This window comes from Dioscorea cayenensis, chromosome 14, assembly GCF_009730915.1.
Source record: "Dioscorea cayenensis subsp. rotundata cultivar TDr96_F1 chromosome 14, TDr96_F1_v2_PseudoChromosome.rev07_lg8_w22 25.fasta, whole genome shotgun sequence".
Classification (NCBI taxonomy): Eukaryota; Viridiplantae; Streptophyta; class Magnoliopsida; order Dioscoreales; family Dioscoreaceae; genus Dioscorea; species Dioscorea cayenensis.
This window is the reverse complement of record NC_052484.1, coordinates 1,749,857-1,819,458: the sequence shown is the minus strand read 5'-3', so window position 1 is coordinate 1,819,458 and position 69,602 is coordinate 1,749,857. Positions and strand designations below refer to the sequence as shown.

The following is a 69,602-nucleotide window of genomic DNA, read 5'->3' as shown; positions in this document are numbered from 1 at the left end:
CGAACATTCATAGAATTCTTATTTACTGATATTAGTAAAAGACTGACTCTATACATATATAGAGAGAGAGGATCAGTAATCGAGGGATATCTCACAACAATTGTTAAATCATCATCTAACAATTATTGTTTTATTATAAATATAGCCCTAGAGGTAGGATTTGTCACGCCCCGAATCTAACCGGGCACGTGGCAACCGCCACAACGACAAGAACTGGGTTCCACAATGGCCCCACCTTCAGGTCACCGTAAGGCTCAATATAAACCTGTTATCACAATTACATAGCTAGATGACAAAATAATAACAAGATCACAATAGGGTTCCCTGATACTAGGGACCCTAAACACAAGTAGCATCAACAACAGTACAAACCAAGGTTTCGGATACAACCAGAAAATACAAATACATGAACAACATATAAAGGTCAAGTCTAGTGGATCCATAAATTTTACATGCATACTATTATAAACCTAAACAAGAAGAACAGATAAATCACTCTACTGTTGCACAGCACAACTCTGTCCAACGTCGCAGTCTGAAAAGATAGAAGAAAGGGAGTGGTGAGTAATAGATGTTACCCAGTGAATGGTGTCAACATAGATGAAATAGAGTGATAAAGTATTTCAAATAATAATTCCACACGAATAATAATATATAAAATCAATTCCAAGTATTTAACATATTAATAAATAACACAAGGTTTATCAAAGAGAAAATAACATTTTAAAACACAATGAACATAGCTCTAAAATACATGCTGGCCTAAAACAATTCCCACGCTAATCATGACCGCGACTAGCTATGGGACCACCAAGATGTTTTTAAAACTTTTTTTTAAAATTTAAAAATGTTGTCTTTCCTTGGTGTTAGCCACTGAGATCCCCGTGTGGTGACCCCGGGTTTCTCACATATAAAGAACCCCCTGTCAATGGCTCCACGCACCTCTTGACCAGGGTAAACCAAAGTTAACCACGCCGCCTCCCATCAGGCCGGACCGTGGAACCCCATACTGCAGTGTCGGACTAAAGTCCGCCGTCACCATCAAAACTGAATACCACAATATAATTCTTTCCAAATTTCCAAATCAAAGAATCCATCATACAATGTTTAAAGAAAGAAATGTACATCAAACCATGTTCCATTTGCATATAAATACAGAAATATACATCAAACCATATTCCATTTGCATATAAATACGGGAATGCAAGTAAACATGTTTCTTTCAAAATAAATAGATATAAACATTCTAGGTTTAACAATTTCAAGTAAATTCGTACACAAAATATATATCAAGGAAACCAATTTATCATCAAATTTATGTGATAAAACACATGAAAAAAATATTTTAGTACTCTTATTAAATCTATGCAATTATAAATTTAACCACTCATAGAACCAGTCATCTCGTCCTGAGACGCGCTCACTGTTCGGCGAGTTCCTTCCCCTTAGAGGATGCTTTGCCACCTAAATACAAGCAGGGAATCCACATTCTAATGAACATAAGAATGATGGCCAAAAGAAAATGCATGAAAATACAATTATACATGTCTAATACGAAACCTTAGGGTTTTAGGGCAAAACATTGTCATTTTGGACCCAAACGACTTCAGAATGGAGTAAACCTGGTTCCAATGAGTTCAGGATAAGAAGAGCTTCAATGTGGACCAAAGAAATGCCAGAAAAGACTCAAAATTTTCGGTGCTACAGTAACTTCGAAGTTGTTATAGTAAAACCGAACCTTATACTATGGTTTTCTCCCAATTTACAACACTAAATAAAAAAATTTCTTCAACAACATTCTCATACATGAATCATAAATCATTGGCTTCAATTTGAGCCTATAAATCACCAAATCCATGGAGAATTCAAAGTTTTTATATATTTCTAAAAACAAGGAAATACAGGAGAAATATAAAATAAAAACATTAGATCTAAGGCTTACCAGATTCAGGAGTGAGAGAGGAAGGGTTTTGGTATTTGAGTTCACCGGAAATTCTAGCCGGAAAAAAAGTTTCTTCTAAGGTTAGGGTCGTCCGAACAAGAAACAAAGAGAAAGAAATGAAGGAGAAGAAGCCAGGTTGGTTTCTCTCATTCATTTTTTTTTTAATATATAGGAAATGACCTAATTGCCCTCTTAACCCAATTTTTCACATAAAAGCTACTATGCAAACATGCAAAATGCCACTATTGCTAAATGACAATTTTACCACTAATGCAAGCATAAAAATCTAAATAGGCCCGAGGTCTAAATCATGACAGGATACAACAGGATTAACATCACTAACCCTATTGTGGGAACATCCCTAGATATGTTTTTTGGGGACGCCCCCAAAAAACATATTGTCATATATATATATATATATATCCCATGCAAATTATCTAGGGATGTCTCTAGAAATAAGGACATACAGTTAGATTTACATCTAATGATCACCATCATCTCAGTTACAAAAATGTTGAACAGTATCAAACCATAATTATGCATAAAATAATATTAATTTTGCACAATGCTCTATACAAAATAATTACCATTAGATTACATCTAACGGTTTTCAAACATTCTTAAAAAACAGTAATTTTGGATATATACCCAGTTGATGTTTACCTATATTGCTATGTTTTTACTTTTTTTGGGTGGCAAATATTTTTTTCTATACATATATATATATATATACACACAAATAAATAATGAACCATTAGCAATATTTTTATGGGTATGCTAAAAATCTTTTGATCTATCAACATCAAAATCTCTTAAGAAAGGGGTTTGTGTGCTTGATAAAGAGGTGAGTTCGAACATTAGCTCATGCAGATATGAGAGTATATGTGGGTTGATGTATTAACTCATTTGCATGTGCATGCCTCTGAAGTGGCTTCCAATACTACAACTAACAATGCTACTGTCAAAGCAAATAGGATGGCCGAGAAATATAACATCCTAATAAATAATAATAATCTAGGTTAAATAATGTGACATTTAATTAACTAGTGAGAGATGGGTAACCTAGTAAGTTTTTTAAAAAAATTTAGAAAAGTATAGACTCAAATATATATATATATATAATAAATAAATTTTAAAATAAATTATACAGAACAATTCGGTGGTTAAGTTGTTGAATTGTAAAGAAAAGTATAAATCCAAATGAATAAAAGTTTAATTTCAAATAAATTATATAGAATAGTTTTCTAGTTAACAACAATGGAATTGTAATTGATTGAGTATGCTTCAAAAGCATGTATGGGTAGCAGCCTAGCAAGCGCATTACATTGTGACATATATATATATATATATATATGCATATCAATAAGAGACATCTCTAAATTTAAAACCAACATCTCTAAATTTAAAACCAACGGGCGCTATAGTAATTATTGGATTTATTTTTAACAGTTATAATGATTCATGTAAAGTAGTAATAAGTGTATAACAGTTCTAAAAACAAAACAACACTGTGAGCTATTATTAGATCATGATATAATAGCTCCCAGTCAAATATACTTAAAAAACATCATCTAAATATTAATTTAGATGATATTTTCTCTATATTTTTTTATTAAAGTTTTATGTGAAACAACCGTAGAAACAAACTGGACCGTCAGATTCACGATCTCATTCTCAGATTGCATCCATATAATGATGCCACGTGTAAATTCCAAATACTCGTCAACCTCCTGCATAGAGGGGCAATTTGGGAATAAGGGCATATCGGAAAAAAAAAATCAAATAAATAAATAAATAATATATAAATATATATAAAAAGCGAGAAAACACGGAACACGAAAACTAAGAACTCGTTTTCGTGTGTTTTTGATACCCCACCGCGAATTCCTTCTTTTTCCTTTTTTTTCTCTCGCTGGAGCTTCGTCTTCGAGCTCTCTCTTTCTCTCCGGAAACCCTCGATTCCGATCGGAGGAGAAGAAGGGAAAGCTCGAGGCCCCCTTCTGCTTCTTCAGCGGCTGGGTTTTTGGTGGATTTCGCCCAATTTTTTGGTAAATTTTGATCCTGTTTTTGCTTTTATGAGTTGTTGTTTTGTTTTGCTAGGGTTTATGTGTTTTGCTGATTCGATTTTGATGGTTGTTGTGATGTGTGACTGTTCATACTTGCTTGTTAGATGATTGAATTTTAGGAAGAATTCTGTTTTTGGATTGATTGGATTGGATTGTTTGCTCCCATGGGTTGGATTGCCAGTAGAGAAACGATGTGCAGTTCATTTGAGGTTTTTCTGTATAAGAATATTGATTTTCGTACATTATTCTCTTTGTTGTGAAAGAATTTGGCTGTATATATGTTTGGAGATGAAGTCTTTACTTTGAATGTTAATTGAAGTTGGTTATTTTCTTGTGTGTAAAAAGTACAATAATTTTAAGTGAATTTAGCCATCTTCTGTTTATTGATGGGTGTTTGGTGATTTGATCTTAGATATGGAAGAGTGATGTATAGCAAACTCAGAAAAGTTAAACAAGAAAAGGAAAAAAAGAAATGTGTGTTTTCTAACATTATTCTCTTTTTTTATAATATAATATATGTGTGTATTTGTGTGTGTGTATGTATGTATGTATGTATATACTGTGATGAAGTCTTTAGTACACTAGTTTCAAAGTGTTCATTTTCCTGAGGGTGGAAGCAAAGTAAGTTTAAGCTGAATTTAGCTATAGTGTGTTAAAGATTGGTATTTGGTGATTTGGTCTTGGATATGGGAGAGTGGTGGAGCAAGACATGAAAAATTGAAAAGAATAAATGGGTGCTGCTTCAGCCGATTTGCGAGATGACAGTTGACATTTGCACACACATTTTATGTGTTGCACATATGGGTGCATGTAACTTAGGTTTTGCACTTTTTTTGTGATTTAGATGACGATTAAAAGAAGTAAAACAATTATTGAAAGGAGAGAAAGAAGTAGAAAATTTGGGTTGTACTTCTAGACTCAACTTGCTTTATTAATCTGAATTAGTCTGCTTCACCGAAGATATCCTTAGCTTGCCCAATTAAATCATCTGCTGATCTGCATAATAAAGGTGTTCAAACTTGTCAAATCACAGAAGGACTTAATTAGGCAACTGCTTTGGAACCAAATTTATTGTTTTTTCCCCGAATCTCCTGATCAAGCAGGACACAGATTGTGTTTGGCTTACATGGTAAATGCAATTGATGAAATATGTGTTCTATTTTTGCACTTCTTTGCCCAAATAGGACTCCAAATTGTGAAGTGTTGTATGTCAACATGATTTGTAAAGTATTATTGACCATTGATTTCATGTTAACCATTGTAGAACCATGGGAATATTATTTCTGGCGAGGACCTAATACAATTAACTATTTTTAATGCACTTAATAGATTCTAATATAACATGTATATTGCAAATCTTCCGTCATAATTTTGTTAGAAATCTGCACAGTTGTCACCGAAACTTCATATTCGATCAGCAGCCATCTGGTCCTTTGTGATGTCATCCTCAAGCTGAACTTGGGTCTATTCCTGGATATCAGTTTGCTGATTGTCTGGCGCATGCTTTGTACTATAGTATAGGGGACCTTCCTTTCATTAGTGAGAAATTTAGAGCACTTCACTTTTATGGCTTGATAAGTAGACACATGTATCTGTTATAAAAACATTATGATGAATTGATTCCCTAATGTGAAACATCTGACGTCTGGGTCCCTGTTCTTCTTCTCTAACATTCTGTTTGCTCTCTTTACAATTTCAACAAGTTCAGATAACCTGTTTAGGGTTTCCACTCTACCTCTTGTTGTTCTTTGCATGTAGATTTGCAGGATTTCCTCTTAACTAACTTTCCCTGGGAGGTAGAAAATCTGGTCTGTTATGTTTTTTGTGCAGATGTTCCTTGGTTTTGTGTGGTATGGAAAGACTAATATGCATGTGCTTAAGCTCTATTAGCCTTCAGATCTCTAACCTCATATTATGGGGACCAATTTGCCAACATCCTGTAGTTCAGGTGGGACAACAAATTTGAAAATCCAAGATACAAGAAATGGGTTGCTGCGTGTCATCCAGAAGGGCTGAGATGGATAGGACGCCAATTTACTTATATGTGCGTGAATTCTCCCTCTTTTCTTTCAAATAATAAGTCCATATTGACATATATTGCTATTGCTGATTTTAACTATGTCTGAACTTAATTTTTGAACAATGATATGTTGGTGTCTTTACATTCCCCTTATATTTAAGAGTCCCGTGTTATGCAACAAGGAGGGGTATTGTAAGTTTAACTGTTGTGGAAGTGACCCGATTAGGTATTTGATTCATGTGGTGGATGTGAATGGCCGACTTGACTGTGAAGGATGCTTACTCATATGCCAAGTCAAAATTTGGCATTTTGTACACTCTTCTCAAGGCATTCTTGTCACACTAACACATGAGTTGGAATTGCATCATTGCACTTAATTGCAACCAAAAAATAGAACATAAGTTCTCTGGTATGGGGATAGGGCATGCCAGCCAGACCCTTTTTATGTGGGAAGACATTAGTTCCAGGTACATGTGAATCACATATGCATTGCTTCCTAAATGAACTCTAACTGTGGTTTTATTTCATTTATAAAGCTTTAATGTCATGTTAGATCTCTATGATTATGACTTATGAGTTAATGGCTGTTAGGGCTTCTTATTTTTCATTAGTGCCCGACTCTTGTTTCATTGTGAAACCTTTGCCCTTGTCATTTACACAATTTTCATTTCTTTTCCCTTTTGTATTTGTTTTTATTTTGGTTCACAGAGGCAGGGCATACTGGGCACTTTCACTGTAAATAATGAATGATCACTTAATGTTACATATTAACAAATTTGCAAGGCACTATAGTTTTTCTCATGCCAAAAGAATTGCACCTGATGTATGCCTGCGTATTGTAATCATCTAACAAGACATTTGTTTTTATACAACAAATTGATTATTTCTATTTGCGAGGAGATTTGCCTTCCGCTCTTGGGAGAATTAGAAAGATGCTGCTTATGGGAGAACAATGTGTTGAAATATTGGGTGTTTAGGTGAAGGAAATTCACCAGGAGATGCAAATAATAATTCTTGTGTCACATGCCATGCGTGTTTTAACATGGGCTGATGATATTGTCAACTCTTCTCCTATGGTCAAGCAAGACCTTAGGAGGATGTTTTCTCGCCATTTACTTTAAGCTATTGTGCTTCTATATTTTTTCATGTATCTTTTGTGTCTTTTCTTGATCTTGCTGAAACATTTAGAGTTGGCTCTTATTTCAATTGATGCATAAAAGAAGACTAACAACCCTCTCCTTGTACCTATTTCCAGATCTGGTATTAGATTCAGATTACTTTAAATTTGATTCTGATGCAGCCTACTCTTTATCTTGCTAAGTGAGGATTATTTCCAAATTTTAAATGTTGAATAATGCTATGAAACTATAATTCTGTGGGAAATAACAATAGTGAAACAAGAAAAGGAGCTTCTACCGAAACTTACAGCAAATGGTCGTAATTGTGAGCTATGTAAAGCCAAATGGGGCGAAGAAAATGTTGAATGGGAAGATTGTGTATATCCTTTAATGTCTTTGCTTAGGCCTTGTTTGTTGAATGTGTATATCCTATAATTCTGATATTTCTTTCCTTGCAGTGTCCTCCTACGTCAGAACCTGTATCTTCTGCCAATGTCACATCTTCTGTCTCTACTGGACTTCTTGTTAATACAAATTTGGATACATCAATTCCTGACACTTACCGAGCACCTCCTTCTCCACTGCCTTATGATGTGGATTTGGCATGCCCGCGAACTTTGCTCGCAAGTTTTGAGAATTGTGGCAACAAGCCTGATCATATGCAACCGGCAGATTTACTGCCTCCAAGAGAGCCTGTCTGTGGTGATGTATCTGAAGGTTCAGATATATCCAAGAGTTTGAAAGGGTCTGACTGCAAGAGTGGAACTGATGATGGCTGTGCTACTGTCAAGGTGATCGAGGATGAACCATCAAAATTTTGTGACCCTGTTTCTTTGGAAGTGAATGAGGAGGAGGATGATTGTCCCATTTGTCTTGAAGGTAAGAAACCAACCTTATTCATTGTATGCAGGAGGAACTAACATCTTTTCTTTCTTGGTTCTGGCAAATGATGACTGTTCCTGCTTGATTATGTCCTTCTTACTGACATAGAAAATTTTCATTAAAATTACCAGATACTGCTTTAAACTATCAGGAGACTATCAATTTTCATGTTTAGACTCAAAGGAATATAGACTGGCTTTGATTTTCTTTGTGAGCATTTGGCACCTCTACTAGAGTCATCTTGAATTATTTTTCTTACAAAAGTAACTTCTTTGTCAAATTTTCTACGGTTGTTTCTCCCGGTCTGCATTCCTCAGATCTGTATTTAAGAGTGATTGCCTGCATGTTAGAGACAAGTCAAACAGGAAATTTGATCAACTTTTTTTGTCCTACAGAATACAATTTTGAGAATCCTCAGACAATCACAAAATGTGAACACCATTTTCATCTGGCATGCATTCTTGAATGGATGGAGAGAAGTGATACTTGCCCTGTATGCGACAAGGTTTGTGCTTTTCCTGAATTTCGCTCTTGTTTATATCATTAATCCTTTGTTACTACTTTACACTAGAAGTGTTCCACATCACCAGTTCATCGAAATATTGATTGACAAACTACCACCAATTCTAACAATAGCATTTCACAAGCTATCCTCAATGGTTCTCATATAATAACAGCAAGAACAAGATTTTTTACAGTAAAATATCCCTCTATTGCTCTTTTAAATATTCAAAGTGTTAGGACAGCATCACTCAATTTGGTCACTGAATTAAGAAAAGTGTTCAAAGATAGTTCTTGAAACTAATAATATTAAAGTAGGTTAATTTAGTCCCTTTTATTTCTTTCTTTTAGTTTGGAGATCAAATTGACCCACTTCTGAGTTCAAGAATATCAACTCAACTTCTTTACAATGATTGTAATGAAGTATTAAGGTTATGAAATTTGTGTGAGCATAGGAAAGAAAGTATAAACCATGTTTGCATGCATTTTATCTGTGTTTTCTTCGGCTTTTGCTAGAACTTGTCAGTAAGCTGTTGAATACATCCTTGCAGATAACAATGCTCGACCAAGCTTTTTTTGAGTAGAACCAAAAAGTGACAGAAATTTACATCCTGATGAAATCTTGCGATGATTTAGTAACCAAGCATGTTTCTAGTAGTTCTATGCTGCCGCGGCATTTGATCGATACTGTCGAAAAAAACTGGTAGTGCTCTTTTTTTCTTCTTGATATTTCTTTCATAGTCAGAGAATAGAAAAGAAAGGTCAGAGATTGCTTAGAAAAATTTAAACAGAAAAGAAAAGAGAAGTATTGTAGGCTTGTAGCCTTCTTTGTATAGCTATTGATCTCTACTCAATGTGAACTGTTATCTTGTCTTTTTAGGCATATTGAATGATGTTCTCTGAACATATAAATATTTCATTATCATTATTATTATTATTATTATTATTATTATTATTATTAAATCATCAAAGTTTCTAACATTTGAATACACCTGAATATTAAAATTCTATATGATCACAGCATTCTTGCTGGGTATATGCTAGGAAACTTCAGTGCTTGTTATTCAAAGCCATGAGGTATTTGATTGAATTATAAAATCAAATATATTGACTTGGATGTAATATAAAACTTTTTAAAAAATTAATTATAATTTTTATCTAGGAAAAAAATATTGAAAATAAATATTATAAGTTTTATATCTTATAAGTACAAAATTATGCAAATACCTCCAATACTTGTTAATCATATTATTTTTTCCTCAATTAATATATAAATTCTAGTAAATTTTTATTAGATTATTTGAGATAAATGCACAAACTTTCCCTCCCAATTCAGTGTGCTTGCGTTCTATATTTCTATGTGTTTACATCCACTTTAAATTTAATCTTTTTTTTTTTTGCTATATTTTTATTTAATTATAGATTCATGCTCAGAGTTAATATATATATAGGCAATATTTATTTTATTTTATTTATTTAAAATAAACACAATCAACAAAACATGAACTGCAGTACACCTCAAATAAAATTGATAATGGATAATTTACAAGAAATAACTAAAAAAAAACCAAATTGGTCAACTAAATAAAAAAGAATACATTTTTTTTTAAATTCCATCATCATTTCCAGGTCAAAAACTGAGAGGTTTTTCCAAAAATAAATAAATAAATAAATAAAACACTTATCTCAATGCACAAGACATTGTTCATTTGACTTGACTACAAGTCGCTAAAACATTCCAAAGTGAAGGTCTAACCAACCAAATCACACCACGTGTAACATGCTGACGTGTCACAGAATCACAAAAAAAAAACATTAAAATTCTCTCAAAAACACACCCAGGTAAAAATTTTGAGAGCCGACCAAACTATACCCATATTTCATTAAATACCAAACTTTCAATTTGTATTTTTTTTATTATTTTACTTCAATTTGATTTTAATAAAAAGTTACATAATAAATTTTGATGAAATTATTAAATATACACCTGGATAAACCATGGGAAGACATTTAAACATATCATATGTTGATATGGACTAACCACGTTACTTCGAAGTACCATTAAATTTTATACTGACATAAGGGTGACGTGACTAGTCTATATTAACATATGACTTATTCGAATGACTTCCAATGATTTATCCGATGTTCATATCAAACATTTCTCACCAAAATCAATCAAGTATCTTTTGTTGAAATCAAATTAAAATAGGGTGATATAAATTGAAAGTTTAGTATTCAAATTGAAATACGAGTAAAGTTTGGGTAACTTCCCAGATTTTTACCCAAACACGCCACGTGTTAATGCACACTTTATCTTCGAAAATCCTGTTCAGTGCTCCACAGCGAATCCTTAACCAAAGTCAAACGATTGACTTATCGCCAGAAGACCGCGAAAACGCACCATAAAGCGCACGTTAGCGAATACCAGTGAAACGTAGTTACGAATCGGCGCACTTTAAAAGGCGCCATTTTTTTGGGTGATATTTGTTGGGAAGCCGGCAACGAGAGGACTTGCGACTTCGCCGGCGATGAGGAGCTCCAGAAGCCGGGGAAGCTCATCAGGCGGGGTGAGGACGCCGGAGCCCTGGGAGTTCTCGCAGAGCTCGAGCTCCTCCTCGTCGTCTGGCAGTAAGCGATCGGATTCCAGCCGGAACCCGATCCAGATCGCGGCGCGCGCGATCGGCTCGTGCTTTGTTCCGATGGAGCCCCACTTGCCGACGGGGAACCCCGGCGATGGGTTTAGATACCAATCTTGTAAGTGTGATTTCGATTTCAGATCTTAGTTTTTGGTTGGAAAAAAAATGTGGATTTTGTTCGTTTTGAAGAGCATTTGTAGTCTTACTCTATAATTTTCATGTTAGGGAGTGGATTCTTTAGATTTGATTCCATAAATTGATGTATCTTAGTAAAATTTAGGGTTTTGGATGTGTTCTTGAGCTGGTTGAGCACAATGTTCTTTCTCCGTTGTTGCTTTTCTGTGATTTCATAAATTGGGTGCATTTTTTTTCTCTTTCAAATCCATCTATTCTTTGCTCATTCTTTCTTTGAGATTATTATGTGAATTGGTGGATCTTTTGGCTGAATTTAGGGTTTTAGATGTGTTCTTTTAGCTAGTTGAGTATCAGTCTATTCTTTGTTCATTCTTCTCTTGCTGATATGTTATAAATTGGTGCATGTTTTTTGGTTGAATTTTAAGGTTGTAGATGTGCTTTTCAGCAATTTGTGTATCCATCCATCCTTTAATCATGCTTGTCTTTATATGATTCCATAAATCACTGCATTTTTTTGGTCGAATTTAAGGTTTGGATGTGTTTTTCATCTGATTTAGTATAATTTAGCGCTTTTTTCCTTGTGAAATCCATCTGTTCTTTGTTTTCATTCTTTCCTTTTTGTGACTCTGTAAATTGGTGCACCTTTTTGTTAAATCAGTGTCTTTTTTTTCTCTTCAAATCGATCTATTCGTTGTTAATACTCACCTCACTGTGACTCCATTAATTGGTGCATCTTCTGGTTAAATTTAGTGTCAAGGGTTTGTTTCCTCTTGGTAGCTTTTAGATAGAGGTTTATTTCATTTTAAGATGTTGCTCAACTCTTTGTGATTTAATAATATATGTTAGCAATTGCAGCACCATCTGTGAGCGTCCATGGAAGCACCCATGGTGTTGACAAGAAGAACTTAGGCCGGCTTGGAATGTTTGGTAGTGGAAGAGGATACAGTGGAAAAGGATACAGTTCCCAAAAGGAACCTGGAACGATGAAATTCACAATGACTGAAATCAACCGCGCAACCAAGAACTTCTCAGCTTCACTCAAGATTGGGCAAGGAGGGTTTGGAACTGTGTATAAAGGGAAGCTTGAAGATGGCACTTTCATTGCTGTCAAGCGGGCGAAAAAGGTCAGATAAAAACTGAACTGTAATGCCAAAATTTGAGTATGTGTTGATTTTTATGGAGAATTGTTATTGATTTTCGCAGACTCTGAATGATAGTCATCTTGGTGTGGAATTTCAAAGCGAGATCAAGACAATGGCGCAAGTTGAGCATTTGAACCTTGTCAAGTTCTTCGGATTTTTGGAACATGGGGATGAGAAAGATTGTAGTTGTTGAGTATGTTCCTAATGGAACTCTTAGAGAACATCTTGATTGTAAGCTATTTTATGTTTGCTTCCTTACAATTTTTACAGTCATATTTTCCGTCATTTCTACTGCTTCTGATATCTAGGCTTAATTCATTGAGATGACATGTAGTTTGATGTTAATTTCAATGATAAACCAGGTTTGAAGGGAAAACCTCTTGACCTTGCTGCAAGGCTGGATATTGCGATTGATGTTGCTCATGCTATCACATATCTCCACATGTACTCAGGTACAATCGAAGAATTCAATGTGCAAGTACTCATTATGTGCATAATATAACCATAATTAAAACAATCACTTAACAGCAATCAATAACCAGCGTGTGGCTAGTTGTGTACTTATTAATGATTTGAGTTTTCCAATTGTACAAGAACAAGATTGTTGTGGTAACTATCAATTTGTGTTAGACATCTATAAACAATCAGTGAAACTGGTTTAATGTTGTGGCAAAAATTTTGATATTGCACATAAACTAATTCCTACCATGATTGAACATGCTCTCTGTCATGCAGATCATCCAATCATCCACAGAGATATTAAATCATCCAACATTCTTCTTACTGACACTCTTAGAGCAAAGGTGGCTGATTTTGGTTTTGCTCGGCTTGGTGCTACTGACGGTGATGCTACCCATGTTTCAACCCAAGTGAAAGGAACTGCAGGCTATTTAGACCCGGAGTACCTCAGAACTTATCAACTTACCGACAAGAGTGATGTATTCTCGTTTGGTGTTTTGTTGGTGGAGTTAGTTTCTGGGAGGCGTCCTATTGAAACAAAAAGAGAAATCGTGGAACGCATTACAGCGAAATGGGTATGTTTTCATTTATAACATCTATATCCTCCTTCTACAAGACTTGTTTTGGTCCAACTTTTATAAAAATATGTTTCCTTGAACTATACCTCTATATTCACTTTGATCCTTGGGCCTAAAAACAAGTTCAGTTTAGTCCTTTAACTAGGATGTTGGAATTGTCCCTACAATGAAAAATGAGCAGGTTTGATTTGAATCAAAACGAAATTTTTTTTGTTCTCAGTGACCAAAAGAATTTTTAGGCATAGTTCAAAGAGCAAAAGTGCACTTTTACCTTGTAACATTGAAACCAATGACCATCTTCAGTGACATATCAGGAATGATCATATTCCTTTGAGTTTCATTCATACATGACCATATATATTTGCATCACATGCATCTATGTATGAAACATTTCACATTTTCTGTTATTCACCACAAAGTATAAACAAATGTGCAAAAAATAGTCTGTAATAGCTAATTTTTTTAATGCTCATTCTCATAAATCTACTCTGACCATAGGCAATGAAGAAATTTACCGAAGGGAATGCTCTTCAGACATTAGACTCGAATCTTCTTCCGACTCCAGCAGCTAATCTTGCATTGGAAAAGATCCTCGAACTCTCTTTTCAGTGTTTAGCTCCAACTCGACAATCCCGACCAAGCATGAGGAGGTGTGCAGAAATCTTATGGAGCATTCGTAAGGATTACCGTGAGCTCTTGTCATCAGATCCACCCTGCCCACGAATGAGGTCCTCGATGAATGAGAAGATCGCACACGATCACATTGAAGTGTTAATAATGCTGCAGCTGCTGATTTCTCCTGCATGTTTTCCCTATTGATTTTGTGTTTTACTTAGTTTGCAAGATATATATATATATATATACACATTGTAAGTAAAGAATTGAGTGTATATTTATATGATAGGGTCATGTGAGTACATTTATATCAAGAAGCTCTTTGCTGTTCATATGACAAACTGATGGAATCTGTATGTTAATTGAAAATTGTATTTCATTGTAAGACAAATTGTTCTAGAAATGAAGGATTGCATTTATTTGATTTCCATTGAATTAATAATACAATTCACTCTACATAGAAATGTTGGCATATAATTGAAGAATCACAATATTTGTTATGATATATACAAGCGACATCGCGCCTTATGATATTTCTGCTTAACAGTCTTCACTGGTTTCCAGCAGACTGCTTGTCAACATTGTAAACAACGATAATTCCTTTTAGTGCCGTGATCAATTCTCATTTGATTATAGCTCAACACGATAAATACCATGGAGAGCATGGAATTCCGTTTATGAGAACTATGCTTTTTTTATTCGAGTCTTGAGGCGGAGTTCTGCCGTGTAAGTTCGTAATGCGGTTGTTCATCTTCATCAGTGCTCTTCAAAACAGTTGAACATAGAAAGAAAAAGGACGACGTGTATATTGTGATGTGCCATAAGCTGTCAAAGAAAGAATCGATGAATGAATATATGTATATTGGTATGCATTGATCTATTTGGATTACAGAAACCGATAAACATGCATACAAAGAACGGTGAAGTTACGAGGATATCATACCTGTGCCAAATCCAGTAACTCTGATTGGTTTCGAGTTTCCAACTTATGGCAGCGGCCGCTAAAGCAACAAATCCCGATAACAAATACAGCCATCGGAATCTCCTTCGCAGAGTATTTATAAGATTATGAAACCAGTTTCTCACACTTAGCCATCTGCATTGTCGTAAAATTTATTTGTAAAAACAGCTATAGAGAAGCCGGTTATATATATATATATATATCGGGGTAAACTTGTCAACCTTTCGGGCATATTCAAGTGAAGTTCTGGCAGAGAATAGCATCGGAATCTATTTGTTGTTGAGTACTCTAATAACCATCCAACGATGAGACCAAGAGTACCGATCGCTACGACAAGAGTGATATTTGCTGATCTGCGAGTTATCAAAATAAACATGTTGAACTTCAAAAGACGAAATTTGTTACAATGAGTTTAATACCTGGTTGCACCAGTCACAGCTAAGAGAGCAGTGAAAATCGACATGCAAGTGTGTATGGATCTTTTCAATGATTCGTCAATTGTGGTCATGTAGATGAATGTGCTTACAACAGCCATGAAAGAAAGCCAAAAGTCCATAAACTGAAAAAAAAAAGTCGATATTTTGTCAATTGTTTGAAGAACTAAAATTTTGCTCATATTTTCATAAACATCAGCCAGTTATTACTTAAATTTAAGTTGAAACTACCATTTAAGGGCCAAAATGCTGTTGTAAATTAGTTACTGTCTGAAATACATTATCCTCAAATCAAACTAAAGATTGATATGCGTCGTATAAACAATATAAGAGATCACATAATATACCTGTAATACACGGAAAGAGAGAACGCACCACGTGCCCACGTCGCAAGCATGATACAATCCACTCGAAATTCCACTTGACGTGAAAAGCACCCATTCTGCAAATGCCTGTGCTTAACAAAACGTAGAATTGGACAAATAAAAATCTAAGTTTGGAAGAATTCATGTCTGTTTTAGTTTGTCACATTTTTACATGATCACTAAGTTCGGATTAAAGACCAGAGAAAAATTAAGAAATCTGAATATAACATGATGATATGATATAAGCAAAAGCAACGTTAGATTATCAAGAGACTCACCTTTTGTCGAAGAGCGGAATATGCAGGAAGTATGGCAGCTGCATTTGAGGCTATGAGAAAGATTGACTGCCAAATATGCCCTAAATTTATCAAAAATTTTAATAAGATGTCAGTACTTTCTGTAACCAATGAATAAACAATTCACCTTCATGTGTACAAATGTGATCACCTTGACGAGTGACGAGCACATCACTGCAATCAAACCCTCCATGATCACGGTCACACCAACAATAACTGCAAAGGAATGAGTACTGTTGTTCAAATAATCTGATTTAAACAAATATACATTAAATTATGAAAATTTTCACCTTATAAACGTAAATCCGCTTCCTTCAACAGAATACCGACAATCCCCGTTAGAAGAACAATGCCTTGGACATCCGACAAGAGCGATGGACATGGCAGTCTCAGATTTCTGACGGGTTTCAGGAGTATTCTTTAATCCAAAGCTCCAAGTTCCTTCCCGGGGATACAAGATATAGAAGTTAATTTGCCCTTTATCTGAATCATCTATCACAGAAATCATTGACCCATTGCGGCTGCTTGTACTGTTTGCATAATAATCCCAATTATCGATAGATGCCATCCCACCGTATCTGGCAAACAGTTCATAATTAACTTGTGTGTTCGAGGTCAACTGGACATGCATATTAGCTCCAGCGGCACCCGGTGGAATTTCCAGAGAGAAGTATGTCCAAGAAACATTGTTAACCGAAGCATTGCTCAAAAGGGACTCCATAGAAAAAGGAGATGATGTGATAGACTCATTTTCATCAACAGGCAAATAATAAGATTCATAAGGAACACCCGAACCTCTTCTTGGAATTCTCTGCATGAAGGCATTTTCAGGGGGTTGATAAATCTTCATTCTTTCAAATGTTTTGAAGAGGAAATTAAAATTTATCGAGAATATATAAACATATATAAACAAAAGCATAGTTAATTTTTTGGTAGATATCTACTAAATTTGACTGCAAATGTTACCTGAAGCTTGTGCAAATCCCATGTACAATTGACTCCAGCCTTTCCGTCAAGGCATTCTTGCAACTGCCACATAAATGAAAAACAAACACTGGAATTTGAGTACGTGCTCGATTGATTAACAGCTTGAACTGCAATATACCAACGCCCAATTTTTGGAGATTTCACAATTAGAGAATCCTTGCTTATATCAGCAGAGTAATCATAAGTAGTATGAAGTGGCATTGCATTGTATCGAGCATAACACATAAGAAGCATTCCGCTCAATTTGAACTCAGTAGCCATAATAGTGAACTGCGACGTCATACCAACTATATCCAAACTATAGTACTTAAATTCACCATATCCAATGCATGAAGATTGAAAAGAATTGTTGCATGTGATTAGACTTTCTGCTGTCACAAACACACTGCTGGCATTTGATGCCTCTTGTTTCCGGACGACCACACCACCTAAACGGCTTTTGCTGCTCACCGGATGGTTCAAACTTCCTATCCGATGGTATAACTGCGACCCTAAGAGATTTCTTACATTCTTGAAAATAGAAGTTTCCGAACAAAACGGCGAATCAATTGTCTGATTGCAGTACGGACCCCATATTGTTGAGGTAGTGCACCCTTCTACATTGATCCTGGCACTGAACTTGTATGCTTGGCCTCGACTAATCTGAAAAATTGAATTTTTTATTTCTCAGTTAAAAGCAGGCTCCATCATAATATATCATGATATAACTCTGATAAAAAGGAAAAACAAGCTACCAAAATGTGCTAACGGAAGGATGACTTACCATCTTTGATTGTGTACGTTCAGGTCCAAGGCCGTTGAAGAAACCAAAGTACAAAACTCCCGGAGATATCTGTACCGTTAAGCTTTCAGGTTGGACATTGTTCACTTTAATTAACCAAATAAGATCATAACCACAGTGAAAGGGAACAATTATTGTGCAGAATGTCAGGATAAGCTTTCATGAGCAGCAATTTAATAAGTGCACATACTAACAAAATTTAAAAAATATTAACACGCAGCAAACAGAAACTAAGTTAATTGTTGACCTGCTCATTGGTTAATGTCAGGGTTAAGTTTTCTTGAAATGGGATGCATAGATCCAAACTGCTGAGATTATAGAAAGCTCCAAAAGATCCATTAAGGGGAAAAGTTAACACTACACCAAAAATGCAAAGAAACTATATCAAGAACACACACACACACACATATTATGAATGGAAGTGAAAGGGGAATGAGAATTTTACAGTTCCATGAGACACATGTTTAGCATATCAAGAAAACATACATAAATCGGTGGGATAAGTGCTTGAGATATCCAGAAGCGGAGGGCTGCCGCTTTTGAGGCATATTACAGGAAGCTTACTCTTAGGAACAAGTCTTGCACTATCCTTATCCTATAAAATATAAAGCTTGACCATTGTTAGCAAAATGGTTAAGAAAAATGCAAACAGTATCAGCAAAGCCTTTTTTAATTTTTATTTTTATTTTTTTAAAAAAAGACATTACAAAGAAGATCAAAGAATTAAAAAGATGAGAAAAAGAATGAAATAAAATGATGTTATACAAATTCCCGCGATTAAACATTTTGTGTGTTTGATATTAAGAAGAGAAGCAGATTACAAACATAAACAAATTGGATGGTTTTGAGTAAATCAGATAATTCATTCCAGGAAAACAAAAACAAGTTATTAAGAGAGAAGTTATTGAGTCATCATATTATTGTGAGATGCACTTACAATGTTTACATTTGAAACAAATGTAACTACCATGGAAGAGAACCAAGGGGGAAGATCAACTGCAAGAAAGCATAAAAATGAGAAATTTAGTGAAATGTAAGCCTAAGCCAGCAATCATCAGTGCTTTGAAAGAATAATTCATGCATTGAATTGATATGATCAAAGTAGTGATTTCATTACTACAAAACATTGTGTAACAAGAAACTTAAACAAAAAAGAAACAAATTTTGATGGATAAAGTAAAAAAAAAAATCAAGGAATCAAAGAATAATAGAATCAAAGAATAAAAAAAAAAGTGAATAATTCCATAAACTCCGACATGTTTTACATGCTATAATTATAACAATTGACAAAGAGTCTCAAAAGAAAAAGAGAGAACAAAAATCAACACTTTTTCCTCCAGAAACTAAAAACAAGGTAAATGAAGCAGATGCCAAAGCATCAATTTCCCTGCAAATTTAATGAAAAAAAAAACTAAAAATTACTCTTTTATCATCGCTGGAAACAACAAAACAGAATCTAAAGACTTTCCAAGTGCATTACAAACCAAAATCAACTAAAACAAGGGGGAAAAAAAATAACACCAATCCTTTTTCCCTGTATCAACAAATAGAACCCAATCAATCAAAACAACACTAAAAACAAACAAAATCAAATGACTTCCCAAGTGCATTATAAACCAAAATCAACCAAAAAAGAAGCCAAAAAACACCAATCCTTACTCCCTCTATAAACAAACAGAACCCAATCAATAAAAACAACACTAAAAACAAACAAAAATCCAACCTTTTAACAAAAAATGAACAGAAAATCAAACCACAAACCTCTCAAAGAAACCCAATCCTTAACCTCTCTATAAACAGCCAGAACCCAATCAATCAAAACAAGCAAAAACCCAAACTTTCCCCCAAAAACAAATTAGTAAACAAAGCACAAACCTCTCAAATAAGCCCAATCATAAGGCCGAAGCCATGTCTCCGGGTGGCTATAGCTGGAAAGCAAGACAGGCACTTGCGCAGCAGAGAATCCAAACCACAACAACCCAAAGAACAGCAGGAATCTCCAATCCAAAGAAGCCATTAAAATAAATAAAAAATGAATAAAAAAAAACAGAAAAAGGTGAGATCTTTGCGCAAATCTCTGACTGCTTTCAAGATCCTAATGCTCTCCTTGGATTGAAATCCGGCATGGCGGCCCTCGAAGAGCAGAGAGGACAAGTGTAGGAATGTTTGCAGGTGCGAACTCGGAGTTCGGAATGTCGACAAAGAATGGTTATTGTATGGGTAGCATCGTACTTAGTACTTCTGAGATAACTTTATTTATAAATATATTTTATTTCAGGGTTTTTTCATAAAATTTTGCTAAAATTGCTTTTTTATAAATACATATATATTATTTTTTATTTTGGTGAAAAACATAATAATAATCTGATATGATATGAAACTGGATGAAAATAAGAAATTATTGATTTCTACTCTGATTTTTCTTATAAAATTAGTTATTAAGTGATCGGAGGATAAAATTGGGTCAATTAATAATAAGATAATATACTGTTGGCTCATAAAAAAAAAGGTTAAGAGCCAGATATGATAATTTATTATATTATGTCCATTAAATGAGCCGAAAAAAAAAAAAATTATTTATATTTAAATTTTTTATTAAATTTTAAAATATTGTTTTGGTCATTGATTTTTTAGTCTATCAACATATTATCTTCTGTATAGAGTGTTTATATCCCCTGTATAGTGGATTAACTCAACGCCATGTATTTATCAGATTTCAAAAATATATATATATATATATATATATATATATATATATATTGGTTTGGAATTAGATCTAATGGTTTTTTTTTATTATTATTTTGTAGTGTTTTATATTGATGTGTATGAAATTATTGAATTTATCTTTGTATATATTCTATGGCGTCAAAAATTAAAAATTTATATTTTCTATATAGGAGTATATATATTAATTCGAAATTTTATGGAGGGCATATGTGCAAAACACATTGTATGAGAGTCAAGTCAACATAAATGAAAACACAAGAAAATCTAACAATAATGAAACATGAAGGAGAAAAGCAAGAGAAGATCCTCTGATTCTATTTCCATTTTATTAAAATAAAAAAAAAGTCTCACAAATTTTTTATATCATTAAAAGTTAGTATTATTTTATATATTATTTTTTAAAATTATATAAAATTATCAAATTACTTCTAGACTTAATCACTTGTATTGTATCTCAGTAGGCTTATCACAGATAAATTTTTTTCTAGTTAAATAAAATGAATAAATCACAGATTTATTAAAAGTTAACACGGGTAATGTGGAGAATGATTTATAAAAAAAACTTTGAAAAAAAAAAATATAAATTATGAAAATTAATTATAGGATCCTATTAAAGAAGTTGAATTTAGAGGGGCTGATAGATAATTTTATTAAGAAATATCAAATAATAATAAAAATAATAATTTATTGAGAAGATTATTCAATAAATAAAGATAGGGACATGAAGAAGGAGAAGATATTATTAATAGACATAGATAAAATGGCATTGTCCATGGTCCATTAAAATTTAATATAAAATGTGAATAAGGTTGTTGGGTCCAAATCAAAGTCTAAAATTATTTAATAAGAAATATGGCAACACTTCTAGAAATTCTATTCATAAGGAAGACCTTTTTCACTATTTATTATTTAATAGTTATAAATTTTAGCATTTCAAAATTTTATTTATTATTATTAATTAATTATTCAACCTATTGGAATAATTTCAAATAGAAAAATAAATTTTATAAAATGTATATGTTTTTTAAAAACTTGATCTTATATACACTCAATTACAAAAAGCTATCCAACCAATTGGAATATTTTTCATATATATATATATATAAACATTTATATTGTAATTTTTTAAATTATACTTTTTTTCTAGCTATTACTAAAATAATTTTACATTCTTAAAATATGTTTATTTATCTCATTACTGTATCAATGCCAAGAAAGCCCATTTGAAGTTGAGGCCCGACCCGAATTATTTGGGTTTGGGCCTAAGCCCATACATATTATTCACAGAGAACCAACATAATATATATGAAAAATATAAATTATTTATTTCCTTTGCTCTTTGGTTCTTAGTGGGATAAATCAAAAGAAAAAAATAATTAAATTAAGAACTTAAAATGACTAAACTAACTTAATAATAATAATAATAATTATTATTATTATTATTATTATTATTATTATTATTATTATTTGATTAAATATGAACAAACGACTCCCTACAGTGCACCACGATAACACCAAATCAAGAGGTTGTTGTTGGTTATATAAAAATATTTATTTCACTTAAATTTTTTATGTCAAAATTAGTTATATTATATTATATTAGTTAATTTAATGAGACTAATGGTTTTTTTTTATTTTTAATATAATTTAATTTTTGTGATAAGAATAAGAACTTAGAATATTCAAGTTGAAACCTACTTTTAACTCTATACATCACTTGTTAACCAATAATGAGAGTTTAATGTGGTTAAAAAGGTATTCCATTTTTTCTCTTATCTAAATGTATGCACTTCCCTACTTCCATTAATGCTAATTCTTTTCCTTAATTAATTGCTTTTTTAGGTCAAAGTTAATAAATAAATAGTGCCTTATTTGATTCCCTCCATTTTTTTTAATAAAAAAAATAAACCACAAATATATTTCATTCCCTCCATTTGCTCCTATCTTTTTTGGAAGCTTGAATCAATACCATATTTTAAATTATATATATATATATATAATCAACTGGAATATATTATTACATGTTAAATGTTAAGAAAATTTATAAATTTATGCTGTCTAAGAAATTTTAATTGTCATTAAATTATTTTTTATATATACCCAAAAAAATCAAACTCATTTTATTTGTTGCATTAACTCCAAAATATTTTTACTAGCAATTAAATCAATATTTTTTTTACAAATAAACCTTAAAAAATTAAACTGGTTTTATTCATTATATTTAAATAAAAATTAATGTTTCTTGAATAGTTTAATAATTTAAATAAAAATATTAATTTTATTATAAAAATCAATATTTATATATTTTAGAATATATTTCAATGGTTTTTATAAGGATGGATGAATTTTTTTTTAACCTATAAGTGCTATATACATTATGGGTGTGTGCACGTGCCAGAAATTGATCATTCAATCCATACGTCATTCTACGATACGAAATTTGGACACTAAATTAGCACACATAATTAAGAACCTGTTACCACCGCTACATCCATTTGAGATTTTCTGTATCTCACACTCACTTTTCACAAATAGAGTTAACATCGCTAGGTAAAAAGCCCTTTCATGATAGATGAGTATATACAAATAACATAAATTTTAAGGATAGAGTAGTATTTTTTTAATAAAAAAATATAAATATAATTTGATGAATTTTCAGAGGTACATAAGAAAAAAAAAACCTTCTTAAAGGAAATATGCCCTAGAGCAAGAACTAAAAATTATAAATTAAAAAATAAAAAAAATTTGATGAAAATTCTCTGTTAGCATTTATTAGGACTAAGAACCCATGGGTTAGCCTAGTGATAACTATCATATAGTGTGATTGAAAAGTCTCGACTTTCAAGTTCAAACATTTCGACTCGCACTACATTTGGTCCTCTAAAGGAGTTTTGTCGTCTTTTTTAGAGTTACATGTCAGATGGATTTGTTTTTAGGGGGTCATTTAAACTAACATAATGGTGTATTTTCATATAAGCTATTTGATGCTCGTCTTTATTAAAAAAACTTATTAAGAAATACTTTATATATAAAAAAAATTATTGGATGAGAATATATAGATTTGATGATTAATTTTTTGATAAAAACCCTGGGGTTACACAAATAATTTATATCTAAAATTGATTTTTATTTAATTTTAAAGGTTTTTTTAATTGGGAACATGATAAATAAGTTTTTCTAAGTAATAATATTAATTATTATTTAAAAAAAAATTAAATCATCAGCTGATAAAATGATTAAATTATCGCCACGTGAACCAAAACGTAACAGTATATTAAAAAACTATTTTTTTAAAAATAAAAAAAGGAGAGAAGATTATCAGGAAATCGACACGTGGCAGTGAAAGAAGATGAGGCGTGTATCAAGATTCAGAGATCCTCCACGTCGCTTTCACACGTGGCAGTCCCCAATCGAAGCCTCAGAAAAAAACTTTTTTTGTTTTTCCAAAAACACCCCTCCCAACTTAGCTTTACGCAACCCCTCAATCCGTCCGCCACGTGTCCATTGAGATTCAACGAAAGCGACCGCAAAAGGGCGAGGGTGCGGGCCCCACGTTGGCCAGAGACAGCGTAAAACTAGGCTTCGATGGTGATCTTCATTGGTGGACACGTGGTTATCATCCGTAGCGTTGGGACCCACACAACATCACACCTCTCGTTGTGCCAGCTTTGGGAACCGAGAGCGCCATTTCTCATTCCTTTCTTTCTCTTTTCTTTCTCTCGTTATATTATTCTCATCCCAATTTCTCGTGATATTTTATTTTATTCGCATGAGTTTTTATTATTGAAATGATCCCATGGCTAGAGACACAGTTCCGCGGTGGTTGTAACGGGATGACTCATCCCATCAGTTGGATTTTCTTAATTTAGTATTTTTTAAACTAAAAAAAATACAATTTAAATTTGATTTATCAACTTATTTTTATATTATATAATAAATAAATAAATAAAATTTATAAAGTAATAGTTAAGGATGAGTCACATGTCCGATGATATGGATTGTCAACTAATTTTAGAAAGTGTATCAAGATAAAAGGATCTCTTGAAGAAGGGTAAGTTTTATATTATACATGATTATTTCTATTCTGAGTAAGATCCGGGATGATAAATCATATTCTTGGTAGAACTCCTCTAGGAAAGATCTACCTTAAAGAAAGTGCAAGGAATGTTCAATTATTGGCAAGAATAAAGATCATCATGAAGATTGCATGAAGCTTAGTTTGGTGTGAAACTATTTGAAGACATAAACTAAGTTAGGCAAGGAGAAGCCATGTGATTATCAAGACCATATTTAATAACACAAGGAGACAAATCGTATTTGGGATATTGATTGAAGATTACTTGAAATTTGATTGAAGATTTGAAGATTCAAGCATGAATGATTGGAGTTCATACTTGAAGATATTGAAGGCTAAACTTGGATGAGATAAGATCAAGTTTAGTAGCAATATTTCCATAAGTCAAACGAAGATCATAAGGGAAGACCAAACTTTGACCAAGTTTGGAAAGAACATTGGGAGATCTTCGGTAACCATCTTTGGTGAGATGGTTGCATATGCCTTGGTAGGCGCATTCCTTAGGAGAGGAGACCTGCTGAAGTGACGTGAGGAAGGAAGCGGTTGCAAGCAAGAGGAGCTCAAGGCGAGTCAACTACTACGAAACGGACTGAAGGATTGAAGGTGTCGCAAGTTCGGGTCCAACTGGCTAGATCTCAGTTATGTTCCGTACAGTGGGCAGTGTTGCAACTGGGTGCTCCAACATCTAACTTTAGAAGGTGTCCAAATTAGGAAGCCGCGGAGAATTCTAAAAGAGGAAGAATGTAATGGACGTAGGTGCATCTATATAAGATAGTCATGTTTAAAAATTTAGGATGAGCTACAAGTGAGAGGCCCTTTGATGAGGATTGAGGAGTGTGGGCACTGAGTAATCTTAAGAGGATATTTTTTTGTCTTGAGTAAGGAGTGTTGTACTCTTTATTCTCTAACCTCTTTTAGTGGATTGGTTCTTCAGGCTTGGCCCCCAAGATGTAGGCAAGGTTGTGCTCAAATTGGGTAACCAACTTGTGTGTCTTCCTCTTGCTTGATTGTTTGTGTGTGGTTCATATTCTTGTGAGTTTTTGAGTGACTCTCCTAAACACACTAACCCAACGAAACTATCATCACATTTTGGTTCTATAATAATTACCATGGAACCGAATTCATTGGATTATTTTTCGTATATCTTGACGGCATGTGCACAGATTGAGTATTAATTGTTCAACTCATGTTCTCAACCAGAGATAAGGGGTTTGGGTTACAAGCTTGCACACATAACTAGTTCGTTATCGTTATTGTTTTTAATGAGTTTTGAACTGGAGACTTCTTTGTTTTCCGTGATAAGGTCAAGTACTATTAGTCTATGTGTCCTTTTGGTATGAGTTTTATTTTTTTTTTTTTTATATAATTTTCATTAACTGATTTTTATATTATAAATTTATAAAAAATCATAAAAAATTCAGAAACAAATCAAAGGAATGTATGTCATGGTAAAATGCTTATTAGATTAACATAGTCATTATGTCAACTGTGAAGTACATATGAAAATATTAGGCTGTGAGAAAACAAATGTATTGAAAACCTAACCGTGATTAAGAGATTGAGATAAGAATGTCAAAATAAATATCAAATGTTATTAAGAATGTTCGGTTAAAAAATAATTTTTTTTGAAATAATTACTGATATATTAAATAATAATTAATTAAGATATTACGAACAAATTCTTAACTAACTGATAATGGTGTTATAAGAAAGATGAAAGCTTTGAGTGCATAAAAATAAAAGAAAATAATGTAAACTCAAATAATATTTGATGGAAAATTTACAAAATGATATGTATAACCATAATTTATTTAATATTTCCATTTTTAATAAAGTAATATATAATAAAAAGATTTAATGAACTAATTAAAAATAGTTGAAACTAATTGTTTGCTATTTTATAGTTGTTGATTTATAATGTATTAATTGGGCTATTTCAACAAATAACTTTTAACATAAAAACTTTAAAATAAATACATAATATAATAATAAAGTAAATCCATTTGTCTACCATAATATATATATATACTTTTTCAAAATAAAAATAGAAATCATAAATATATCAATGGTTCACTTTTTTTTTTTTCAAAATAACTTATTCAACCAAGACTTTTTGGGAAAGGAGAAAGGTGGAACAAATTCCAAACCTATTATATGACCTTAAGAACTCACAGTGATTTTGCATAGTATCAACTCCACCCTCTTCATTGATCAAATAGGTTTGTCTTGTTTTTTTAAAAATACCACTCAGCCATCATCTATTTCTTTTTTAAAAAAATATAGGTCCATATGGGTATTAGTGTACTGATTTTCACTTAATCTATCATGCAATGTAAGCTCACACACGCTAAAAAAAAAATAAAACAAGTAAGAAAGAACACACAAATTTGTTATCTTAATTCGGCACTTTGTCTACATCTAGAGACAATGCATTAAAAGAGAGGAAGTAAAAAAAATTCCACACTCACTCTTACTCTCACAATGAATATATGAACCCTCTCTATATTGTCCCGATGCTCACTCTTACTCATCCTTACCCAAGGGTCTCTCTCCGGTAGCACACCCTAAATCTTAATGCAAAGTCTTTCTTTGGTGGCACACCATAAATCACAAAGCACGGTCTCTTATACAAACGTCTTAATGTCCCCAATCGCACCTCTCTCTTTTAGAATCTCCATGACTTCTAATTTGAACACATTTCAAAATTAAGCGTTGCAACTCCTGTTATAACAGAGCTTACAACGTGATCAACATGCTGACCTTTACTAAGTTGTACCTTCCGTTGCAACACAACTTACAGATGCCTCCAATCATTCTGACTGTATCCAAGTTTGAGTCGATATAGTTGAATCCTCCCCGATCTCGACCTACCAGCAACTACCTCGCCTTATCACGTCCTTATCAGCGGTGCCCTCTCCCAAGGGTTGCACTCACCAAGGTGTGTCTCCATCTTACCAAAGATGGTCTTCAAAATCTCATTCAAAACTTAATCTTCCCTTCATCCAAATTTGGTTTATTAATATTGTTGTTACTAAACTTGATCTCCTTTCATCCAAGTTTAGCTCTTCAATATATTTGAAGTATGATCTTCATTCATCCAAGCTTAGGTTTCAATTATCTCCAAATTTATTTGTGTCTTCAAATAGATTTGTCCTTGAATAGCTTGTATCTTCAAATATCTATGATCATAAATAGTTTTGTTTGCTTAATTAGTTGTGATCATAGATATCCTTGTGTCTTCAAATAAATCTCTTTTTCAAAGATAGTTGTGTAAATATTCTTTGCATGCATTTTGCTTGTTCCTCAAAAGAGATCTTTCAAAGTTGATGCTCTTACCAAAGATAGATTCAATAGATTTTCTCCACTTGGTTTTTAAAGAGAGATCCTCCAAATATAAACTCTTACCAAAGATAGCTCCGCATGGTTTTTGAGAGATTCTCCAAATATAACACCAATCATTGTCTTCTAAACTTGAAGCCACATCATCATCCTTTGGCAAGTTATCCTGCTACTTGTCAAATAATGCTAACTTGAGCTTCTAGCTCTAACAATCTCCTCTTTTAGCATTAGTTACAACTTTAACTACCAAACTTCTGTCAGACTGACACCCGTTACAACTACCAGTTACAACATGGAGTCAAGCAAAATTGAATGAGAATACATTTGCTAGCTGCTATTGGCTGAATACATGAAAATTTTAACACATACTGCAATTAGTGATAAAGAGATACCAAAACACTTTAGTCTTTAATAGTTTTAGACAACAAACATACCAAAATACTATAGACTAAAACTGAAAAACATGTAACGGTCGACTAGTAGACTTCATTGTTTCTCCTCCTTTGTAGCAGATGATGTTAAAGCTACATGACATGTAAACTGGGTTGAAACTACATTAGAACTCCCCCTAAATGTCAAATAGCCTACCTGATGCTTCCAATTCCTTCTTGTTCAGAATGTCAAGCTTTGCCTGAATGACCTGCTTTTGTTTAGCAATGATAATCAACTCTGCAGCATACGATCTTTGTCTTCGTTCAAAGTCCTCCAGTTGGTCTGTTAAGAGCTTCTTGTATCCTTCTTCAATATTTAGGTTTGGAACTCCTTTATCATTGGTGAATGAAGGTGGAGGAGAAACTCTTCCTATTGGCAAATCAATCTTTTTCCCATATGCAAACAACTTGGGAGATATCTTTATTTTCTTGATGTCTGATACCATCTCTGTCTTCTCTAATTGTATCTTGTGTTGCAACAGATATTGTGTGATCAGGACTGGATACCCTAGATGTGTTATGGTTGTAAAGTTGGCGGCCTCTGTAGTGATTTTCTCAAAGATGAACTACCCCAGATTAAATGGACACCCAGTAACTATGGCATATAACAACAATGCCATCTCTTTCAATATGCTTGAATTGTGGGCGGTCGGAAACCAATTGAAAATACCCAATCGGAAAAGAACATTGTACTTTACTGTTAGGAGTGATGCAGGTAATCTTGATTCTTGTCCCCAAGTGATGCATTTTCCTTCCAGTTATCTCCTTTACAATCTCATCATTGTATTCAAAATTTTCTTCAAACACTGAATCTTGTACCTTTGTTGAAAACTCCAGAAAATTGTTCAACTTCTCCGGTGAAAACTCAATCTTTTTACCTCTCACAAAGACCTGATGATACCCTTCTGCTGTGAGGGTCTTGACTGCAGGAACTAGATTGCTGTAGAATTCCTTGACCAGTGTAGGGCTGTATTCCTTGGCAAATGTGGCAGACATAATCAACCCTTTTTCAGTGAGAAGCTTTATTAAACAGTTCTTGTCGAAGGCTATCTCATCGATGACTCTTTCCACAATCAAACCCCGACTATAGATTATTTTCCATCTTTTTCTACAGTCTTCATTTAAGAATTTCTTTCCTAATGTTGCTAGTGCTTAACTCTTCTTCTTCCCTTTGATGGGGGTTTTCTTCTGCTCTATTTTCTTGTTTGTAGGAGTTCTCTGCACTTCAGTTTTTGAATCTGAAAAAGTCTTTCGTCTTGGTTTCTTGGATGTTGTCTTCTTTTGGCTCTTAAGCGTGGGGCTTGATTTCCTCTTCTTCGAAATTTCTTTGAGTACTCGTGCTTGCAAAGGAACATTGTCAAGATCTTCTTTGGTTTCTTTACCCTTCTTCAACTCTTTGAGAGTTTGTATAACAATCTCCTCTAGATCCTGTTCACCGCTCGCCCATCCATTCACAGATGAGTCCTTAGACTCTTGTTGTTCTTCTTCAACTAATGGTTCTTTTCCCTTAACATTCACTTTTTCCTTTATCATGTTAACTTCTTGATCATGTTCAAAATCATTCACCCCTTCTTCAGTAGACAATTGTTCATCCTTCTTAGTTTCATCTTTGACTACAACATCTTTACCGGCTTCTGGGTTTATCTTGAAACTTCCATCTTTCAATACTTCAACATTTTTCTTCTTTCCCTTCTTGAAAATACTTGGATATGCAAAAGTTATCCAAGCATATGGATCCTCTGGGACTCTTGTTTGCACTCCTTCAGATGAACTTGCCTTTGATCCATCTTGCTTCTTCTTCTCTAATAAGTCCTTGAACAATTCAGGAAACTCTCCTTGAAGCCCCTTCATTAGTCTTGCTTCTTCTTCACTATGTCCTTTAAAAAGAGTATATATATATATATATATTATACACAAATTTCTTTGATTGTTGGGAGTTGGATAATTTTATTAATCTTTCTTTTATCGATATATTCATTATGACCACCCGTTTTCCAACACATGATCTAACCCAAGATCCGGGCCCAATTGACCGTCCAATCAAATCACGTGTTACTTAACCAAAACAAAAGTCCTTTTCAACAAAGGACACTACCCGAACTAGAGTCTTACACACGTACATGCATGCCAACCAACCAATAATCACACGCCACGTGCCACCCTCTGAACGGTGCACATCTTCTTCATTTTTTCTCGTGATAAGGACTCATAATCACAACAGTAACATCCACCTACATCGAGATCAGCGCCAATCTCAAATCCAACGGTCTTCTGTTGCCGAGATGATCATCACGAGACGATAACTTTGCTACCATTATCTCGTATCGCGAGAGCGGCGCCGAGAAGTACGACTATTGACGTGTCTCTCATTCTCGTCAACACGTCGTGCTCGAGAGCTGGCCTCTGTTTTTTTTTTCAATTACCCCCTCGAAATATTATAAATCACTTCTTTCTTTTGCACCCCTCTAAAATTTATATTTCGTCCCTATTTTTTCTATAAACTTTCATGATTAATTACATAAATAAAAGATATTTGTATGTTATGTATAGAATAAATAAACAATTATCTTCATAATTCAGGGGGTAATGGAGAATTTTAGCCATGATTTAATTTTTGGTAATATTTTATGTAATTATGAGGTTATGCAGGGGTGTATTTGCGAAAAGGTTTATATAAATTTTAAAAACTATATATATATATATATATATATATATATAAAATTGTCTATAAATTGCCAACCGTCTTCCCCGCCACCGGCGCACCTCCGCGAAACCCTCGCCGGAGATGAGAGAGAACGGGATTGGAAGCGATCGACGCCGTTGATGGCTGATGTATGCGTGAATATGGCAGGCGATGGCGAGTCCTTGGCCAAATGCTGCGAGCCGCGCCGCCTGAGGATCGAGCACGCCGGAGAGACCTCGAACTGCGGCGAGAAACGAGTCGCCTCGGCTGAGCCACCGGCGGCCGAGAAGAGAACCCGGACGGTGGCTCCGGTGGTGGCTTTTGGGTCGGTGTCGCTCTGTGGGTTGTCGCGCGAGATGGAGGACGCTGTTTCAGTTCGCCCGGCGTTTTGTCGGCTCGCCGGCGGCGAGCTGCTCCACTTCTTCGCTGTCTTCGATGGCCATGGAGGTTCCCACGTAATCGATCGCCATCTCATCTCCTCGAAACCCTAGTTTTCTAATTTGATTTTTTTTTTTACTCTGAATTTTCGAATGAAAGAGAAGCTCGTTCTGGTTCTCCGGCTTCTCCGGTGAGAGAAGCTGGAGAGCCGTAGGATGAGATTGGTGGATGAGAATGAACGGTTGGGATTTGCAGGTGTCGGCGATGTGCAGGGAAAGGATGCACGAGCTGGTGGCGGAGGAGATAGGCAGGGCGGGGACGAAGGCGGCGAACGAAGAGGAGTGGAAAGGCGGCGGTGGAGAGAGCGTTCGCGAGGATGGACGAGGTGGTACTGGCGGCGTGCGCTTGTGGGAGACCTGGGCCACCGCCGTGCGGCTGCGAGAGATCGGGGTTCGAGTCCGACGTCGTGGGGTCGACAGCCGTTGTCGCCATCGTCTCTCGAAGCCGGATCTTAGTCGCCAACTGCGGCGACTCTCGTGCCGTCCTCTCCCGCTCCGGCCGCGCCCTCCCCCTCTCCGACGACCACAAGGTAAAACTAAACCTAAATCTCCGGCGATGGCATTCGCCGTAATTTCATGGCAAAGCATGGGTAGTGAGTAGGGAGTCGTTTTCGGTGGTTCGTGGAGCCTGTGAGCTGGAAATTGGGGGGCACGTGGAGGGATTCTATTGGCTGGGGTTGAGCTTGTGTACGGTTGTATAATGTTTGTGGCGTTTTGCAGCCGGACAGGCCGGACGAGCTGGCGCGCATTGAAGCCGCCGGCGGGAGGGTGATCTACCTCAACGGAGCAAGAGTCCATGGAATCCTCGCCATGTCCCGTGCTTTAGGTACTGTTTTTCGACTCAATTTGATATGTTGATATTTTTTTGCATGACTAGATGTTGTGTTTGGAGGTGAAGTAGATTTTGGCTGGTTTTTTATGGGAAAGATGGAATTTTTGGTTAAGATTCAAATGATCATGAAGTTTACTTGTAGTTTCTCTACATTTTTGTAGAGAGACTGGAGTGATCGCCAGGGCTGAATGAGAAGTTAATAATTTGATGTAGCAGTGAGTTGGGTCTTGTTTAAAGGCTCTTCAATGAGACTGAAACTATAAAAGGCTGTGTGGGCATTTCCATCAATTGCCTGGATGATATGTGATCTTCCTTTTGGTTGCAACTGTTGGAAAATTGTAACTCTTAGAAAATCTTTGTATGCAATGTTGTTTTCTTCAATAAGAGGGATAGTCAGTATGCCAAGGTCAGGTATACGAGGATACTGTGCTCATGTTTCTCTCTGTTAGTTGCAAACTCTGTTTCTTGATTGTGGATTCTCCAACCTAAGTGGTACATAGCTTCTATTTTATTATTCTGTTTTTCATGTCATGGAGGTTAATGCAACCATTACTATTTGTTTCATGAATCACAACTTTGTGGTATGCAGATTTGCTTTCGTAAAAAAATATTATTAGTATGGGCATATTTTGAGGAATGATTAATAAAGAAGTAAAACAAGAATGGTTGGAGTTTGATGAATACCTTGTAGGCCAAGGATGCCATAGAATCTCTTCGAAAATACTCTTTATCCAACATTGACTAAAAAACATTCAGGTGAAGGGTGTTCAGACTGGATGGAAAAGTATCTTTGGAAGAAGCTGATATAAGGTTGCAATAGTGTAGGTTAGAGATGAGCAAGGGGAGGGAAGGAGTGAAATGAACCATCTGTGAAAGCTAAAATGCCTTCCAACTCAATCCCAAATACTGTTTTAGTAACTGTAAGGTTATTTATTTATTTATTTTTTTGTTTAGTTTGTATACAAGCATATTGGCATTCTCTTCTCTATAATCATACCACAAATAGGGGCCTCATTACCTATCCATGAAAGTATATTGCTTCAAATTAAAGTTAGACTCTCCACTTGTCTGTGATCATTAAGAAGCATTCAAGTTCATCTGTTAGACAACCCTGCTAAGTCTGGGGAATTTAGTGTACTGGACAATGGGTGAGGATGGCGTACTTTACCCATTTGTGGATGATAATAAGTAATTATTTATTGTTTTGAAAATATGGTGGGCAAGGTGTTGGAAGGCTTGGGCACTAATCTTTTACCAAACTCTTTTGTGGTTACAAAATTCATTGCCTTCTGAACTCTAAAATTGAGTCAATCACTTCTGTAAGCCAATCTCTTTTGGCTATTTTCATGATCAAGTCCTTGTCCACTTGCAGAGAGGAAGTTCTCAAACAATAATCTCGAGAAGTTTGGTGAGGTCTAGGAACAAGAATGATCCGAGAAAGGGTTGTGGAGGTTTGAACTGGAGTGAGCTGATGGTATATTCGGTCCATGAGGTCTTTGGTTTTTGGTTTTTGACCCATGAGGGCTTTTTTTTTTCTTTGAGGGAATTTGAAATCACTTGCTTCAGTGACCTAAGCCTTTACCACTTGGGCCAACTTTGTTGGGCTGGTGGTTAATGAATTCTTCCCTATTGAATAGGGACAAGCTAGAGTAGTTATATGAGAATCTTTCTTTTTTTGTTTTTTTTCTTTTAAGTTTTCTTCCATTGGCACATAGCAAGGTTAATACCTAATTGCAAAAGTAGCTTGCATTAATTGTTGTTGCGTGTGAGATATTCTGCACATGTTCTTACCTAATTTAGTAAGTTTTGGTGACTTGTATTTTTAACATTATGTGAACACTAACAGAGTGTGCATATTTCTAACCTATATTAAGGTTACTTTGTCCTTTAATGTTGCTTGGTTTTTAAGGATTTTATGCTAAGACTGAACCATTTTGTTAATTTTAAGATACTGGTTGAGATTCTTGTTAAATCAAAGCTGTTGTTTCTATAGAACATGCTCTTTAGATGGATGCATGGTGCGCTTGTTCCAACACGGGAGACCATTTGGTTGGCTGACAAAACAAACTTGGTATACTTATCTTATTTAATTTCCAAACTAAGCTTTCCTTAAATGAAATTGAGTGCCTTTTACATGGTAAGTTATGCCTGTATAGCTCAACTAGTACATAATAAATTATGGAAATTTCTCAAATTATTATCTTGCTAAATTTGTTTTCTATAATTGATTGGTGAGACATCCATATGAATATGGCCGGTGATATAGTTTGTTAGAATCAGGCTCGCTTATGTCCACTTTGTCCGTCACTTGAGCTAGATCGGACCTAGATTCTTTTACTACCAAATTTTTGGGCAACGGTTGTCCCACAAAAAGTTCACATACTTGTATACATTTATTTTTTTTCCCCTTATTCCAAGTCTTTGGCCCCATGCTAGGTTTTGTTTTTTTTGCACCACACATGTGCTCAGACGGGCTGTGGCGTATTTTTTTTATTCCATTTTATTTTTTTTCATCTTCAAGCAGCTAATTTTAGCCATTAGATGCATTTTTTCCAACAGATTTTTTTTTGGACAGTTGGATCGTGTATATATATATATCCTTAGTTTTATAAGTTCAAAATTGACCTAAGCCATCAACTCTGTTTTTAATCCAGAAAAGCTTAGCAGCCGCTAGTTCCTTTATTTTTCTCTCATTTCTCATTCTCTTCTTGCATATATGGGTTGGTACTTGCGCAACTCTTTATCAGATGTGCAATGTGTTTTTGTCAGACGTGCAATGCGTTTTTGTCAGATACTCGGGTTAATTGAATCCTAATGATCAGAGGATGCTAGAAATCTTTGCAGCACAGAGGAGGCGAAATTGGTCTTAGGATAGTACTTAACATGTCTAATCTCAGGCTTGGAAGTTCTTATTCATATTTATGGTTTTTAATTAAGTTAACTACATGTTATAATTTTGACTTCCAGCATATTTTTCGTATGTGGTTAACAAATTGAATTGCTACTCTCTGGTTTCCAATTTATGTTTTCAATGTTTGACAGTGTTACTGACAGGATCTTTGAGGTTTAGTAAGTTTGTATGTAAACTCTGAAATGTCATGAATATATATATGTGGTGTTTTGGTTGGTTTGTTTGGTAGATCTTTATTGTTGCTTGCGTCTTCTGTTGGCACTTCTGCATGCCATTGAAAGGAAAGGACATTGTACTTGATTAAATTAAGACAGGGTTAAGATTATTATGAGAAATTAGTCTTTTTCTAATGTATGAACACTTTACTGGAATGTTGAACAAATTGTTTCTACTTTTAGTTTTATTAATTGTGGACATATAATCAAAAACCCTTGCAGGTGACAAGTACTTGAAACCAGTAGTCATATCAGAACCAGAAGTGGTTGTGATGGAAAGAACTCGATCTGACGAATGCTTGGTAATTGCGAGTGATGGGATTATGGGATGTTATATCGAACGAGCTAGCCTGTGATGTAGCTCGCCGGTGTTTAGAAGAGGGTGCTCTATCAAGCGGTGCAGATGATGTCACCAGAGCAGTCATAGAAAATGTCACTGATGAAGAAAAAGAACAAGCCTCAGCTCCGCGCTGCTCACTTGCAGCTGCATTGCTAGCTAGGCTTGCTCTTGGAAGGAAGAGCGCCGATAACATAAGTGTTATTGTAGTTGACTTGAAAAGGAGCTTTGGACATTGAAGATGTTGGTTTGTTGATCAGGTTGGTTGGTGCATAATGTTTTTTCTTTTGTTCTTTTCTTACTTTTTTTTCGTATTTTTGTGTCTTTTATAACATCTAAAAGTTGCAAGAATGGGTCATGGAAGAAGGAAAATTGTATATAGAATCAGGAACACTCTGATGATGAAGATGATAGCTGTATGCCTTCTTGACTGAAGTAGCATTACTTTTGAAACTCTTGTAATTTTGGTTCTTTTATTTGATGCACTGTAATTTATTTGTACTTTGTTTCTGTATATTTTTGGAATTTCTAGTCATTTGTGGTTTCTATAATGCATGATGTTGTTACATTACTTTGTCTTTTTTGGGCAATTGAGATGCATGCCTGTGCAATCTTGTTCTTTACCGAGTGGCAAGGAATTCTTGTTTAGGTTTATTTATGCTCTAAATTACTTGTGAGACTGAAAGTGTGTAATTCCGTGTGTATATGCAACTTACTAAAGACATAAATCTTTTTAGTTGACTTGTTTTATTGTATAAAATTCACAAACATCTTTTTGTACTTTTTATGATGCTCTTTTTGACTGTTTATGATATTGTAAAATGTGTTTTGTATTGTTTAGAAATGATGATAGCCGTCGGATGGACCGTGACCGTGGACGTTTTTAGATTTAAAAGACTTAGACTTAAAATTTATGGACGTTCTTAGAATACCGGTTCTCGTGTATATATATATATATACTCAGATATCAAATTTTTTTATAAATGTGATAAACGCATATACAATCAAGGATGTACACAACCGTACACAATTGAGGATTGAAAGTTTGGGCGTGTATACAACTTGGAAAGTTTGGGCGCGTGTATAACTGGAAATTGAATGTGTAGTCATGTTCTCATCAGTTGATACAGGGTTTGAATCATAATTTTGCACTTGTAGATCTGTTATTATCACTGCAGGATCTACTCTCATTGTATTTAGCATGTTTTTGATTTGGAAAATGAAATTCTAACATTAATATATTTTATTATTATCACAACTAACATCAATATTATCACTCAACAAAAATTTCACAACAATATTCTAGTAACTGTTGATAAAGTTTTGACTTGGAAAATAAAATTCTCACAACAATATCTTTTTGTAGTGGGGTCAACGTAAGCTATTCGTACTGGGTCAATGTGAGTCAATTTACTTGATGTAAATGGTGTGCAATTCTCAAAACTCAAATATATATATATATATATATGATTTTATATCTTTAGAAAATTGAGGAGACTTAAAGTAAATAACAAGGAAGTTTCAGAGTTATATACACATAATTGAGTAAATTTTTCATGTGGTCACGGTGTCAGTGTCGATTTTTCATTTTGGTCGTTGTGCTTTGATTTGTTTCTTTTTGTCATTAGATATGAATTTGTTTTCACTGGTTAGTCGACTGAGGGTTTTCGAGCCAAATTTAGATGACGTGGGTAGAAATCGCCACGTCATCTTATTTATATTTTTCTCTAATCCCAACCTGAGAGAGGTCGTGACTCAACTCATTTAAAAGAGTGATGTAGTATTTACTACCGATCGTCGTTTAAATTTGGTAGAAAAATCACGAGTAGTAGCCCTGAAAACAAATTAATATCTAATGACAAAAACAAATTGAAACACATGACAAAATGGAAATCAACCATACATGTGTCATGTGAAAAATTTACCCACACATAATTTGGCATTCTTTCTTATCGGATCTTAATTATCAATCCGAATCCGCTAAGATCATTATCGGATCCCATTCTCATTCTCCGGATTCTCTTATCTCAGCCCGAATCCGCTTCTCGCTCCCGCGACCTCGAAGAGAAACAATGGCGACGGCGACGACGGCCGAGTACCACTCGAGAGATTTCGATTGGGAAGAGCTTCGAGACGAGGTCGAGAACGATCCTTCTCTTCTCTACCATCTCACTCCCTCTGCTCCGTCTCTTCCTCCTTGCAACGCCGATGCCTGGCGGAGCTTCCACCGCCGCCACTCCTCCGGGAAGTTCTTCAAGGTTTTCCTTTCCAAAATCTCTGTTTTTTCTCTTTTTATTAGAAAAATTTTCTCTTTTTTTCATGAACTTATATATCGATTGAGAGTTGTTTGTGATTTGGTTTGAGAGTTGTTTGTGCTTTTGATTTATTTAAGGAAAGAAGGTATTTGTTGGAGGAGTTTCCGGAGTTGAGAAGTAGTGATGGTTTTGCTAAAGTTTTGGAGGTGGGATGTGGGAATGGGAGCACTGTTCTTCCCATCTTACGGTATTTAAAAAACAAAAAAGTTGTGTTCTTGTTGTGTTTCATATATTTGGAATTTATAGATTATGTTTGATTCTAATTGTTAAAATAAATGGTTTGCATGCTAAGCAAATCATTTGCTATTTTATGGTTTAGAAATTATTATAATTGACATCATTGTATGAGTTTATTGTGCCATTAGTAACATAGTTGATTGCACAAGATGGTAATAGATGTATGAGATGAATGATGCTTAATGTAATAGCTTGCTATGAATTTTTAACATCATCATATGCATTTATTATGTTATTGTAAGATAGTTGATTACTTGATTGTATGAGATGCCAATATATATATGAGATATAATTTATTCATTTAGAGAACTCAGATTTGCCTGAGTAGTTGTGGGAGAATTGAGTGACCAGTTCTTGACACCTTAAATTAGACATATTTTAGAGTTTGAATAACTCAATGAAATGGTATTTATAGTGTTGGAGTGTTATAAGATGATAATGACTCATTTATAGCCAAATATAAAAGAAGCTTTTTAAAGGCTTCTAGGGTTTATAAAGTTATTTTGCAATGAGTCTGAATTCAAGTAGATGACTTGACTAGAGTTTGTTGGTTAGGACAAAGAATTTGCTAAGGTAAATGGTTAACTTCATCAGACAAAATATTTCAGAGCTTGCACTTTTGCCAATATATATATATATGTATACATGAAATGAGTGATGATGAGCTTGCTATTATAGTTTTTCATGAACATTTAGTTTATAAGTGGAGGTTGCATTTTCCTTTTCTTAGCTATGCTTAATTTTGTCAAAACGCTTGTTAAACCTTCTTTGGATCACCATTTCAAATAATTCTTGGATGTTTGTTTTCATCTTCCTCTCTTATCTCTTATAGCTTCTCATAGAGGATGCTAGCAACTTGCAGAGCATGTTTAGCTTTGTTTTTTAAGGGTTTGTTGGATGGCAAACATTATTAACAAGTCTACTCTTGTTTAGTGCCAAAAAGAACATGGTTATTTATGCGTGCGACTGTAGCGCAGAGGTTGTTGAAAGAGCAAAAGAGATTATTTTTTCGACCATTGGAGTCTCATCAGAACAGCGATTTCATCCATTTTTACTTGATTTTTCTGTTAACAAGTTCCCAGAATGGCTTTTCTGTTCTTCTTGTCAGAATTCTCCGTCAAGGAACCAGAGTAGTTCCTCAGCAGGTTAATTTACTTGAACTCATGCCACTAAGCATCTTTATGTTTGATGATTATGGAAATTTACTTGTACACATGCTTCTCATTGACATATGTCGTAGATGCTGAAGAAGAGATGATGATGTTGAATGATACAAAAGCTCAATGTTGTATTGGTGGAGTTGATTTTGTCACCTTGGTAATAGACATTGTCTACTGTATCAATTGTTTCATTGAAAGACTAGCCTTTATTGCTAATTTTTTTATTGGTGTATTTCTATTGCCATGATTAAATGATACCTTATTCACTTGCTTCAGCAAGATAATTGCTTGATATGAATGAGAAATTAGAATGTTATTTACCCACTTAAATGAGATATCTTACTTAAATCATTATGGCATGTTTATTTAGATAGTTTGCAACTTTCATTGTCTTAAATTGAAGAATGAATGAATTTGAAAATAAATAAGCAGCAAACTACTCTTTTTCCTACCATTCAGCAATTTTTGATGAAACAAAAGAGTAAAACGTTTTCTTTCCTGGAGCAAACACTCATGTATCTCATCTTCTAATGCTCTATTCCTTCGTCATTTGTAGATATTCACTTTGTCAGCAGTCCCATTGCAGAACATGCCATTTGTTCTTGCGGAATGCCACTCCACCTTAAAACCTGGATGTTTGCTACTTTTCAGAGATTATGGTAATTAAACATAATATATGTTGTCTGATCTTCAGTTTTCCTATGTCATCTTTGTTCATTTAAAAGGATTTTAATACGAGACAAATAGACGGTTGACAGGCCTTTATGACATGACAATGCTTCGGTTTCCTGTGGAACAAAAGGTTGGGTACCGGGAATACATGCGATTGGAAGGCACACTTTCGTATTTCTTTTCACTGGATATTGTAAGGGATCTTTTTGTGGGTGCTGGCTTCATTGAGGTATTATATATATCTACCGCAAGCCCATTGTGGTATCACCAATCCAAAGTTTGTTACTTTCATATTTTATTTACTACATAGGCGCAAAAATTTAATTTTCTTTTGGGCAATTGCTTCTATACCTCCATAAAAGCATGTACTTGCCGATATACTCTTGTGACTACAAAAAGTTGTCTACTTATACACACCTAGGTTAAAAGTAAACTTAAATTTTTTATGAAAAGACATATCTACCGCTACGTCTATATTCTCTTTTTTCCCATCCTAAGTTAGATGAAGAAGAGAGTGAGGGATAGTTTGGTCTTTTTAGAATTTTTTTTTAAAGTTGACTTTTGGTAAGCAGATGTGGTTTTTACAGGGTTATAATAGCAATTAGCGATTTTTGTAAGGTATACAACCTAAATGCTCTTTTCGTTCTTGATATTATCTGACATTGTTGTTTAGGCAGTTCAATGGTGATTTATAATTTATGAATTATTTCTGATCACATAAAAGACTTTTGGTTAAACTGTTCAAGAGATACTGTTTGTGTTCATGCAGTTAGAGCTTGAATATTGTTGTGTGACTTCAATGAACCGCAAGAATGGGAAGAAAATGCAAAGGGTTTGGGTTCATGGGAAGTTTGCAAAGCCCTCATGAATTTTTCCCCAGTCATTGTCATCGAGGTAATTCAATTGAACAAAATAGCCTGATATTAAAAAATCATATGTATTTTCATTGTTTCAGAGATTTCTTGGAATGTTCTTTAGGTATATACCAATCATTATGAACATTGAAAATACTCGACAAGCAAGGCCCTGTTTTTCACTGTTTTGAGTTGAACTAAACAAGTTGTTTCATCTTAATTATTTTTGTAGTGTACAATCATGAATCTGAGTACACATATGGTTAAAATAATTTATAAATGGCAACATTTTCACTTTCATATACAATGGTGAAATTTCAAGTAGCAAGTTCTATTACAGTTAATAGTTATCTTCGGGTAAAAAGCATTTCATCTTAATTAACTTTATAGTATATATAAAAGCATGAATGTGGGTGGTTAAAATAGGAGTTCATCTCCCCTGGTTCCGGAACTAGGGAATACACTGATTCCAGCCTATTATATTCTGACACGTGTCCTATGTGATGTTATTGTATTTTTTCTATTGTGATTGTGGACACATGTCAAGGTTTAATAGGTAGAAACCAGGCGTTCCCTGATTCTAGAACTAGGGGAGTTGATTTCGTTAAAATAGTGTCATTGTGATGTATGTCATAGTGAATATTAGAGATATCTTCCTGGTTTCATTGACAATTTGAGTCAATTCTAGGAATGTAGTTACCTACATAATGATATATCTGACTTTGGTTTATCTAGTCTTTTAATTCTTGATAGAAGAACACAGAAAAGAAAAATTTGTGTAGCTGACTCCAAATAATTAGGACTAATGGCTTGTTGTTGCTGGTGAATGCAGTTAACTATATGATATGAAAATCGATATCCATTTATGCTACATGGTAGAAAATATTTTTGTTCTCATTGAATTTAGAATCCATAAGATGGTTGAGAAATGAGACTAGTCTAATAAAATTGGAGTGATATCTTATTCTACTTTTATATGCTCCTTTTTTGGATAGATAAATTGGTTTTGGAGATTTCTTTTTGTGGAAATTGAGTACTTGTATATATATATATATATATATATATAATATTCTTCCTCTAAACAGTTGTTATTATTGATTTGATAGCATAAACTTTATGAAATTCTGGAAGTTGCAATCAAGCATCCCTTTTGTTATCATTGCTTCTTTTCTGCATTTTTTTTTCTGTAGTTTTGGAAGTGAGGACCCTCAAATGTCTGATCAAGTGATTGCTGATATTCTTTGTTTTAATTATTTTCTTGATTTGATGCTCTTTGAGATGACATGCATTCTGCACTTTCTTTGTATTTTCATGGATTGAAAAAAAAAAATTTTGGCTTTTTTTTTAATTTTAAAAAAAAAATTATTTATTAGTTTTTGTAACTTTTCAAATATCCCCTACAGCCTTTCTAAAATTTTCAATTTCCTAGACAATCTCTCTTTTCAGTTTACTTATTTTTTCAGTTCTTGCAACTCAAGTCATTAGATTATTTTATTTTAAAATATAATTTTGTCTTCTTTTACGAAATGTATTTTCCGTTTATTAAATATATTTTTTATTTAATATTATGTGTTTATGTGTAATTACATAAGTTTTTATTTAATTTATAATGTTTTGTATAAGATTTGTTTTTGATGTTTAATATCTTGTATACTATTTTGTACGGCATTTCAGTCAAAAGTACTGAAAAGTAAGAGAGTCTTAGAAATAGGAAGAACGTTTTTGGAGATATAAAAATAGTCTAAATTTTTTTATCAAAGTAAGAAAGTTGGAAAGATGATAAGAACAATTTCTCTTGAATGTTATATTTGTTCCTCGGAAAGAGAATTATTCAGGAGTTCATTTGTTCAATAATTTTATTATTATTAATAATGGTTATTTTTTAAATACATATTTAACCTTATAAAGTGACTATATAAGTATTGAGTTACAATTAGGTACAACCACATTATAAAAGTTTACATGTCTAAAGCATCTTGTTTAGCATGTGATTAAACTTAATCTCATCACTAATCACTTTTCATCACTTTAGTTAGTGTGGTCCACTTTAACTAATTTATTAAGCTTCTAGTTCATCATTATTGCTAGTGGTGTTCTTTACTTACCTCTAATTTTATTGGTTCTCATTAAAAAATGATTAGTTTAATGGAGGCTATGATTTGATTAATTAAATTAATGGAATTAAGTTCCTAACTTTGCTAATTAAAAAAATTTTAAGATTCTCAAAGTGAATTTCGATCACATGAGTTCATCTGATTATTCAATTGTAAAATATTTCGGTCGGTTCAGTTAAATATATATATTTTTACATATAGATTAATACTTTTTATTATTAAATTATTAATTATTAATTATTAATTAAACTTGTTATATTAAATATTAAAAGTACCTTCACATTTGGATAGAAATTAAAAATGTTTGCAAATTAGAAATCTTGGGAAGATAATTCATTGTAAAATTTTTTTAATGGAAAATTAATAAGGGCAATTTAATGACTAAGAAGGAGCATTAGGTCAACTATGAGATGAACCTTTATAATTATATCTATATATATTATATTTGAGTTTAATTTGACCAAAAGTTCTTTTGATTGTGATGTTGAAACTTCAAAGAATTATGGACTTCTTCTTCTTCTTCTTTAGTTTCTAATATTAATTAATCACAATATATATATATAATAGAAAATGGTATTACAATATACTTTATTTCTAATAAACCAACAAAAGAGATAATTTCGTTCTAATAAATATAACATGCATAATTTCATGATATTATATTACAAATATTAAACACAGAAAAAACTAAGGAAAAAAACTATAATAAAAAAATGATAAATTAACATCTTTCAATACAAAAACAAAAATAAGAATAAAAAAAAACACTTCTTCTTTAGTTTCTAATATTAATTAATCACAATATATATATATATATATATATAAATAATGCTATTACAAATATAATTTATTTCTAATATAAACCAACAAAAGAGATAATATCATTTAAGGGGAAAAAATATATATATATATAATAAAAAAAAAGATGAAAAATTAACACCATTCAATTACAAAAACAAAAAGAAAAAAAAAATCACACGTACAAACTCCAAAAATAAAATCAAAAACAAGAAATTAACTTAATATACGCAATAAATTTACATTAAAAAATGGCAAGCTTGCATGGCCAACTTGCATGGCATCTAAAGGCAAAGAAGAAGAAGAAGGAGGAGGAGGAGGAGGAGGAGAGTAATCAGGGAGGTCGCCGGAGATTGCTCCGGCGACGTCGTCATTGTCTTGAAGAGGAAGATGGTCAAAAGAAGGAGATGAGGAAGTGGCAGCGAGGATGATGACCGGACCGGAAGAGACTAGAGAGCCAATAAGAGTGCCGCCGATGAGTTGGCCGTGAGGGCCGGTGAGGTAGACGGTGAGAGGAGGAGAAGGGCCGGGGAAGAAGGAGCCGGAGAGGGAGAGGAGTTGGAAGTGGCCGTGGAGGAGGAGAGGGGAGGAGGTGGAAGGGAGGAGAAGAGTGGTGGAGGAGATGGAGCCGGTGACGGAGAGGATGGAAAGAGAGAGGTGGTGGTGGCGAGAGAAGAGGGAGAGGGAGAGGGAGATGTCGGTGCCGGAAGGGAGGTGGAGGAGGTGGGTGTGGAGAGAAGAAGGGGATTCGTAGGAGAGGAGATGAGGGGGTTTGGGTTTGGGTTTGGATTTGGATTTGGAGTTGGAGTTGGATGGATGGTGATGAGGTCCAGGATGGTGAGAGGGAGGATTAGGGTTAGGGTTAGGGTTTGGTGGTGGTGGTGGTGGTGGTGATTGGGTTGGAGTGGAAGGGATGGGGAGATGTAGAGGTTCTTGTGCCCACCATTTGTTGGACATTGTTGTTCTTCTTCTTCTTTTTGTGAAGGTTTGTGAATATTTGTTGTTGTTGTTGTACTTCTTCTTCTTTGTTTTCTTCTTCTAGTGAAGTTTGTTGTTCTTTCTTTTTCTTCTTGTGAAGCTTCTTGTTGTTGTTCTGATCTTCTTCTTTAGTTATTGTTGTTGTTCTTCTTCTTCTTCTTGTGAAGCTTGTTGTTGTTGTTGTTCTTCTTCTTCTTCTTCTTCTTCTTCTTCTTCTTTTGTTATTGTTGTTGTTGTTGTTCTTCTTCTTCTCCTCTTTTTGTTATTGTGTTGTTGTTGTTCTTCTTCTTCTTCTTTTGTTATTGTTGTTGTTCTTCTTCTTCTCCTTTTGTTATTGTGTTGTTGTTGTTCTTCTTCTTCTTTTGTTATATTGTTGTTGTTGTTTTTCTTCTTCTTCTTCTTCTTCACCTTTTGTTATTATTCTTCTTCTTCTTCTTTTTCTGTTATTGTTGCTGTTGTTGTTATCCTTCCTCTTCTTCTTCTTCTTGTTCTTATGAAGCTAGCTGTTAGTGCTGTTGTTGTTCTCCTTCTATTTTTCTTCTTGTAAAGCTGCTTCTTCTTCTTCTTCTTCTTCTTTTTGTTGTTGATGTTACTCTTTCTTCTCCTCCTTGTAAAGCTTCTTTTTCTTTTTCTTCTTATTGTAAAGCCGGTTTCTTCTTCTTCTTCTCCTCCTCCTCCTTCTAAGGCTACTGTTGTTTTTGTTGTTGTTGTTCTTCTTCTTCTGCTTCTCCTTGGAAAGCTTTGTTTTCTTCTTTTTCTTCTTCTTCTTCAAATTCTCCTCCTTGTAAAGCTTAGTTTTCTTCTTCTTACTCTTCTCTTTTATAAAACTGGTTTCTTCTTCTTCTTCTTCTTCTTATGAAGCTTGTTATTGATGTTCTTTTCTACTTCTTGTTTCAAAGTTTGTTCTGTTGTTGCTGGTCTTCTTCTTCTTCTTATGAAGCTGTTGTTTCTTATGACTTCTTCTTCTCCTCCTCCTTCTTCTTCTTTAATTTCTATTACTAAATATAATTTTAAAAATAAATAAGTAAGATGGATATAAGAATAATTATAGTTGAAAGGTGATAACAATAGATACACAATCTATACCTAAAGTAATCTAATTAAACTCTAATTAGAGAGACAGAGAAAGAGATGGCTCACCTTGCTCATGTTCTTGAAGAGAGATCAGAAGACCTACCAAACTTTTCACTTGCTTCACAATATATTTTATATATATATATATATAATATAAAAGAAGACTAAGAGGCAAGAAAAGAAGGTGATTTGAAATATTAAAAAGATTAGGATTTTAAAGTTGAAAAAAAATATATAGAGAAGCAAAGAGGGAATAGTGCTTTGCAAATTCTACCACTGTTTGTGAATAGAATGCATGTTAAAAAGCACAATGAGAACAAAAAATTTATTACTTGGTAATTAAAGGATTTTTTTCTCTTCTTCCCAAATTACCCATCTTAAGAAATACATTATTATAGTGAGATAGGGATATTTTTGGTAAATAAAATTTTTACATGCATCATTAAGCATCTAACCTTGTTTATTCATAATTTTTTTTTTAAATTATTATTATGAGAATTGTAGTCAAGCCAAAGTAAGATTTGTACCCTTAACTTTTCATCACTGGTAAAATATTAAAAGTTAATAAATAACCCATTATAATTAATGATTAATTTGATATGAATTACTAAAAGGGTAATAATGATAATATATGATATTAGTAAAAAAAATCAGGATAATTATTAATTCTAACAAAATAATCCTTTAAAATTAGTAAATTTTGGAAATCTAATCTCTATAAAGATCATGTAAAGAAGATGGTTGTTATCCAAAACAAATAACAATAAATAACTTATTAGCAAAAATTAATGGAAAAAAAAGGTGGTTGATGTTTGTCCTTAACTCACGTAAAAAGAATGCTAATCTTGACTTTGAGTCATTAATTAATCAAGAAATGTCTGTCACATGCTTAACTTAAACTTTAGATTATTAAAATTAATGCTAATGATCAAGACTCAATAACATTACTTTTCATTATCTTTGATGCATTGGATTTAAATATTTCAACTACTAACACCACATGTTTAATAAACACGTACTCAAATTAATCAATTTATATTATAAATTAATATTATATATAGAAGACCCATCTCGAGATGTCTTTAGATTTCAAATCTATGGACATTCATAGTACGTTGGATTATTGCCCAATGGCTATGATCCATTCATAAATAATTTTAAATAGTGCCAAACAATGTTATACAGTTTTACAGAGTAATTATATATAGTAAATCTACAATGTTATACAGTCATATAAGTACATATATAGATGACTTAAACCCAATATTATATATATGTATATACACAATGATATGCAAGGGACATCACAACAAAAATTTTTTTGTTTGATTTGCAAATGGGTTTGAAGTACAGCACAAGTTGCTGAACATCTTGTCTCACCAAAACCATATTATAACTTTTTAATCATAGTACAACATAACTAAAAAACAATTTCACCCGTAGTTAAAATTTAAAATTACAACACCTAACCACAACCCAATCAAAAATTTTGAGAATAAAAAAAAATTATGATAAAAAATTATTAATTAAATTCATGCTTAAAACAAGTGATTTATTCTTTTTTTCTAATTATTAACTAATGTATTTTAGAAATTAAAAAAAATAATTATGCCCCCAATAAATTTACAAATTATAAAAAAAAAAATTAAGTGGTGATTATTAAAAATAGAAAAATTTTAATATTTTGTCCTATAAATTTTTTTTCCCAAAACAGCAAAAGATTATACAAAAAGTATTTTAGTAAATATTACAATTTTGTAATCCAATACTTATGTAAATCGAAACAGAAAACAATACAAAAATTTTTATGATATACTAATGCCTTTGGGTCAATTAGTATCGGGTCCCTTACGGAAGACGTTTGTTTTGGAAAGAACCCGGGATCGAATCTCATGTCCTGCGCAAGATAAATGCACGTGGGTCGGTGTTGAGCCCTACTCCCCACACGTGTACGTTCTGAGATTCTGGTATTTGTTGTCTTTCTCAAAAAAAAAAATATGATATTCACTATATCAAACAAATAACAGTACAAACATTTGTATTATACTCAAGCACTTGTACTTTAATGCATTCCTTGTGTCATACCTATGTACAAATCAAACAAACCTTATAACTTTTCACATTATTATTATTTCTTAGTTTCAAGTTTTAATAATTTATATAATAAAAATTAGTAAACTAATGAGGAATATATAAAATTTATAAAAACCTTTATAATAACATGAGATGAAAATAACCAGTTTGTCATGCATTTGATGTGTATACAAATTTTCACTCATGGAATACATCGAAATGGTGTATTATGTATAACATGAACAAAATAAATAGTTCGACATCGAAGTAACACATTAATTTGATAATAGATTCATAGAATCATGACGATAAAACAAAGAAGATTCAACAAATATACCAAACCACACAAGTTTTATACACATAAAACCGATTAGAGACGACGACTACTTTGTAAGGTAATATATGAGCAAGAAGAGAGCCAAGAATGATGCAACGAGAGTTGCCATACGACGACTTGATTTGGTCTCAAAAACCTGTAATTACGATTGGTTCGGTTAGTGAAACGAATAATATGATATAAACTTAGTATAGAAATTTTATTACCATCTTAAATCGATCCATGGTTCCCGAAAGAACTCCTCTCGATGTATCCATATCATTGCCCTGAATTTAAAACAAAAATGATCGCTTGATTTGGTTTCGTATTTTTTCTTTTTTGTTTTAGCTCGAATCGGATGTAGTGCAGGCGAGGAAAGACATACCATTCGATCTAGAAACCGGTTATGACCCTCTACCTCTTCGTGTATATCACCTGTTAACTATCATAAAGCAAGAATTTCATCAGCATACATCACTATCTGAAACATGAACAATGTATAAAAATGAACAAAATTCAGATTTAAGAAATGAAAATTTTCAAAGACAATCATCGATGCCAATCGGATTGAAAACACATGATAAAACCTTGACACAACTAAACTCAAACTGTTTTTTTGGAATAATGCAGAGGCATACCCAAACTCAATGCAATTATCGATAAGGTTTTAATACTGTAACTTACTCTTTTGAGTATATTGACTCTGTCCTGTAGCCCATCCATAGCTCTCTCATTGTCATGTTCATCGATCTCATGGGAACCGTAGGGCGAAGCCCGAATTCCACCTTCTTCAATGCCATCAAACAAAGCAGTTCTGTGGTTACGGTAATCTCTGCAAGCAACATTATCGCACAACACAATATAAGAATAACATTGCCATTGATCTCTTAAAAAGTATTAGCCTAGAAAATTTTGGAGCTTTGATAGTAATTATTCTTGAAAGTGAAAATCCATGATGTATTTTACACTATTGTAAGCCGATCGATTGAAGAGAAAAACCGATAGTGATACTTCACGCATTAGTATTTTTTGCAAGCCTATATGAAATAAGTACGGAAAAAATAAAACTAAACTAAACTTAATAGCAAGCCGTAATCCTCATAAGAACATTAAAAAGTAATTGGAAACAAATATATAATTTAATCTAGAAAATTTTTGTTAAAAGGCATTGGAACGAATAATCCCCTCACATAAACTGAACCATCTTCAAAATGTTGAGCATTGAGGAGCTTTGTCACACAATCATAATATTTGTAATGAAGGATGATGATAGAACATTCAGGGTTCAGGATCATCTTACATGGGTCACTATTCACTAACCTTGGCATGAACCAACTTCTGGATGCCAAATTTTGAGTGGTTCAATAATCAACAGCAAATATATGACAATATTTGGTGTAAGTCTAGAAGTTTATCTCATATGCAATATATACATTGAGATATTAACCAAAACAAATAGTCAGAACACAGATACGGAAAACACTCAGGCCGAAAGGTATATATGTGAAAACTCTCTCCCATTCAAAGTAAAATGGGGGACAAACACTGAAATGGAGAACAGACATCAAACTATCAGGAGACCAGTCTAGCATTGACAACAATGAAAGTAAGAAAGTAAAAAAAAAGGTGAAAATAGAGAAGCGACCAACAAAATTATGGAAATAATTACATGACAAAAGCAATCAATCATATCATCCTGGTATGCATAATTCTGACTATAATCAACAATTCAAGAACAGATGCCTGAGACAAATGTATTGCATTTCATGTGCCAACTTGAAATCTCAACAAGATAAAAAAATAAAAATAAAAATAACAAGCAGAATCAACAAAGTTATGTTCTAAGAAGAGAAGCAGAACAAAAATATGAACCTTCTTGAATTCATGGCTTAACTTGCCACAAAAATCCTTGAAAATTTTGTTTCGCTCCCCTTCAGCGCTCTTTCCAAATATTTTGCCACAATATTGAAATGTATTATTAGCACAACCTCCTTATGAATATCTCTGATATCGGCAGCTGGAAAACTTTGTACCATCAGCAAATTAATGACATTCAGTTTACACAGCAAATTCAAAAAAACTCCAAATCACAATAAATACTTTTGTTTCCTAATATTCAAGCAAAAGAAAGAAATCTGTCCATTCACTCGGCGCATTCAATCAAAACAATAAATTGGAGATCTAAAAGTTAAAAGTAAAAAAACATAGAAAAGATCCAAAATTTCTGCCATAAAATCAATCACAACCCACTTAAAATTCCAATTCCCAACAACAAAACTAAACAACAAATACATAAACCAAGAGAAACACACTTCTCCAAAATCAGAAATGTCCACTTTAACATCCATAAGCATAAAAATAACCAAACAAAAATTCCATCTTAAACGCTATAAGCATTCAAATATCAGAAAAAAAAAAATCAAAACTTTGACTCTTGAATCGAAAAATCCCCACTAAAATACTAAACACCATGGATAAAACCTAGAGAAACACAATTCTCACAATCAGAAAGTCCAATTTCTCATCTATAAACAGTTAAACATCGTAATCCCACTACACACCAGCAAGCATTCGAATATCAGAAAAAGATCCAAACTTTCGCTCCCAAAACAGCCAAATCAACCCAAAACCCAACTGAAACCCAAGCATTCATCTATAAGCATCAAAATACCCTAATTCAACAACAAATAATCCAATTAAGAAGATGTTCAGTAAAAAAAAAAAATGAAAATTTCACGGTTAAATGCAAACAAAATGAAGAGAAAACTATGCTCGCACCTCAATTGATCAATCGGCAATCAAATCCTTCGAGTTTTGGATCAAAAACATGGAATTCTAGGGTTCCTCGCCGTCCCAATCGAGAGAGAAGGAGAGATCGCCGGATCTCGGTGCCAGTGAGAGGATATATATCGGAGCATCTTCCCGGAAAAACGGATCGAGAGGGATCTCCAATGTAAACCGGTTCCACCTACGTGGCATAAAATCATTGGCTACAGTTGGCAGCCATTTAACCCTTATTAATCTATATATATGACGCATTTTTATATTTTAAATTATATAAATTTTGTGGGTTTATTTGCATGCTTATGCCCTAAAATATTTCCTCAAATTTCTATAAATATGGAATAATTTTTTTTTTAGAAAAATTATCATAAAAAAAAACCTTTTATTCCATTTGCTCAATTTTGTGAGTTATTTCTTTATTATAGATTTAAGTCATTTACTTTCGTATGTATAATGTTGTGCATAATTATTGTATAACACTGTTTATAAATAAATTAGAACCATTAAATAATGATTTAACATTTACTGTGGACATCTAAAAATTTCAAATCTGTGAAATCTAAAAACACTCCTAAATATTTCAAATCTGTGAAATCTAAAAACACTCTAAATGTAATATAGATGTATATATATATATACATATATATATATATATATATATATATATATATATATATATATATATATATAATATTTTTATGTCTTCAATTTTTATTAATATTTTGAGAAAAAAATAGATATACAAAGTAATTAGTAAATTAGCATAATATTTCATCTAGAAATATTTTGCCAAAATATATATATATATATATATATATATATATATATATAAATAAATGAATGAATGTAACCAAACCAAACCAAGCAAATTGACACATGACCAAATGAACATCAACATCTTGAAAATTTATCAGGCAATATGAAAAGCATTGAATCCAGCACTTTAAAGCTTCAACCACAAAATTGGTTGATGAATTCACAGAACATTAAAAACATGTCCAAAAAGAATCCCTTCAATTCGGGGAAAACGAGTACATTCGTCGATAAATCGTAATTCTTGAAGCATAAAGGTTGGCAAATGAAAGGGAAGCCGAGTTCCGATATCAATTCATAATGTCATGAATCTGCAAAACAAAGCAAGACTACATCATCAGATTGAGCATTTACGTATCGAATTTAATGTGATATTGATCGTTGCTCGTATTATAAATTCAATGTCACAAGTAATGTTCGAGTTTCAAAAGATGATATGGTTGAAAAAAACTTTCAATTTGTAGTTTAGATGTAGCTAAGCTTCGATATCAATTCATAATGTCATGAACATGCAACACAAAGCAAGACTACATCATCAGATTGAGATTTAAGCATTAAATTTAATGCAGTACCAATCGTTGCTTGTATTATAAATGTAATGCCGCAATTTAGATGAAGTTATGTTCAAGTTTCGAAAGATGATACGGTTGGAAAACTACTTTTGATTTGTAATTTAGACGTAGCTAAGCTTCGATATTAATTCATAATGTCATGAACATGCAACACAAAGCAAGACTACATCATCAGATTGAGATTTAAGCATTAAATTTAATGCGGTACCTATCGTTGCTTGTATTATAAATTCAATGCCACAATTTAGGTGAAGTTGAGCTTGGATATTAATTCATAATGTCATGAACCTGCAAAACAAAGCAAGAGTGTATCATCACATCAAGATTTATGTATTGAATTTGACCCGTCATTCGATGGCAAGAATTATGCTCAAGCTTCATCACGTGATATGGTTAAAGACCACTTTCAATTTGCCGTTTAGGGGAAGCCAAGCTTAGACATCAATTCATAATGCGAAGAACCTGCAAAATAAAGCAAGAGTATGTCAGTTCGAGCTTTACGTATCAAATTTGATGTTTACTGATTAGTGCCAGTGATATTCATACAATGCCAGAATTTATGCTTGAGTTTCATTAGATGATATCATAATATAAGGCTGAAGAGCACTTTCAATTTGCAAATTCATGCAGAACCATAGTGTCATGAACCTGCAAAACAAAGCGATTGTATCATCATATCAAATTTACTTTGAGTGATTGTTGCTGTTTTTCTTTATCCAGTGCCAAAATTCATACCTGATTTAACTAGGGCAGCAGACAAGCAATGTTCATGGAATATAAAAGATTGAAGGCCAAATTTTGAACAAACCACAAAAGAATGATAAAGTTTATTCATTTTTATGTATCAAATTGATCAAAACATTTGTATATGAAAAGCAGTAAAATAGCTCCAAGAACAAAATGTAAAAGTGAGTTGAAAGTATTTCCGTCCGAATGTAAATTGTACCTCAATATGATATTCCAATGTGAGTTAAATGTTTTTGATTTGCAAAAGCATGACAGTAAATGAAATTACTGAAAAATAGCAGCACTGTAAAATCAATCAATGAAACAATCGGCAGGATTCTATCATCACGACATACAAAAAGAAGATATTTATATATTTATCAGAAGAGCATTCATCAGAGTCAATGTATTCATCAAACTGGACATAAGTCTATATACAACAGAAATTAAAGTTTCCATACCTCCTAAATAACATTACTCATCAGGTAATTACTTCAATGAGAATAAAATTAGCAATACCAGAAAGACGAATTCAGCATTGTCCCTTCCAACCAATAAAATTATCAAAGTTCAAACTACTCGAGCAATCAAACAATGCATTCTTCTGATGCTCATATCGACACATATAATTCAACCCAACCAAAAGCTCGCATATTGCAGATTCGGTCTTCTCCCTATCAGCAAAATATAAAGTCTCAAGCAGAAGCACATTGGACCTCAGAACAATCTGTTGTTGCTCAAAGTTCCTCTCCATCTGCCACTGAACCATATTATGCGCCATCGGCGCTAACCAGCTCAAAATGCTCTTCATCTTCTCCTTCCAACCATGGGCGAGAGGAGCATCATAAATCGCAAGATTCTTAACATAAGACTTCAAACTCTTTCTCAAAGTAATTCTCAAACTCGAAGGCAACATCAAGTACAAATCATCCCGGGCTTCCTCGCCGATCAAATGCGGATATTGCATCAACTTTTCTATGATGATAATAACATTTGAATAATGCAAAGCAAGAGCAGAACCACCGACAGTAGACGATGAAGCAAGCATCGTCAAACTACTCTTCGGCCCAAACCACAAGCTCTCATTCTTGCCGCACTTCTCCTCTCTACTAACATTACTCTCCTTATCGAAATTCTCTTCATCAAAAACATCATTCAATGACGGAGAGTTAGAGCTACTCAAACTGAGGCATTCCATGAGAAACCTCCCAGGGCTAGAAGCACAAGGCCCGGGAAAAGACACTGCTTTCCTAGAGGTAGAACAAGGTGGGCAGTGATAAAGCTGACGACTTTCAAATACCACTTGGATCCTGGCATGAATGGTGCACACTGCGCGAGCTAAGAGAAGGACAACCTTATCAAATGTTTGGTTCCAAAGAGAGGCATTGCGGAGTTGCCATTGCGGCATTTGATCGAGCACCTGATGAGCGTTATCAGAGAGCTCGGTATAAAGCTTGGCGGTGGACGAGACGAAGCGTTCCATCTTGCGAAACGCGGCGTCGATGTCTTTGGATAAGAAAGCAAGGCGAGAAGGATGGATACGGCCGGAGAGGAGGTCGGAGTAGATGTGCTCGAAGCCGGAGAGAGTGGGGAGGCGGCAGCGGCGGCCGAGGCGGGCGGTAACGGCGGCGATGCGGTTGAGGGCGTCGATCTTCTCGGCGAGGGAGAGGGAGAGGAGATAGTTCTCGTCGGAGGAGACGAGGGTGCGGACGCCGGGAGAGGAAAGCGTGTCGGCGCGGAGGCGAGAGATATCCGCGTCAGAGAGGGAGCGGTGGAGATGGACGGCGCGCGACATCGCCGCCGCCACCTCGAAGGAGAGGATGCCAACGACGTTTTCATCGCCGGAAGGGGCCGGAGACGGCGAGGGTCGCATCTCGGCGGAAGTCGGAGAAAGATGAGAACTTTGCCAAGTTTGAAACCGATGAGAAAACGATGAATTGAAATGAAATTTGAATATTTTACAGGGGTTAAACAGAAAAACTCCTTTGTTTTTACATTCAAGTAATAATTTTGTAGGGATGTTTATGCAAAGACTTAAGTTCGTTTTTGCACAAAGAACCTTAAATATTGTTCAAATTAATGGAGTAGTCTTAAATTTTTCTCTTTTTGGTTGTTTTACCCTCATAAAAAAACAATATTGTGTGTATATATATATAATTAACACCATGAGGGGTTAAATTTTTTAAGATGATTCATTAATTTTCACCAAAGACTAATAGTAATAACCCACTCTATACAAGCATCAAAGTAATTTCATTAAAAACTCAATACAATTAATAATCATTTATCGAAACCCTCTGCGTATAATATTTGTGTCATTATAAAAAAAATAAATTTAAATCTCTACTCACGCAAGATAAGGACACAGATGTATTATAATATTGACTCTACACCTGTGCACTCTGACATGGCTCATTTACATTTCTGCTTAAAAAAAAATCATTTGTTTTTCAAATATATATATATATATATATATATAATAACATTAAATTAAATTTAATTCAATCACTAATAATAAAGTGATTTTTTCACATACATCAAACAAATACATCCAACTCTTTTTCTTTTTTCTTTTTAAGTTTTCAAATATACTTAAATAATAAATAATAACACACCATACTAACAAAATTTACTAAAAATATATATATATAGATGAACAATTAAAATTTAATACAATCAATAGAGATAATTAGTGGCCTCCATGAATGAATCAAGAGAAGTGTCTTCAAGAGCAAATGGGAATTCATCAACCAAGCTTGAACTTGGAACAAGATTTTGAGATGAAGATTGAATGCCAATGTCATTAAAATGCATTGAAATATCTCCATTCATTAAAGTTTGTTCTATCTTGAAATTCTCTTGAGCTTGAAATTGTTGGCAGTTTGTAGTTGCTTCTGCCTTGAAACAAGCTATTTGTGCTTCAAGATTAATAACCTACAATAAATAAATAAATAAAAGTGAAAATCAGATTAAATTTTTTTTTTATTTTATAGCTTTGCAAAAAATAAAAAATTATTTATATACCTTTGTAAAATAATGTGAAAATGATATTTGTTTATATACCTATATAAATAATTTTAAATTACTTATATGCTCTTATGACATAAAAAAATAATTAAAATTTTATAAAACAATACATTAATTATTTATATAATAAATATATTTTAATTTTCATCTATATAGGTACATCAGCCAATAAAAGTATTTTATAAGAGTATATAAACAACTGTGAGCATGCAAGCTATATTATATATATATATACTTATTTAAATAAATAAAGTGAACATAAATATATGAATTTTTTTAATTTTTTTTTTCTCGCATCCCTCCACAAAAATAAAATAAACAACTTATATACCTTATAAAAATAATATTTATTTATATACTTCCATTCATTCTTATTTAGTTAAAAATCAATAAAAAAATTAGAAAAATAAACTATAACTTTACACTAACTAAATCTATATTTTCATAAAATTGCCACTATTTATTCATATAAATAGTAGCACATTAAAGTTTGAACAAATTTCAACCATTTAACACTATTTTCTAATACACATACAAAAACTATAAAAAACAAAAACTAATGAACTTTAATTATTGTGCTCAACTGAGGATGTTGTAACCCTAATTTTACTATACCTAAATTAACTATAAAAACCAAAAACTAAAGAGCCCTAATTAGCTTTCACTGTAACTAGCTAATGATTACTGTGCTCAACTGCGGACATTCTACGACGTACTTCAAACGTCCGCAGTTGACGTATTCTAAGTTATGTAACCTAACAACAAAGTTTTGTAGGGAAATAAACATAAATATAAGTTTTACTAGTTATGTATATATATAATTGAGTAATGTAATGTGATACATACTTGTTGTTGAAGTGAGAAAATTTGAGAGACACAACCATAAATGGGATCTTGAAGTCTAGCTTGAGCTTCATAAGAAATGGATAGAGCTGCCTCAAACCTATCATGCACAGGAAGATGCATCAAGAGTTTTGATACATTACTTGCACCAAAAACTTTATGAATTGCAGCAAAATGTGTTGATGCTTGTTCATGACAAAAATATGGAGCAAAAATACATCCTCGCACACACTTTCTTCTTAGAAATTTGCAAGCTCCACATGGAGAGCCTAAACCTGTCATTTTTTTCCTTTTAAAACTCTTTGTTGATGAAGAGGATTGAAAGAGAACTACAAACATTGGCTCTTTATAAACACTAAATTTATTGAATTTTTAATTTTATTTTGTCTCCTTCATGGCCTACAATTTTCATTAATTTTTAGCTATCTATGTAGACCTTCACTTTCACCTCAATTCCATTCAATTTGAGTTCTTAGCATTGCTAATTTATTACAAAACAATCATAAATATCTATATATAGAATTTACGTTACTTAACACCGATAAATAAAAAAAGTAAAATGAAGTTAAATTGTTTTTTTTTTTTTAACACTCACAACACCATTGAACTTTTGATCTATTAAGACCGTGTCTTTTGTGTGGGAGATTCGTGTCTTTATTGAGGAGATGAGTTCAAATTTCAACTAAAGCAGAATGATGAGCACATGCACGTTGAAATATTAATTTCATAACGTACATATTCTCGCTTGTCTGTTTTGTTAAAAATAAATAAATAGATAAATATTCTCATGATATTAATTTTTTGAATTTTCAAAATAACTAAATAAAATTAGATCGTATATATATAAATTTCTTAAGTTCACAAAGCTCGATAAATTGGTCAAATTTGGCAACATTAGGGAAAATAATGAATATATATATATTTATATAAATGATGGGCCTTTGAATTAGTAGTCAAGGAGACAAATAAGAGGGATTGAAGTCACGTGTGGGTCCTTCCACACGTGTCTCTATTGCTGCCTAACCCTAAAATGATTAAACATAGACTCTAAGTGGACAACAAAAATTATAACTTTAAAAATATATATGTCTTTGTTTCAAAGATTTTTTACGCATCAAATCGTCGGTGATTTTTTTTTTGTCTTTTTCTTAATTTTCTTTTTTGATCTTTCAATTCGTTATTTGATGCATGATTCAAAAGAAGTAATGGTGACATTTAATCATATGCATCAAAAGTGACTTAATATAAATTTTTTACATGTTTTTTATTTATCGTTATTATTTACCAAATGATATTTAGTAATATACATATATATAATTTTATTGAAAATTTAATAAAACAACATAAATAAATAAATACAAAAATAACATGAAATTATAAATCTTAGAATCAATTTATCTAAAAAATTTATACTATTTATTTAAATTTTTAATTTGTCATATTTTTATAATATTGAACTATGTCGTAATCAACGAAAAATGTGAAGAAAAGAACAAATCACGAAAAATATGAAAACATGATAACAAGAACTATAGCTTGCGAATATTTAATCAATGATGTTTTTTCTTATAATAATATAAAAAAATAAAAAAAGTGAATTAAAAATGATGATTAAATTATAGATTATGTCATACAAATAATTATGTATTTATTAATTCATATTAATTAGTTTCTTTGAGACAAAGAAGGCCACAAGCTTGGTGTTGCTTGGAAAGCTATAGACATGATATCATAGCTTCATTTTCAAACATCAAAATAATAAAAAAATATATAAATGTATAAATATATATATAATTTTTTTAATGAGTTTCAAGATTGAATAATTAGAGATTTGCCAACTGATTTGGAGGCAAATATTCAAAGATTAAGGAGTAGTTAATTGTTTATTGAATATTGATCAATCTAATCATGTTAGCTTGATGCATGATTAAGAGTGATGGAGATGTTTGTGAGTTTTTGTCTATTAATAACTCATTGAATTATTTTATGAAGTTATATTAAATAATTTAAATGTTTTCAAGTTACAAAGTTTGGACTTTTGCTAAAGAATGTGAATTAATTAACAATTATTTTTTTTAAGCTAAAAAAATAAATGTTTTAAAGCTAAGTTTGAGCTGGTTTTGGTTAGATCATGAATAAGATTTGGTTTTGACCACCGAATTCTCTTTGTCAATGATATTTTTTTTACTTATATACCTCTGCAAATTTATTCATTTTTTTATTTTATTTTATATTTTATTTTTTTTATTTTTGATACAAGTGCTTGCACAATTGACAGTGACTTAAAATTATATATATATATATAATAATAAAATTATAAAGTTTATCTTTTTATATGTATATATAAACCTATGTAAATTTAAGATTTTTATTAGTATTAATTAACCGTTTATCATAGTAAAATAATTGAACATAATAATTATATACGTATTAAAAACATATAAAAGGTATACCCTTGTAAACTGTGGTTAAACAAATAAATTTGATTTTTATGAATATAATTCTAGAAATTTTTTGTATTCTCAACAAAACTTAATAAAAATAGAAATCTTATTAATTATTTTTTTAAAAAAATAATATTAATAAATAATTTATTTATTTTTTTGTAGAATATATCTTTAATCTTAAAACATTTAATATAACTAAAGATTTTTTTTTTCTACCAACCTAATATTTAAAAAAAAATTCCCAACCTTTCCGTATTATTTTCATTTATATTTTTTTTCAGATATACACTTTGTTTATATGTGAATGGTTAAAAACTGTCTTATTATGAGGGTATATTTGCATAATGTACTTTATATTCTTAAAAGAACTATATAAAAATAGAAACATTCATATTGGATTGATTACAAAACTTTGAAACTCCCTGAAATCATAAATTTCAAAGAATTTCACAAAAATAACCAAGAATTTATGCGAGAATTTTCCAATATATACAGATCATTCATCATATATATATATATATATATATATATTGAGAGGATAATAAAAAAGCCGAAGAACTTCACCTGAATAGCATTTTAAGTTCCTCGATTCGAGCACTTCGAACTTCCTCATCAGTAAGAGCTCCAGCAATCATTCTCTGTTTTCTAGCTTGCACTTGTTGCATCCTCTCTTCAACAGTATCCTACATTCAATTCAAATTATGTAAGTAATTACAAACTTACAATTATCTTTTACTATGTTGTTGTTGTTTTTACCTTAACAATGAATCGACGAACTCTAACTTGCCGTTTTTGGCCAATTCGATGAATTCTCATTATCGCTTGTTCTTCAACTGCAGGATTCCACCAAGGATCCTAATTCCACAATAAAATCAATGAGTAAATTTTTAACACTCTTTGAGAACTCTAATTCATTCGAGTATTTTTCATGGATGATTACCATCAGAAATACATTTGAAGCCGCCGTCAAATTTAGTCCTACTCCTCCGGCTTTTAGTGACATCAGTAACACCTGAAAACAAGCAAAGATATGATTAGAATTCGGTAAAGTTATATACGGACAAGTATAAGACCAACTGCGTTTTGAAAAAGAAAATGGCGGGAAGGTAACGGCTAGTAAGTAGTAACTAACTTACAAGCTTATCTGTGCTTTCACTGAACTCTTTCAAGACCTTTTCTCTTTGCTTCTGGGAAAGCTTCCCATCAAACCGTAAGAATCCGACACTCTTCTTCTTTAAAGGGATTTCGAGTAGATCGAGGAATGAAGTCCACTGGCTGAAGATGATGCTCTTTTCGCCTAGCCCAGCATTATGAATGCTCTGTAGACATTTGAGTAGTTTGGTGACCTTGGATGACTCTTTCCAGTTCTTTACAACATCAACCTGGAACCGGCTCTCGGTCGGGCATGTAATAAGGTCAGTCTTAGTCAGAGGTTTCCGACAAATTGGGCACGGTCCTCCAGATGGACTCCTCCAGCTTGATAGGAGGCATTCACGGCACATTCTATGTGCGCATGGTGTGAGAACAGGATCATCGGAAGCAGATTCTAGACATATGGGGCACTCAGTCACTTCACCCCGCCTGATCCCCTCCACCACCTCTTCGACAAAAGCTCTTGTGGGTGCTGAAGAAGTGGAGTTAACAGAGTTTTGGGTAGTCCCTTCGAGGAAGTGACGTGCAAGCTTGTTGAGATCTGCATATTCCTGGTTGTCTCCTCGGCTGCCATATTCAGAGTATGCTTAGAAACACATGATTTAAACCATAGAAATACTGATAAAAGCTTTCACTGACCTCATGACAAGGAATGGATGGTTGCAGCATTGTCTTAAGCGAAGAAGTAGCTCGAGAATGGAAGCGTAGTTATGGAGAACTTTTCCTTGAGCAACAAACTGATCAAATCTTACCTGTTTGACAAATGAAAATACAGAAGTAAGAAATTGTGTTTAAAGAGTTAGCAGCATTTGTAGTATTAAAAAAGAAGTTTGCTCACCTTTGATTTCTTGAATAGAGCATCATAGAAGTCTCTTTCAGCTTCAGATTGTTCGCATTCAACTACTTGAACATTGACTGGAGGAAGGACTAGAATAGGCCTGAGGAAAAGTATCATTTACTCACTGTTTCAGTAATTTGATATAAACACAAGAATAGGTGTAAAACCCTGACCTTCCTTCTTTATCTGTTGTCTCTTTTGTTCTCCTGAGCATCAATGGCCTTAGAATTGCTTTAACTAATCTCAACCCTCTCTCGTCACCACTTTCATATGGTCTCTGGATTAGTTTATGCCACCTGAATATATAAACATATGAATATACTCATAATCTTGAGAAAATAAGAGTATGCATGCAATATTAGTGGTGTTGTACATACCATGCCCAATTGCACCACGGTTCAACACGTAAAAAGCAGAGAAGGCTGTAGAGATCTTCCAAATTATTCTGCATTTGAAAAACAACAAAGCTAATCATATTAACAGAGCCATACAAGTTTGCCAGAGAAAAAGTTAAAGTGTGTATACCTGTAGAGGAGTGCCCGTAAGGCACAATCTACAGTGTGAGACAAGAGCAAATGCTGATTGAGCAACTCGAGTTTTAGAGGATTTAATTGTGTGTGCTTCATCCAATACCACTCTATACCATTCGATTTGATGAAAGATGCTGACTTTTCCTGGATCCTAATTCAGAGGCAAAGAAGTTGTGATCAAACAATAAGACTAGGATTAAATTTCTTAAGCATTGGTCAAATAAATCCACAACATCCAAGGATTTGAAGATCATTGTTATAATTCTTACGCATTTATAAGCCACAGCTAAGACGCCGTATGTGGTGAGAACCACATCATTATCTGCAACGATTTTGGGATCATTGGTTCTGTCACCACCATAGTGTACAAAGACAGAAATTGAGCCCGGTTTTGAATGAGTTTCCAACTCATCCTGCAAGTACAAAAAGTTAGGCTGCTCATGCCCATCATTTTGAAATCCAATGATCAAATTATCATGCAGAGGGATTCAGATAATTTAGATAGTCTTAGAACAGTGATTAAGGTGTAGAAACTCGGAAACATAAGAAATCACCTTCCATTGACCCAATAATGCCATGGGGCATACAATAAGAGTGCCACCTTTGACTACAGTTGATGTCTTTGTGTTGGAGATGCCAGTAGATTGATGATTGTCATTACTCATTTCGATGTCTTTGTCATGCGAAATTCCTCTTCCAGGGTTTGCAAGTATCAAAGCTATAGTCATCACTGTCTTCCCTAGTCCCATTGCATCTGCTAAAATCTGTAGAGAGCATACAAAATAGAAGGAACAACTCACAAATTTAAACCATAACTGAGAAAGGGAGAAAAGCAAGTGATGCATGAATGGAAACTCTCAGAAAGATGAACAAGAACTGAGTGAAAAAAACATAAATATAATATGAGAAGATCAAACTGGTGATTCTATCATAAAAGAAGAAATGAGAGCACAATAAACTAATGGGCAATAGCAGACTTACTCCTCCTCTAGCCATTTGTGTCGCACTTGGGAAATTTGTAGTAGCTTCTCCTGAGAACACATTGACATAAACAGCAGATGCTCTCCTGATAAAGAGCAATGTGTTGATGGATTAGTAAGAGCACATAATTTTTGTTGGCACTGCTCGAAGGTAAGAAAAAAAACATCTCGGCATACTTGTCAGAGATATTATAAGCATCCCAGCATGGATGAAGGGTTTTTGCTGCTTGCTCAAAATCAATTCCCTTCTCTAATTCTGACATCCAGTGGAGGGCTTGTTTCTGGTATGATCTTAGTTCACATGTAAGTGTGCTTGGGGGTTCTGCTTCCTGGAAAATTTTGTGCAAAGAACATGAATAAAAAAAGTAAACCGTTCTCGTTATTATTTGTTCGGAAATGAGAAACTGTGAATTTTATGATAAATCTATCTGTTCTAATTGTATTTACCTTCAAGTCATATACTTCAGCAGCACCAACAAGCTTATTCAAGGATGACTCTGAGACTGCTTGTTCATCATTACTTTGCTCTGGATATGTTTGGCCTCCTCTTCTTCGCTTTGCTAGACCCACTATTTGTTGAGGTTCATCGTCATCATCATCCTATTTAATTTCAAGTCAAACAGAAAAAGCATTATAGTCTAGATAGATTTGTGTCTGAAATGAATGGCTTTTAATCCCACAAAAAAAAGTCAGGTTGTTTAGCAAGTGAGAAATATTGGCATTTCATTATAATAGTATACTGCAACCAGGAATGATTAAACGGAAAGGAGCAAACTTACTTTCAGATTTAATGAACGCTTGCGAGTATCAAGTTCCTCTGGAGTAAAATCAGCCTGGAAAATTCAACAGAACAATGCAAATTATCAGCTAAATTCCAGCAATAAGAGGGAAATAAATAAACTTCCAACTGTCCTGTGTAAAAAAATTAACCAAATGAAGAGAATATAAATACCTTTTTAAATGGTTTTATTTTCAGTAGCTTGAACAAGGTAGGGAGTGGATGAATGGTGGAATCCAATTGTGATGCAGACACAAGTTTCCATGAGGATTTATCCCCCGTTGTAAAAATTGAGCCATGGATATAAAAACTGCAAGAAATTGAGCAAGAAGACCCGCAAAATGTCTCATGTCATTCTCTCTAACAAAAACCATTTTTTTTTCTTATCAATAGGAATCAAATCAGTGGAATAGCAGGGGTTTGCAGATTACCTAACATATAAAACAATCTCTTGCATTAAGCTAAGCTGCTGAACAGACAATACACACCGCCCTTGAACCTTAACCTTGGATGAACTCACAAGGGGAATTAGGCACCGCGCCCACTCCGTTGGAAGCCTCCCAATCTAAATTTAAGTGAAAAAAAAAACACAAGAAATAGACATTAAAACATGACTCATACCAGCACACATTCATGAAAATCAACTGATATACCTCTCCAGATCGCTTTGTAGAGAAGCGGACAATCTCAGACGCAGCAGCTGCAGTCTTTGCACTCACCCAATGATTCCCAGGCCTTCGTCTCACATCAGACTTTGGAAAGCAGAAATGAACAACCTCATTTTCAACTAGCTTCCACATCCCTCGACATGTCGATAATCCAGTCACATAAGCCTTCTCCACCAGAAACCAATTCGGTTCTTCCAGAAACTCTCCTTTCTCTGCCTTTTCACTGGCTACATGCTCCTGAAACTTTAGGTAGCCTGTATTTACAGACCTGATTGGTCGAGGATTCAGATACTTTGAAAAATGAGTTGTGGTAAGATCCATGTAGTTATCACCACATCCATCCAAAGTCTTCTTCTTGATTCTGTTCTCAGTTGTAAAAATCGAATACGTTCCCTGCTTCACTTTGCTATCTGGCTTCGAGACCTCATCTTTTTCCCTCTTTAACGTCAACGTGAGGAATCAAAACCTCAGCTTTAAGTTCGACTGGGACTTGAGGAATCAAAAGTATCAACTTTTTCCTCTTTTACCATGACTTTAGAAACTCAAAACCTCATCTTTCTCCTGTTTAACCACGACTTGAGGAATCAAAACATCAGGTTTAACTTCGCCTGGGACTTGAGGAATAAAAACCTCATCTTTTTCCTCTTTAACCGCGACTTGAGGAATGAAAACCTCATTCTTCTCCTCTTTAACCACAACTTGAGGAATCAAAACATCAGCTATAACTTCTCCGATGACGTGGGAATCCATCTCTTCCTTCAAGGGTACCTTTTTAATCTCAACTTTGGAATCCTTGTCAAGGAGGATGTTGATGGCTCGATCCGGGTTGTTCCCAGCGACGGAGAGCGCTTGGAGAATCTCAATCTCTGATGGCAAATTCCCAAGAACTGATCTGATGATGCTGATCTCTTCTACAAGAAGAACTCTGGATTCTGGGATTCCAGAATCCAAAAAAGATGAATCAATCTCCATAAATTTAGAAATCAACGGATCCAAAGAAAAAAAAAATGAAGATTTGGGGAAGAATAGAGAATAGAATCAGAAATTAGGGTTTAAAGAAACAAAGAACATTGATTCAAAAAAGAATGAATCTTTAAATATTAGGGCAGAGTTTTTAGGGATTTTAGTTTTGCCGGGAAGGATTTGGCGGGAAGAGTGAATTTATGGAGGGAAAGCTTCTCAAGCGGGCTTTTTTACTGTGAAGTGAAAATTTTAATATTCCAATAAATTAAATTAATTAATTATAAAAATACAACAAATATTACTTATCCCAAAAAAATCTTTAATTATTATTTACCCAAAAATTTAATATTTAATTTTAATTAAAAAAATATGCACAAATATAGGCATATACACAATTAATTATTAGGAAATTTAAAAAAAACACCCCAGTTTTGCACAAAAGGCATATAAGTCCTTAACTTTTATTAATTTATTATTTAAAAATCGTCTTGGTATAATTTTTTTTTAAAATTTATTAATTTCTCTTAAAATATTCATAAAATTAAAATTTATAAACCAAATAAAATTAAAAATATGTTTTTCTATACATTACGTGATGTTTTTTTATAATATATTGACTATTTTACTAACAGTTTTTTGTATTTTTTTTTTACTAACGAAAAAATCACATAATTTAAAAACAGTAAAAACAAACTTTATTTATTTTAAAAAAAAACTAAGAAACCATTTTTAAAATATTCCCTTAATCATTTTATAGGGTATAAAATGCAAAAACACCGCACTCTATTCAAAATAAAAGTTACTTTTTTAAGGGTTTAAACGCAAAATCACAGTTCTTCTTCTCTCCTATAAAAACCCTAAAAATCCCAAAAACCCTAGCGAGGAACTGAAACCCTAGAGCCACCATCAAACGATTTCAATCCCCCATTTCTCCAAACCCTAATTCCACTCCATCAAATCCCAAATCCATTAAAAAAAACCCAGATTTTGAACTTCGATTTGATACAAACCTCATCGATGGCGAATCCGAGGGTGTTCTTCGACATAGCGATCGGGAAAGCAAGAGCAGGGAGGATAATCATGGAGCTATTCGCCGACGTGGTTCCAAAAACGGCGGAGAACTTCCGGTGTCTCTGCACGGGCGAGAAGGGGATCGGGATCTCAGGTAAGCCCTTGCACTACAAAGGATCGAGCTTTCATCGGATCATCCCGGGATTCATGTGCCAAGGTGGGGATTTCACGAGAGGGAACGGGACCGGCGGGGAATCGATCTATGGGGCGAGATTTGAGGACGAGAACTTCAAGAAGAAGCACACAGGGCCGGGAATGGTGTCGATGGCGAATGCGGGGGCGAATACGAATGGATCACAGTTCTTCATCTGCACGGCGAGGACGGGGTGGTTGGATGGGAAGCATGTGGTGTTTGGGAAGGTGGTGGATGGGTATGGAGTTGTGGAGGCGATGGAGAAGGAGGGATCGGGGAGTGGAGAGACGAAGACGAAGGTTGTGATCGAGGATTGTGGAGAGATCACTACTGAGAGCTCTTAAATTTTTGTAGTGTTTGATCTTTGTAGGCTTTTGTGTTTTTTTTTTTAAGTTTGGATTTAATAAATTTTTTTTTTTTTATATTTAGTTTTTTTTTAATACTTATTTTGATGCGTTTTTTAAAATATAAAAAATCAGCAAATTAATTGCCTATTTTAATGCGCTAAAGTGATTTTAAGGGTATCACCTTGCCAAGAATAAGCAGATTTAAGGAGCGATTTGGTTCAGGGTAATGTAGAAAGATTACCATATGTTACGTGGTAATTTAAAAATATTATCATATTTGGTATTGTACCGGTGGTAATGTGCATGGTAATATATCATATTAATAGAAAGTGATAATTCTATTATCACCAAATTTGATGTCTATCTTGGATTATCATGATAATTTTATAACTTTTTATATTTTAACAAATTAATTACCATGACAGTCAAACACGGTAATGTATTATTCCCGGTAATAAGAGTTCCCAATCAAACATGGTTATATTAAATTACCGCAATATTTCCAACCACATAACATTCCCACTCATATTACCATGGTAATCTCATTACGTGATAATATGTTATTACCACGAACCAAACGGCCCCTAAGAGTTTTGAGTTTAAGTTTGGTTAAATATTGGTTTTGCAAAAAATTAATAAAGATTTAAGAGTTCTGAGTTTAAGTTTAGTTAAATATTGGTTTTGTGATATTCATTTATTATAACGACTGATTGTGAATATCGAACTTATAATCCAAATTTTATTTCATTGAATAAAAATACATCTATGAATGATCGTGAATGATTATTGATCGTGAACTAGAAAGTTAAGAAATCAGTAGTGATTTACAATTTTTAATGTTGATTTACAATCAAATCCAAATCTTAAGTGTTGACTTATAATCCAAATCTTATATATCATCGATTTTGAGTGCTAATTTATAATCCAAATCTTATATATCAGTGTATGATTTAATCTTGTGTCACTAAATGATCACATTTGCTTGATTATTTGTGTTTATCACATTTGTTTAGTTGAACTATAAATGCAAAGTAAATTTTTTGAATATGGGACATTTAACCGTATCTCATTTTAAACACTAATTTTTTAATTTATATCAAATTTAAGCATTTCATCTGTGGATAATTGGAGATTTCCAATGATAAATTGATAACCTAATAGTCAAAAAAATACACATAGATACTATAGACCCATGTCACGTCATCAACTTATACACTTAGACAAATAAAACTCAAATTTAATACAAATTAAAAATTTATGTACCTGCTCCAATTTAATACAAATTAAAGCTCACGGCAAATGTTGTTACAATGAATAATGATATTTTTACCGAATAGATTTTCCAAATAGGTTATCCAAATGATGTGGATGTTAAGTTGGTCATGGCCAGAGTCACGTCATTCTTTTCTTTATCTCTTTAAGAAAAATTAATTTCTCTTTATTATCTAAATTTTAAATTTAAATATTTAATCGTAAAAATATAAGCATATGAAATGATAAATGTAAGCCTCAAAACGATAGTAGAAATCCATAAACACTACGGGGGTTTGTGATTCTATTTAAGTTTAGAATAAATTAGTGAGTCTTATGATTTAGAGTTTAAAACTTTAGATTTTTTAGGGATAGAATTTTGTAGTATTTGGGTTTATAATTTTTTAGATATAGTTTTTATAATAATTTTGAGTATTTAAGAATTTTTAAAGTTCAAATTTAAAATTTATATAAAAAAATAATGATGTGAATAAGGATGACAAGTTAGGCGCCCACCAATTCAGTAAAAATAGCATCGGTCAGATTCTACAGGATTAACAAACCTATGGAACTTAAGGAATGATAGAAGGGAATAAAAATAGAGGGAAAGAAAATCGAAATGAAATATTCTGTTTTTTAACATTAAAAAATAAATAAATTCAAATTAAATAAATTAAGTGTGCTAAAAAACTCTATCCTACCCCCAATTATTCTGTCTTTATCGTATTCAATCCATATTCATATCAATCATAAAAAGTAGATGAAATTCCAAATCCATTTATTTTTTTGCTACCCAACCTATTGATCCTAATATCAACATAGGTAAAATGGGATCAATTTAGATGTTCTATACAAGACTCTATAAGTGTTTGTAAGGTAAGTGACAAGATTTTTTCCGGAATGTTTTATCAACTCATTTCCATTTGTACCTGTCGCAAATTCAAACTTGCGTCAAAAATATTCTTAACTCCTTCGTCTCCTTTCACTTCATACGTATGAATAAAATAAAATAAATGTATAGAGTTGGCTAAAATTTTATGTGATTCAGTAAACAAAATATGCATTCCATCATTTCTAGATCGAGCAACACCAAATCCCTCTAGAGCCCAAACTTCTATTTCTCCTACTCGCCTTCCTCTAAGGGGTTGTTGTGTAACAAGTGCGTAATGTCCGGTCTATT

General features: G+C 33.3%; 10 protein-coding genes across 15 annotated transcripts; 5 read left to right on the top strand and 5 right to left on the bottom strand.

The window, feature by feature from the left end:
- The first annotated feature begins 3,791 nt into the window (after positions 1–3,791).
- LOC120275773 (probable E3 ubiquitin-protein ligase RHB1A) lies at positions 3,792–9,457 on the top strand. Of its 2 annotated transcripts, none has more exons than XM_039282470.1 (5): positions 3,792–3,990; positions 5,957–6,052; positions 7,605–8,025; positions 8,424–8,533; positions 9,081–9,457. In XM_039282470.1, the coding sequence occupies exons 2-5, from the start codon at positions 5,993–5,995 to the stop codon at positions 9,111–9,113; spliced, it is 624 nt and encodes a 207-aa protein (XP_039138404.1). In that variant the 5' UTR covers positions 3,792–3,990; positions 5,957–5,992; the 3' UTR covers positions 9,114–9,457. The 2 variants fall into 2 exon arrangements, with proteins under 2 accessions (XP_039138404.1, XP_039138403.1); XM_039282469.1 differs by having other exon boundaries at positions 5,952–6,052.
- A 1,517-nt stretch (positions 9,458–10,974) lies between these two features.
- Positions 10,975–14,532, top strand: LOC120275420 (calmodulin-binding receptor-like cytoplasmic kinase 2). The gene is given in 7 exon segments (XM_039281988.1): positions 10,975–11,286; positions 12,150–12,427; positions 12,507–12,620; positions 12,622–12,676; positions 12,808–12,897; positions 13,181–13,479; positions 13,981–14,532. Coding segments are annotated over 7 exon segments (1,383 nt in total). The 5' UTR covers positions 10,975–11,060; the 3' UTR covers positions 14,302–14,532.
- Positions 14,495–20,130, bottom strand: LOC120275419. Of its 3 annotated transcripts, XM_039281985.1 has the most exons (14): positions 19,797–20,130; positions 18,859–18,917; positions 18,408–18,516; positions 18,169–18,278; positions 17,904–17,972; positions 17,120–17,782; positions 16,444–16,964; positions 16,305–16,369; positions 16,136–16,215; positions 15,840–15,944; positions 15,478–15,617; positions 15,280–15,411; positions 15,041–15,193; positions 14,495–14,922 (listed from the first exon to the last, which is right to left on the bottom strand). In XM_039281985.1, exons 1-14 carry the CDS (start codon positions 19,936–19,938, stop codon positions 14,793–14,795), a joined length of 2,478 nt encoding a protein of 825 aa, XP_039137919.1. In that variant the 5' UTR covers positions 19,939–20,130; the 3' UTR covers positions 14,495–14,792. The 3 variants fall into 3 exon arrangements, with proteins under 3 accessions (XP_039137919.1, XP_039137920.1, XP_039137921.1); XM_039281986.1 differs by lacking the exons at positions 18,169–18,278; positions 18,408–18,516; XM_039281987.1 differs by lacking the exons at positions 18,859–18,917; positions 19,797–20,130 and having other exon boundaries at positions 18,367–18,510.
- An 11,098-nt stretch (positions 20,131–31,228) lies between these two features.
- LOC120275703 (probable protein phosphatase 2C 68) lies at positions 31,229–36,439 on the top strand. Its single transcript, XM_039282375.1, is given in 6 exon segments — positions 31,229–31,631; positions 31,810–31,899; positions 31,901–32,143; positions 32,334–32,439; positions 35,794–35,888; positions 35,890–36,439. Coding segments are annotated over 6 exon segments (1,107 nt in total). The 5' UTR covers positions 31,229–31,316; the 3' UTR covers positions 36,148–36,439.
- A 1,412-nt stretch (positions 36,440–37,851) lies between these two features.
- Positions 37,852–41,388, top strand: LOC120275168 (tRNA N(3)-methylcytidine methyltransferase METTL6). 2 transcript variants are annotated; one of them, XM_039281678.1, is made up of 8 exons: positions 37,852–38,166; positions 38,301–38,410; positions 39,394–39,605; positions 39,701–39,777; positions 40,177–40,279; positions 40,379–40,521; positions 41,062–41,186; positions 41,271–41,388. In XM_039281678.1, the coding sequence occupies exons 1-7, from the start codon at positions 37,981–37,983 to the stop codon at positions 41,158–41,160; spliced, it is 930 nt and encodes a 309-aa protein (XP_039137612.1). In that variant the 5' UTR covers positions 37,852–37,980; the 3' UTR covers positions 41,161–41,186; positions 41,271–41,388. The 2 variants fall into 2 exon arrangements, with proteins under 2 accessions (XP_039137612.1, XP_039137611.1); XM_039281677.1 differs by having other exon boundaries at positions 41,062–41,388.
- Positions 41,389–48,486: 7,098 nt separating this feature from the next.
- On the bottom strand, positions 48,487–51,412 carry LOC120275359 (bet1-like SNARE 1-1). Its single transcript, XM_039281901.1, has 6 exons — positions 51,278–51,412; positions 50,372–50,516; positions 49,184–49,331; positions 48,885–48,941; positions 48,727–48,786; positions 48,487–48,656 (listed from the first exon to the last, which is right to left on the bottom strand). Exons 2-6 carry the CDS (start codon positions 50,383–50,385, stop codon positions 48,567–48,569), a joined length of 369 nt encoding a protein of 122 aa, XP_039137835.1. The 5' UTR covers positions 50,386–50,516; positions 51,278–51,412; the 3' UTR covers positions 48,487–48,566.
- Positions 51,413–52,168: 756 nt separating this feature from the next.
- Positions 52,169–55,347, bottom strand: LOC120275075 (protein PSK SIMULATOR 3). 2 transcript variants are annotated; one of them, XM_039281565.1, is made up of 4 exons: positions 53,215–55,347; positions 53,053–53,130; positions 52,877–52,956; positions 52,169–52,407 (listed from the first exon to the last, which is right to left on the bottom strand). In XM_039281565.1, exon 1 carries the CDS (start codon positions 55,265–55,267, stop codon positions 53,927–53,929), a length of 1,341 nt encoding a protein of 446 aa, XP_039137499.1. In that variant the 5' UTR covers positions 55,268–55,347; the 3' UTR covers positions 52,169–52,407; positions 52,877–52,956; positions 53,053–53,130; positions 53,215–53,926. The 2 variants fall into 2 exon arrangements, with proteins under 2 accessions (XP_039137499.1, XP_039137498.1); XM_039281564.1 differs by having other exon boundaries at positions 52,877–53,130.
- Positions 55,348–56,070: 723 nt separating this feature from the next.
- Positions 56,071–57,546, bottom strand: LOC120275578 (LOB domain-containing protein CRL1-like). Its single transcript, XM_039282202.1, has 2 exons — positions 57,268–57,546; positions 56,071–56,328 (listed from the first exon to the last, which is right to left on the bottom strand). Exons 1-2 carry the CDS (start codon positions 57,544–57,546, stop codon positions 56,071–56,073), a joined length of 537 nt encoding a protein of 178 aa, XP_039138136.1.
- Positions 57,547–60,127: 2,581 nt separating this feature from the next.
- On the bottom strand, positions 60,128–65,112 carry LOC120276490 (DNA repair protein RAD5B). The gene is made up of 18 exons (XM_039283247.1): positions 64,643–65,112; positions 64,421–64,554; positions 64,164–64,299; positions 63,991–64,044; positions 63,659–63,811; positions 63,389–63,540; positions 63,213–63,297; positions 62,786–62,995; positions 62,501–62,644; positions 62,227–62,382; positions 62,079–62,146; positions 61,875–61,997; positions 61,702–61,801; positions 61,503–61,615; positions 60,848–61,430; positions 60,652–60,723; positions 60,468–60,566; positions 60,128–60,394 (listed from the first exon to the last, which is right to left on the bottom strand). Exons 1-18 carry the CDS (start codon positions 64,976–64,978, stop codon positions 60,272–60,274), a joined length of 2,841 nt encoding a protein of 946 aa, XP_039139181.1. The 5' UTR covers positions 64,979–65,112; the 3' UTR covers positions 60,128–60,271.
- A 1,356-nt stretch (positions 65,113–66,468) lies between these two features.
- Positions 66,469–67,168, top strand: LOC120275818 (peptidyl-prolyl cis-trans isomerase CYP19-3-like). Its single transcript, XM_039282528.1, has one exon. The coding sequence runs from the start codon at positions 66,638–66,640 to the stop codon at positions 67,166–67,168; it is 531 nt and encodes a 176-aa protein (XP_039138462.1). The 5' UTR covers positions 66,469–66,637.
- Positions 67,169–69,602: the final 2,434 nt, after the last annotated feature.

What these genes read in the sequence shown, in the direction of transcription:
- LOC120275818 (XM_039282528.1), top strand. Translation starts at nt 66,638, where the DNA reads ATGGCGAATCCGAGGGTGTTCTTCGACATAGCGATCGGGAAAGCAAGA.
- LOC120275419 (XM_039281985.1), bottom strand. Translation starts at nt 19,938, where the DNA reads ATGGCTTCTTTGGATTGGAGATTCCTGCTGTTCTTTGGGTTGTTGTGG. An exon ending in TGATTGGGCTTATTTGAGAG is followed by an intron (nt 18,918 to 19,796) that starts GTTTGTGCTTTG and finishes GCTTTCTTGCAG; the next exon opens with TTGATCTTCCCCCTTGGTTC. An exon ending in TGACATTAACCAATGAGCAG is followed by an intron (nt 17,973 to 18,168) that starts GTCAACAATTAA and finishes TTAACGGTACAG; the next exon opens with ATATCTCCGGGAGTTTTGTA.
- LOC120275773 (XM_039282470.1), top strand. Translation starts at nt 5,993, where the DNA reads ATGGGTTGCTGCGTGTCATCCAGAAGGGCTGAGATGGATAGGACGCCA. An exon ending in GGACGCCAATTTACTTATAT is followed by an intron (nt 6,053 to 7,604) that starts GTGCGTGAATTC and finishes CTTTCCTTGCAG; the next exon opens with TGTCCTCCTACGTCAGAACC. An exon ending in TTGTCCCATTTGTCTTGAAG is followed by an intron (nt 8,026 to 8,423) that starts GTAAGAAACCAA and finishes TTTGTCCTACAG; the next exon opens with AATACAATTTTGAGAATCCT.
- LOC120275359 (XM_039281901.1), bottom strand. An exon ending in GAGTCAATATACTCAAAAGA is followed by an intron (nt 48,942 to 49,183) that starts GTAAGTTACAGT and finishes GCTTTATGATAG; the next exon opens with TTAACAGGTGATATACACGA. An exon ending in ACCGGTTTCTAGATCGAATG is followed by an intron (nt 48,787 to 48,884) that starts GTATGTCTTTCC and finishes TTTTAAATTCAG; the next exon opens with GGCAATGATATGGATACATC.
- LOC120276490 (XM_039283247.1), bottom strand. Translation starts at nt 64,978, where the DNA reads ATGGATCTTACCACAACTCATTTTTCAAAGTATCTGAATCCTCGACCA. An exon ending in CACAAATGGCTAGAGGAGGA is followed by an intron (nt 62,996 to 63,212) that starts GTAAGTCTGCTA and finishes TGCTCTCTACAG; the next exon opens with ATTTTAGCAGATGCAATGGG. An exon ending in CTTCAAATGTATTTCTGATG is followed by an intron (nt 60,567 to 60,651) that starts GTAATCATCCAT and finishes TTGTGGAATTAG; the next exon opens with GATCCTTGGTGGAATCCTGC.
- LOC120275578 (XM_039282202.1), bottom strand. Translation starts at nt 57,546, where the DNA reads ATGACAGGTTTAGGCTCTCCATGTGGAGCTTGCAAATTTCTAAGAAGA. An exon ending in TTTTCTCACTTCAACAACAA is followed by an intron (nt 56,329 to 57,267) that starts GTATGTATCACA and finishes TATTTATTGTAG; the next exon opens with GTTATTAATCTTGAAGCACA.
- LOC120275168 (XM_039281678.1), top strand. Translation starts at nt 37,981, where the DNA reads ATGGCGACGGCGACGACGGCCGAGTACCACTCGAGAGATTTCGATTGG. An exon ending in CCTCCGGGAAGTTCTTCAAG is followed by an intron (nt 38,167 to 38,300) that starts GTTTTCCTTTCC and finishes GATTTATTTAAG; the next exon opens with GAAAGAAGGTATTTGTTGGA. An exon ending in CCAGAGTAGTTCCTCAGCAG is followed by an intron (nt 39,606 to 39,700) that starts GTTAATTTACTT and finishes CATATGTCGTAG; the next exon opens with ATGCTGAAGAAGAGATGATG.
- LOC120275075 (XM_039281564.1), bottom strand. Translation starts at nt 55,267, where the DNA reads ATGCGACCCTCGCCGTCTCCGGCCCCTTCCGGCGATGAAAACGTCGTT.